Source organism: Balaenoptera musculus, chromosome 15 (assembly GCF_009873245.2).
Source record: "Balaenoptera musculus isolate JJ_BM4_2016_0621 chromosome 15, mBalMus1.pri.v3, whole genome shotgun sequence".
In the NCBI taxonomy this organism is placed as follows: domain Eukaryota; kingdom Metazoa; phylum Chordata; class Mammalia; order Artiodactyla; family Balaenopteridae; genus Balaenoptera; species Balaenoptera musculus.
The window spans coordinates 5370192-5441701 of NC_045799.1; the positions used below are offsets into that span (position 1 = coordinate 5370192).

The following is a 71510-nucleotide window of genomic DNA, read 5'->3' on the forward strand; positions in this document are numbered from 1 at the left end:
TGTCTCATTTAAATCATTCAGTGCTTCTTTTTAGACCCAGAAGTTTACATACATATTTTCCTTTAATCTTCCCAGCTGCCCTGTGAGTAGGAGGCAGGGTGGCTAGCTTACAAATGAGGAAACTGAGGCTCAGAAAGGTCGGGTCTTGCTGGAGGTCACTAGTGGAGCTGGGACTCTGCCCCAGTCTGTCTTTCCACCAACCACAGTTCTCTCTCATCACAGTAGCTGCAAGGAATGAGGAAGCCTGGATGGTAGAGTTGGGGTCTATCTTTCTAGAAAAGTCGTGTTTTGTCGTAAATTAAGAAATTGGCACCGATTGATATGCCAGTGCCTTCCGAGTCCACTGTGGAGTCCCGACAGAATCAAATTCCTAGACCTTCATGGCGGCAAATCAGACCCTGAGCCCAAGCAACAGCCTCAAGGTGACCCCCCCGTCCCCCTGTGCCATCGATCGCCCTGTGACATCAACCCATGACACAACGCACTCATTAACAAAGCACAATGCCACACAAACAACTGCAGGAAAAAATAATACCAATGCCCCCTTACAAATATTAGCGTGTATAAGTCTGACATTTTTGCAGATAGCAACGATGCAGAAAAACTTCCACTTGCAGAGTAAAACTCCCATAAAAAATGCCCCAGTGATATCTTTAGGCATTATTATCTAGAATAGGCGTCAATAGCTATTACATCCTTAACGTCTATACTGACAGTTCAGACTCAGAAGTGTTCCATCAAATGAAGATGAACATTTTGATATTGCTAAGAACACAGACGTCCTTGAAGTGTGTTCTTTCATCAGTTCTGCTAGCTTGACTTCCACGGCTGGCCCTGTTTGAACTCCATTCTCAAGCAGCCAAACTCTGCCCGGCACTGGCCCCTCATTAGCAAAGAAGCAGAAAGCTAATTGGTTTTCAAGCTACTGATCCCCTGCATTCATCACTAAGACACAACAACCGGTTCCTGCTGGAGTGAGGGCTGGTCTGTACCAAAGCAAAGATTCAGCGGTCTTTTGTCTCAGTTCATGTGACGACTGCTGGTAATTGGGAAATTACCTGTAAATTCATCTTTCAAAAAACAACTGAAGTCTAGTCTAACTGCTGAAGGGTGCTTAGTCTATAACTTCCTGACAGGTTGCTGGAAAGAAGCCAGAGGAAATTCTCAGAAAGCAAGCGGGCATATGGTGCCAAAGCAAGCAGTAGGATAAGGGGTGTTGGTACACGTCCACTCCGGAGCCCTGCGCCTCCATTCTCTGGAAGGCACCACGTCTTGGAGAGTTCGTTTGCAAGAGCTCAACGCTTGCACAGGGTTAATGAGAAGACTGAGTTTGGGGAGTTACGAATGCTGTGTCTGCCGTTGTCAAGGTCAAGACCACCAGCAGTGCCTTCGCTCCATCCACTGCAGGAACTCAAGACTTAAAAGTTCATTATATCAACCATACTTCAATTTTTAAAATTATTTATTTAGTTAGTTATTTAGTTATTTTTGGCTGTGTTGGGTCTTCGTGGCGGTGCACGGGCTTCTCGTTGTGGTGGCTTCTCTCGTTGCAGAGCACGAGCTCTAGGCACGCGGGCTTCAGTAGTTGAGGCACGAGGGCTCAGTAGTTGTGGCTCATGGGCTCTAGAGCACAGGCTCAGTAGTTGTGGCGCACGGGCTTCGTTGCTCTGCGGCATGTGGGATCTTCCCGGACCAGGGCTCGAACCCGTGTCTCCTGCATTGGCAGGTGGATTCTTAACCACTGTGCCACCAGGGAAGTCCTATATTTCAAACTTTTTAAAAAAAAAAAAACTAATAGATTTACAAAGTTTTTTTTTTTAAAAAAAAGGACATTGACATTTGGACTCTGCAAGTTCACTCAGCAGATGAATGCCAGGTGCTGTTCACTGCTCTGTGGGACAGTGGGGACCAAGGCAGCCCTGCTCTCCCGGAGCCACATCCTAAGGGGAAACAAACAATAAACAGGCAAACTCATAAACAAGAATTCAGATGAAAGAGCTAATAAAACACATGACAATGACAGAAATCGTGTGCTGTGGAGGAATATTCTAGACAGCAGTTACACTGGAGAAAGTACACTTTCGTTGAGAAGGAGTTGCCATTTCTGTGTCTGAGGGAGGAGACCCCCCAAAATGGGCATGCCTTTGGCATTTAAAAGGAAAGCTGAGGCCAGGGAGGCTGCAGCACAGAAACAGTGGGGCAGAGAGGGAGGTGGTGTGACGGCCCAGAGGCCGCTGGCAGGAGCTGGACCAGGCGGGCACGCAGGCCAGGGCAAAGGGTTGCAATCCGGAAAGATCATCTCGGTCTCCTTCTAGATCAAGTGTCCAAGCTCGACCAACCGAAGACTGATTTCCTTACTCTCCAGCCCAGGCTGTTTAGAACAATCAAGACTAAACAGGTCCCAAATGAGCATCCTCACGGACAGTAATCTGATGAGAAAAATGTCTCGGCTGTAATAACGGACGTGTCTTTCAAGGGAGAGACATGGGGATGACCTGGTCATGTTGATGACCTTTCTGGCCGTAAGAAATAATTTCCGCTCCCTGAGAAGTCCAGACGCCAGGGGTGGCTTGCCTCCCGCCACCTAGCCATTCACCCGTCACCCTCACCAGAATGACACCTTTAGCATCTTTCTCCTGCCAAGTCAGTGGAAACGCAGCAGACCTTCCCATCAGCAAAAATCACAGTTACCATTATGAAGTCGAAAGCATGAATCTAGGCACCTGAGGGTGCAAGGAGGTGCGAGATGAGAGATAAGGAAAGGAGAGAACTTTCTAAAATATAAATTGGGTTGAGTCACTCCCAGGGGCAAACCCTTCCAGTGGCTTCCTATGGAACCCAAATAGAGTCCAACTCCTGACCTCGGACCATCCACACAGCCCTGCAGGAACCGAGCCTGCCCTTCTCCACCTCCTGGGAGCCCTGAGAACGGGGAAGAAGGAGGGAGCGCTCAGAGGGGGCCTGTGTGGCCCAGGCAGACACAGAAAAAGGCAGATTTGAAGGAGTCTTGATGGATGCTTCAGAGTTGGACTAGTGAAGAGACAGGAAAGTGAAAAAACATGCAGGGAGCAAGCGCGTGTGTGTGTGTGTGTGTGTGTGTGCATTGGGGAGGACGGTGAGAGCTGTCTTTGATGGTGGTGAGAAAAACTGGGGAGTGATGGGGAGGGATGGGGGTTAGCTTCTGAACACAGTCTAAAGTAAATATAGTCTAAACGCATGTGAAAGTCCCTCAAGAAACAGCAATAGGTCCAACATCACCAGCTTCCCCTCCCAAGTTGGAAGAAGTCACTCTTTCTCTGGTTAGCCCCGTTGCAGCAACTGTCATGCACTTGGGGGCTCTAGCAAGAGCCCTGGGGTGCCCCCAGTCCACCCTGATTTCGTGCACACCTGCGGTTCAGATGCTCAGGCCGTGCCTGGACTCCCAGGCCCTGTGACCTCAGACAAACATCCATGTACCGTCGTACCGGGAGGTAAATCGAGGACGCCTGAACCAACATGGATGTGGCGAGCCTGACAGCACTCTACAAAGTTGAATTTTTATCACTTCCAGAGCTCTCTTCTGAGGAAAACAATGACTTCGTAAGTTCCTAAAGCGCTTACAACTACTCTCAGAATGATGCATGGCGCCAGCCACCCGACCCCTCCTCCTGTGACTAAGTAATGGGAACCAACGGGAAAATATCCCATTTCGCTTTGGGCCAATCTGGTTCCTGCATCCATTTTGTTTGGCTGACAAGAGGATTTAAAACTTCTTTTAATCAGTTGCCACTGTTTAACACTCAGAGGAATTTAGTTGCACGCTCAGGCCCTGGCTCGTCTAGAAAAATAAGACGCGCGGCATCTGCCTCTTTGTGGCCGCGGTTGAGCGGTGCTGGGAGCACTGTCTCCCTCGGGAGAGGACACCTGCCCATCTCCAGCCGCCAGAGTCACCGATGGGCCTGGTCCCTAAAGGCAAATGGCTTTGCCGCCTTTGTTCTAGATTTTAAAATGTATCCTTTATCCATAATAGAGGCACTTTGGGATGCTTCATGGAAGCGATCACTGTCACAGGACACTGAGTATGGTTCCGGGGCTGCAGAGGAAACAAATCTGGTAACACAGGGACCCGATGCTTCCGGCCCCCACGAGGTTTTCTTCCCACTCTCCACGGACGCCCCTGGCACTCGAGGACCCAGCTCACAACGTTTAGCTCTCAGACGCCATCCCCACCCCCTTTGTCAGAGGCCGTCCACACACAGACTTTGGGAATGAGAGGACTTTGGAGTAGGAGCTCTTTAGGACTGAAGTCAGCGGCGTTTTGTCACATCAGCATAGTTCTAGGGCTATGGTATAGTAGCCGACACGACCCTTAATGTCTAGATAAGATAAGCATGAGCCTCCCATGCCCGTCTTGTGGAAAAATACAACATCCTTCCCAAGATTTCTGCCAATTCGCAAGGGGCTTAAATTCTTATGGTCATAGGGATGGGGTAGGGGAGGAGGGTGCGTGTGCCTACAGAGGGGTAGCTGGAGGGATCCCGGGGCTGATGGTACTTGGCATCTTGATTGTGGCTTTAGGACCTTATGAAGCTACACAAATCTACACGTGTGATAGAACTACACATGCACACACACAAAGGAGTGCACGTAAAACTGCGAAAGTCTAAATAAACTCTGTGGATTGTACCCATGCCTGCTTCCTGGTTTTGATATTGCACTGCAGATACCTAAGATGTAACCACTGCAGGGGACTGGGTAAAGGGACCCCCCTGTACACTCTTGTTCGGCAACCTCCCGTCAATCTATAATTATTTTCAAAACCAACATCCTCATGGTGGCCTCTGCGTCCAAACCCCAGTTCTGGGTTAATTTCATGTGTGGATCGTTCCCCCAACCCACGCTGGCCTGCACTGCACACGTGCCCACGTGGAAGCCAGCCCTTCGCTTGACTTCTATATGTACACAAACATCACACGCACACACACACCACATACACCGCCCCCAAACCAAGGCCTCTGTGTGTGCAGGAGAGCTCACTGACGGCTGGGAGAGAGAAACGCAACTTGCCGCTTCATAAGATGCACCTCTAAGCGATACCTAAGCCATTTCGCAGTACAGGTGACCCTTGAACAACACGGGTTGGAAGTGCGTGGGTCCATGACAGGCAGGTGTTTTCAGTAGTAAATACAACAGTGCTGCACGGTCCACGGTGGTTGAATCCCTAGACGTGGACGCAGGGGACCCCTGATGGGGGGAGCCGACTGTACGTTACACCAGAATTTTCGACCCCGCAGAGGGTCAGTGCCCCAGCCCCCATGTTGCTCGAGGGTCAGCTGTATTGTTTGGTCGTCCCTCTTTCCGTCCTCTCTGCTCTTTTCCTTGCACGCCCCCCTCCTTCGAAAACAAACAGACGAGAAAAGGCAAACACAATAGAGGCGAATTCTCCATGTCTGATACAGAGCAGTTTCTTTATCTCGTTGAGGGTGTTGGCCGGGAACCTCTTCCACCTGCAGGCAACTTATCAAGGTGATTTTCCACTTCATGACAGTCCTGCTCTCCAGAGATGTGAGGAGGCCAGCTGCTTTAGACAACGTGTCTCCCCTTGGGCGGCCTAGCCGGAGGGGCATCTGGCCTGAACAGCAGCCTTTGGGAAACCTGGTCTATCCGCCAGCCTCCCACTCACTCATCGGGGTTTCTAGTCTGCTTTTCAGGCCCCTTCCTTCCTCCCTTCCTTCCCCCTTCCTTCCCCTTCCCTTCCTTTCCTTTCTTCCTTCCTTCCTTCCATCCATCCATTCACAAATATTTGGTTGAAGTGCAGCCCTGACGACCCCAAGTTGAAGAGAAGACCGTTTGCCCTGCATCTCGGCAGGTGTCCCACACACGGGGACTCTTCTGAGTCCTCTGTCACCCTAAATGCAGCCCTTGTTCCACATGAAAACCATCTCTTCCCCTTTCCAAAGTAATGATTCTGAATTTTAATTCTGTAGAACATATATTTTAGAACATGTGTCAACGAAAAGCCAGAGGTACTTTGGGCATAAGAGGTAAAGCATGAACAGACTCTCAGCTTCCGTTTGGGGCTTCTATTTCCTACTGCTGTATTACGGCAGGCAGCCTTTCTAAATCCTCCAAATAGAGAAGTTAAAGAAGCATTAGACGTGTGTGACGTTACAAGGATATAGACAACTAACCTTAAAAGGTAAACGGAACCCACTACGCATTGACTTTGAACACTTGGCTCTCAGAACCAGGTAAGGTCATTGCATAAAACGATTGCACAACTATTCATTCAGGTCCATTCATTCAACAGACATTTGTTGAGCGCATTGCAAGTGGCAAGCCTGATCTAGTACCAGGAAGGAACAAACAACAGAAGAAAACAGGACGACCTTGGCCCTGGGGGAGCATGCATTTTAGTGACATTTGTTATGAGCACACCATGAGCCTTCAAGTTTTGGAGGAGATGCCAACCACTTTTAAATGCTAGGGAACGGGCAGCTGACAAAGGACACTGGGGGGGTCCGTTTTAAACAGGGACGTCAGGGGTGGTGGTGGTGGGATGAACTGGGAGATTGGGATTGACGTGTATACACTAATATGTATAAAATAGATAAGTAATAAGAACCTGCTGTATAAAAAATAAATAAAATTCAAAAAACAAAACAAAACAAAAAAATAAATAAATAAACAGGAAGGTCAGGAAGGCCTCAGAGAAGGGATGGTGGAACAGAGATCAAATTTTAGGGGAGGCTAAACTTTTCCTCTGTCCTCTTAGGGTCTCCAGCTGGGCCTGAGAATTAAATTGATCTAAGACAGATTAACAGGAGAAATGCACACAGATTGTTCCATGGACATTGGCGCCCCCAAGGGAACAAAGACCCAGTGAACGGGTCAGGTCTGGGTGTTTATCCACCGAGTTGAGCAAAGACAGGAAACTATGGAAAAGTAACAATACATGGGGAAACTAAAGGAAAATAGGAATTATTTTAACAAGTCTGCTTGTTCGGATTTCTCTCGGCCTCCACGCCCCACCTCTGGTGACAAGACTGTTTCTTTCTTCCTGGTACCGGGAGGGCACCATTCACGGGGGGGTGGTTTCATCTCCTGCTTTCAGGAAGAAAAGGGGAGGTCAGGGGGCCCTTCTTGCATCTGCTCTTTTCCAAGTGCCTTTAGCTCAAAATAATCCTTATGCGAAAGTGGGGTATTTGGGGCGGCATTCTGCCATCCTTCAAAGCGCAAAGTCCCTGAGGGACAGCCTGCTTGGGGTGTGAGAGACAGTAAGGGGCTGTGTGACGGGAGCAGGTGGGAGAGAGGTGGTCGCCTAAAGTCTGGGGGACGGGGGGACACCAGCTCTCCTGGCGTCTGGAGGGCTCTGTGTGGGGCAGGGTGGTGTTTCGAGCGGAGGCGAGATCCTAGAGGCCTGTGTTGGGGGGTGAGCAGGGGAGGATTGGAGGGGTGGTCAGAGCACTGGGAACTGAGCAGGGACCCATCAGTGGGGTTAGCATTGACCTTGACAAGAGCAAAAATGGAACAGCTCCTACAAAAATCAGGACATCCCAAGCTGTCCTCGGTACTGGACAGCACAGGGCATCAGTCCTCTTAGATTTTAGAGTAGAATTACCAGCCTCTAATTATCATCTAATTAGGTATGATCTAACCATGCCACTGAATTTAGACCTTTTTCTAATGCTAAACCTCCTGGAGAAATATAAAAATGTAAAATAATCCCTCTTTATCTGTTCTGTGCCAGAAGATGTAGGGATGTCATTTTTTTTTTTTAAGGCAGATTTAATTTTAGAACTAGCAAAAGAAATCTAAAAAGTGACGTTTAAAAGGCTTGCAGAGGGACTTCCCTGGTGGCGAAGTGGTTAAGAATCCGCCTGCCAATGCAGGGGACAGGGGTTCGATCCCTGGTCCAGGAAGATCCCACATGCCGCGGAGCAACTAAGCCCGTGTGCCACAACTACTGAGCCCATGTGCCACAACTACTGAAGCCCGCACACCTAGAGCCCATGCTCCACAACAAGAGAAGCCACCGCAATGAGAAGCCCGCGCACCGCAACGAAGGGTAGTCCCCTCTCACCGCGACTACAGAAAGCCCGCGCGCAGCAACGAAGACCCAACGCAGCCAAAAATAAATAAATTAAATAAATAAATAGATAGATAGATAAAGACTTGCAGAATTCCAACAACATAAATATTCTATTATAAATAACAACTGTTGCATAAATCAGTGAAAAATGCTAATAAAATAACTAACATTTATTTTGTATTTACTGTATCCCAAGCTCTGTGTTATTTTTCAGCACTTGATATGGATTATTTCATTTATTCCCCGTAATAATAAAATTAGGAAGGCACTATTATTAGGCTCAAGTTACAGATGAGAAAATAGAGACTCAGAGAGGGTGAGTAAGCAGTCGAAGGCCACACAGCAGGGAAGCTGTGCACCACTTTTACTGCTAAGTTACGCTTCCTCTGGACGCTGGATAGCAGTTAGAAGCTTGGGCTGTAGAGACAAACGGAACACAGTCCATAAACCCTCAGCATTTATTTCAGATTTTTGATCCTCCAGGATTTTTTTTCCAACAACAAAAAAGTAGATCACCTTTTCTTTCACACTAGTTTTAGGTACTATTTAAAGAAATTATGCACAGAAAAAAACAGGAGTCTTTCCCATCGGCCTCTTCAGCACCCCAGCCCCCAAGTTAACTACCATTCATGGGCTGGAGTACACATTTCCAGATTTTTTTCCCCCCAAGAATGTTGTTTTTGGACTCCATTTAATCAGACTTAATGTAATAAAGCTTTTATTATTTCGTTATCTACTTATTTCCCAAATGTTTCTTCATGTAGAAGCAGGACAAGGTAGAGGTTATAATGATAAAGTTCTGGAGAGTTCCAGAACACCTACTGCACTTTTGCTTAATAGTCAAATTCCCATGCTTGTATCCTGCCTCTTCCCTTCTCATAAACATCCCACATGGTTTTAAGAATTCTCTCCTGTGCCTCCTTTGTCCCCAAACTCTTCACCCTGTGGCCAAGTCCACGAGCAATGCTGAATTGCTCATTACATAAAAGTACATTCGGTCTGTGTTCATACCAAAGGTCAAAGGATAACGATCCATATAAAAACATTGTTTGCCCAACAGGTCAACTGGCAGGTTCGAAAGTGGACGCTCCTTGGCAACACATTGGTTGAAGCCAGAGTGACAGCAATCACATTTCAGGCAAAAGAGCTAGGCTGTTTATGTACTCTTTGGGCATGAATTATCTTTATGACACGCAGAGGGGCCAACCTTATCACTATAACAGCAGATTAAATAATAATGTACTACCACTTGCTAGTCAGGCTTCAGTGCAATATAAGCAAATAAACACCGAAACAACCAACCATGCAGAAGAAAAACTTGGTATCTACTCTTAAATTCTAATATTTGAAAAAGTAGAAATTAACTTTCCATCTCCTCTTCCTTAGAATTGAACTGATTATAGTAACACACGCGGCTGAGGCAGTACGAACATACCTTAGTTAGTACTAGGGCTTCCTCCTAACCTATCATGGGTTAAATTCTCTTTACCTTAAAGCAGGCCCACCGCCCGACTTGGGAAGTGGCCCATTCAGTGTGGAGTTTGGAAATTCTGGGGTGCCAGATCACCTTTCAGAGAGGTCCTCTGAGTACCCCATTTCCCAACGATGGAGTTAGCAGAGTTAATTATAAACACCTACGGCATGAATGAACAACTGTTGAATAAAGTAAAAAGTTTCAGGAAGGCTTCTTAAAATGAAGAGGTCAGAGATGTCTTTCAATTGTTCAGGTAAATATCGCTGCAGGGCAACAGGAGAAAACCACCCTGACGTTTACTTATGTAAGATTCCAGGATATAAAAACCAAATTCACCCTTCCTGGATGCTAAAGAGGCAAGAAAAAAGAATGGGGAAGGGCTATGGACGCCAGCATCCAGCAATTCCACAAAACAGTGCCGAGGGCCCTGCCTGTCCTAGGCACACTGGATACAAACTACTGACAAAGACCCCTTGCCGCAGATTTTCTGGCAGTTCCAACCTTCACATAGCATTGCGCCACCAAACTCCTTTTTCACTTGGGAAGCTCAACTATTTAAGTGCGTGCCACGTGCCTTGTAAAGATTTTGCACTCAAGTTAGGGGGCCAGGGACTCATTAGGTGGTAAGACTCATGACACTCACTCCGGAAGCAGTGAGCAGACTGAGAATAAATTCTAAAAGATGTTGTCGGCACTTGCTGGCCTGCCTCATTCAATGCTGTCCTGCAAGACATTCATTTATTATTTTTTTTGTTTCAAAATATTTTTATATTGATCATATATATGTCTCTGGGTAAATCTATTAACATTTCTGAATAGGATTATACATTACGTCTGCTCCCCCCGCTGCCACCGTCATCCATGCCTCCTGGGTCAAAAGCAGACCTTGGAGGTAGACCTTGTGGCCAAGAGAGCTGAGTAGAGGTACTCGAACATTTGCTTTCTGCAACCAAGTGTTAACGTGGCCTCCTACCCTTGTTCCATTTTGCGTCATAAGCACCATATACTTGGCCAGGACCCCTCTTTCCTTTGAGCCACACTGGCTGGTCAAAAGCTGATAATGTGGAGGAGCCAAGGAACAATACCACCCACGGTGCTACAGTCCTCTGTAGCGTCTCCCAGGAGCCCATCCAGCAAGCAGCCGTCAACCACGCAGAAGTCCCTTGACATCCTGGGCAAAAGGCATGGTGAGTATCACTGTCCCCTGAAGGAGGCAAGTGACCAACAACTACACCAAAGGTGCTGGAGGAACCTAAGGCTGGCCGGTGCCAACCGCAGCATCTTTAGCAGATGCAACAGCATTTGCCTCCGGGACAGGATGCCAGGTCTCCCAGGTCTCAGCAGGGCTACGCTATACCCATCAGTGCTCTCAGGGACACCTACGATGGCAAAGCCAAGCCAGGCGCAAAGCTCTGGGTATTAGAACAGACACATGGCTCAGCTTACACCCTGTGTGGCCACTTGAGACCATCAGGAGATGGGTCTGGATGGAGCAGGGACAGGGAAGGGGTAAAGGAGGCAACTGAAGTGAATCTGAGGAGTCTAGACTTTTGACAAGACGGTTGCAGGCCCACGAGTTAATTGCTCTTTTCATTCTAGACTAAATGCAAGCAAGCTGCCTCGCGTTTTACCTCAATCCCCCTAATAAACAGGGATCGAGAGCTTAACTGGTAGAAACTGCTCCACGCACTCGGGCTGAAATAGGTCACATCTCTTATTTTGCTAGTCTCCTGCGCTCCAAGGGCCTTTTAGCAGAAATCCAGCATCTCTTTCTGGAGGTGTCTCCCCCCCGAATATCATATTAACCAAAAACGCAGGGAGGCTTATGGAATCAGAAAGGAAGGGTCAGTTCAGATTCCACAGAGAATAAGGAATGGACGTGACAGTCACCTGCATCCACAAAGAAGCCAGCCCTGCCGAAATGAGGCTTCGACAGTCTGGATTCTTCCAGAGGCTGCCAGCCAAGCCTGCTGTCTTGAGATTGTGTCTGGCCTACCGGTGGGCTCCAAATACTGCCCACCTTTTGAACCCACTCACTGGCACAGCCAGGGTAGCAGCCTGGCCCAGGAAGGCTGCCTCGACACCGGCCGCCTCAAGGGCCCTGCACCCGTGAAGTCTCCTCCCCTTCCCCCAGTCAGCGGGGCTGCCTGGAGACTCTCAAAGGAAGACAACCTTCTGGGGTGTCTCTCCTACCTCCACCTTCTGAAAGAAGGCTCCGCAGAGGCTCCAAAGTGACACATCCTTCAGTGGGAGGTTTTCCAGGGAGTCCCAGGGGTGCCTGCAAAGAGTAAAGGAAACAGATGCAATCTTTGCTGGAACTTTCCACATCAGAACCAAAGTTTGGAAAACTGCAGGTTTGTCTGCTCTGCTCTACCTCCTTTGAGTGTTTCATCCATGTCACCCTATTCTCCCTTTCAAGGAGGCTCTCTCCCTGCTCGCCCCTCCCCCTGACTGTCTCCTCTTTAAGCCCCTACTTTTCCCTCCAAGTCTACCTCGGTTTCCCCTTTCTATGTCCCTCCTCTCCTTTAAAAAATGTGTTTTTAATCAGTAGTTGAAATTTCTAAACATGAATTTATTATATAAATCCTGGTAAAACTTTCTAGCTGCATGAGTGTGAGAGCAATAATGCAAAATTACCCGAGAAGGCACTAAATAGGTCGTGATTGTTCAAGCAGAAAAACTCATTTAAATGATTTAAAAGACATTATTATAACACACTCTTTTCCCAGTGACCTTCAAATATTTATCTTCACCCATATAGCACACATACTGTAATAAAAACCCAGACACAATGTTAAAACTAGCCATCCAAGATTTTAACCAACAAACCCATTACTGTTGGTACATGAGTTTTTGTTTTTTTGGTTTTTTGGTTTTTTATTGGAGTATAGTTGGTTTACAATGCTGTGTTAGTTTCAAGTGAGTTTCTTTTAAAAGTGAATTTAGTTCTATCCTTTGTACTATCAAAAATAAAAAAAAATTTGCATACGTACTCTGCACGATAATGTGAAATAAAATACAGAGAGCTACAAGAAGGGGCTGTGGAGAATGAATGGGCAGACATATAGGAAGCACTCTGATGGACACCAGCGGTTCTCTGGCTATGGATGGGAGAAAAATCCATTACCGGTTTGTTGGAAGATGGGCTCACATAAAGGTAGGCCAAACGAAGGCCATTCCTCCACTGAGCTTCTGGAGGCCCACCCCAACCCTGTCCTCAAGAATGCTTTCTTCTTTGAGTTATTTTTTGTTTCCCGGCATCCAAATATATTTATACACAATCAGCAAACATTAAATTTTCATTAAAATTTTGAAAAAAATTTAAAAGTAAAAATAAAACAGAATGAAATTTCCTGGAATAGTGTAAACCATGCCTTAAAAACATCAGTGAACTGCAAATGATTTTAATCATCCGTTGGCTCCAAACTTGTACTTATTTTGTATCTAGTTGGAGAACCAACTCCTTGTGGAGACCATCAAAATCATTATTCTCCATTAAAAAGAACTTATTGAGATGAAATTCGTACAAGAGAAAGTAACCCCTTTAAAGCGAACAATTCAGGGACAGGTGGTGGGTTCACGGCTCCTTCTGAGTTTTACCTCTCCCCACACCCCCTTCTCTGTTTCTCCCTCACTTTCCCTTGCCCTCCACCTGCCTTACCGCAGAGGTTCTGGAAAGAACTTTAGACTGTTTAAAGAGCCGGGAAGGATGTAAAGCTGTACGGGAGTCCAGCCCCCTCCCAGCGTCTCGCCTTCTCGCTCCCTCTCGCTTCCACCTAGCTGTGTCTTCCTTCTGGCCTCCTCATATCTCCTCCACAGCCCACCCTTTCCCCCCTCAACGTCTTTTACTCCACTGACCTCCATTTCTAACCCCCTGACCATGTCCTGGGCTCACTCCTGTTCTCCATCACGCCCGCCGTGTTCCCCTCTCCCTCCATCTCCTCCCCCTCTTCCTCTCCTCCGCCATCCATCCCGCGCTCAGGTCTCTGTAGCCTCCAGCGGGTTCCCCCCTCCCCCTTCCACACACGCCATCTCTCAAAACCCCTCTCAGTTGGTTCTCTCCTCCCCTCCACTCCCCGCTCATCCACCTCCCCACCAGGTCTCAGCGCCCCCTGCAGGTCCCCCCCCACTCTCCCCCTCATCCATCTCCCCCCAGATCTCAGCGTCCCCTGCAGGTCCCCCCCCCACTCTCCCCCTCATCCACCTCCCCGTATGTCTCAGTGCCCCCTGCAGGTCCCCGCCCCCACTCTCCCCCTCATCCACCTCCCCGTATGTCTCAGTGCCCCCTGCAGGTCCCCCCCACTCTCCCTCCCCCCTCATCCACCTCCCCGTATGTCTCAGTGCCCCCTGCAGGTCCCCCCCACTCTCCCCCTCATCCACCTCCCCGTATGTCTCAGTGCCCCCTGCAGGTCCCCCTCCACTCCCCCCTCATCCATCCCCACCCCGCCATGGTCTCTCAGCAGTACCTGCAGCGCCCCCTGCAGCTCCCACCTCCTCTCCTCCACATTCCGCATCTTCCATCAACCCCTCCCCCCGGCCCCGCCCCTTGCACGCCGCCCCACTTTCCCGCCCTGCGCCTGCGTACTGCCATTCTTGACCCTCGAGCCCAGGCAGCTGGCTGGCGGCGGCGGTGCACGCGGCACGGGGTGGAGCACGCGGCACGGGGTGGAGCACGCGGCACGGGGTGGAGCACGCGGCACGAGGTGGGGCCCACCGGGACTGGCCGCCCGGGCGGCGAGGCCACGCCTCCCGGGTAAGGGGCCGCCCCCGGGAGCCGGACTCCAGCCTCCTCCAGAGCCGGAGCTGCCCCGCGCGGGCGTGGGCAGGAAAGGTTATGGTGGGTGGCGAGGAGGGGGCCGGCCAGGGTGGAGCCGGGGTGGGGGGAGGTGCCCCAGCCCAGGAGGGGCGCATGCTAGACCTGAGGTCTGCAGGGCCAAGGCTGCGTGGCTGAAAGGGTGCCGAATCTGGAATTGTGCCCTGGTGGGAAGCTTGTCCAGGCCTCCCTTCTAGGCCTAGAATGCGCATTTGCTAGAAGCCTGCCCAGGGTCAAGCGTTCCAGGCCTGGAATGTGCATTTGTTGAAAGCCTGCCCAGGCCCAAATCTGTTGGCTCTAGAATCTTCTGGACAAACACCTGCTTTAGCCTCAATCCTACTTAGTCCAGCCCCTTCTAGGCCTAGGCTGAGTTAACTTAGTCCTGAGCCGTGTGAGCCCCAAAGCCTTTTGGGGCTGGAAACTTGTCAGGCCTTGATCAGCCCCAAAGCCTGCTAGGCCGAACCCACTGTGCCCACACGGCTTGCTTCTTTCTCTGACAGACCAAGTCACAATGGCAGGGACCGAGATCTCTGTCCCTCCGGAGCAGTTCACCAAAATCAAAGAAGGAGTGTTGATAACAGAAAAAGCCCTGGAGGAGGGAGAAGACGGGGTGTGCAGAGTGAGGGAACACCCAAGCTCTGAAGAGTTAGAGGCCGAGAGCACCCACGGGGCCCTCCAGGCCAAGATCCCGGGGGGCAAGCTGGAGCTGGTGCTGGCCATCCCGGAGGAGGGCGAGAAGCACATTCTGACCCTGCAGACGGCGCACTTGACCTCCGAAGATGCGGAGCTGCAGGACCTGGCACCACAGCACCAGGGAGAGGTGCCGGTGGTGGTGCAGCAGGCTGGTAGTGGGGTGCAGTCACTGGTGCGGCTTGGGGAGGGGTCCCAGCAGAGCCTGCACCAGTGTGTCACCATTAGCATCCAGGAGGAGATGTACCCGCTGCAGGAGGTGGAGGTGATGCAGTTTCATGTTCTGGAGGAGAATGTGACCGGGGCCAGTGAAGACAGTAAGTGTGCAGTGAGCCTGGCAGAAAGCTCTGGATCTATAAAGGTACGACTGGTTTTAATAAAATGTGGGACGGGGGAGGAAGCCAGAAAACTATTTTTTAGAGTTGCCCTTCATGCAGTATGATGTATGGACAAGCAGTTTAAAATTGGCCATTTAAAATTAAATACAGTAAAAATATTTCCCAGGAAAATCTTGGGAGACCTCGTGTTGTTTTTTAAGAGTTTAAAAAGTTACACTCACTAGAATACGATGAGATGCATCGAGTTTTCAAGTTGTATTCTGTTTCACCACCGAAACCCTTGATGCTTAGTAATTACAGTTTAAGCATTTTGGTTGCAATGGACAATCTTCTGTGCTTCTTTAATGTGCGTTTTTCTCTATGGATTCTATGGTTTCATCAAAGCAAAGAGTTGAATCAGGCTGTAATTCATAGTATTGTACTTGTTTGAATACTTGTTTTTGTGTATTAGCTTGAGAAACGTCAGGAAGAGGAACAGCTGCTGGTTGAAGGTGGATTCAGTGAAGAAACAGAAGGGCAGTTTTTTCTTGTGGAAGCGAGACCAGGAGATGAAATTGTTCTGACAATTTCAACCTTAAATACTGAGAAACCTGCGCTGGGTCAAGCACATGTTGAAAAAGCCAACGCTACAAAAAGTCGAAAGAAGACAAAGGGTAGGCCAGTTCATTTGTAAGAGACTCTTCAAACAACAGGACTGCTGATTCTCTTTAGGGGAAGGGGATGGCAGTTGAAGTTTGAAGTGGTTGCCTTAGTCCCTTTCAGAATGTCAGGAAATGGGAGAAATTTTGAACTAACATTCTGTATTGTGAATCAAATCCAAAAGAGTTTTTGCATCTTGTGCGCAAATGTTTTGAAAGCATAGTACATAGGCTCCCGAAAAGGGCCGTGCACATAAATAGAAGTTTGGGCCCCATCTGCTCCCTAGTTTGCAGCCCCGGGGGGTTAGGGGGTGTCTGACGGAGACCAGAGCAAGTGCTTCAGGCCCTGGAGAAGGAAGGAGTGATGCCCAGAGGGCAGCAGAGGTGCCCTTTAAGGGGAGGGGATGTTTAGGTGAGGCCAGGAAAGAGGATGACTCTGACCCTCGAAAATTATTTGTTCAGCTTTTTAAAAAGTATTAGTTTCTCCCTTATTTAAATCAAGAGAGTTCACCCTTGAAGTCTCAACTTTTAGCTCATTTATAAAAAGTCATATCTGGCCACCCTCGGCTGTTTCCTCCTTCTAGCAACAGCTAGTCGGGGTCAGAAAGAGACTCAGTTTAGAAAGCCACGCTGCCACCACGATCCCTTCTTCTTACGTGTGGTGAACGTTATTCATTTAGGCTGATTGCCTCTGGCTTCAGTAGCTGGTTGCATTCGTAACCTTTGCTATATATTAGTTTCTCATATATTTAAATCAAGAGGTTGTACCCCCAAATTCCCAGCTCCTAGCTCATTTTCAGGTTTTTAGTATATTCACAATTCTGTGCAAGTGTCACCACTGTCTAATTCCAGAATATTTTTATCACCCTAAAAAGAAAAGTGTACCCATTAAACAGTCACTTCTGGGCATTTCATTTAAATGGAATCATACCCAGGTAACACGTGGCCTTTTGTGTCTGGATTCCTTCACTTACCATAACGTTTTCAAGGCTCATCCACGTCGTAGCATGTGTCGGTACTTCATTCCTTCACCCCTGAATAACATTCCTTTGTATGGATACACACCATATTCTGTTTATCCAGTGATCTGTTGATCCACATTTAGGCTGTTTTTACCTTTTAGCTATTGTCCATGGTGCTGCTATGAATATTCATGGACAAGTTTTTGTTTGCACACCCGTTTTCAGTTCTTTTGGGTGTATACCTAGGAGTGGAATTGCTGGATACTCTATGTTTCACTATTTGAGGAGCTGCAGCTGCACCAATTTACATTCCCACCAGCAGTGTAGGAGGGTTCCACTTTCTCCACATTCTCACTATTTTCCATTTTAAAAAATTACAGCCGTCCTAGTGAGTGTGAAGGGGTATCCCGTTATGGTTTTCATTTGCATTTCCCTAATGACTAATGATATTGAGTATCTTTTCACGTGTTATTGGCTGTTGGTGTGTCTTCTTCGAAAATGTCTATTCAAATCCTTTGCCCATTTTTAAATTGGTGCCTGTATTAGCTTCCCAGGGCTGCCATAACAAAATGCCACAAACTGGGTGGCGTAAAACAACATAACCGTATTCTGTCACAGTTCTGGAAGCTGGAAGTCTGAAATCACAGTGTTGATACAGCCATGCTCTGTTGGAAGGCTCTAAAAGAGAGTATGTTCCCTGCCCTTCTCTTAGCTTCTGGTGATGCAGCAGCTACGGCATCCTTGGCTTGTAGATGCATCCCTCCAAGTCTCTGCCTCTGTTGTCACATAAAGTTCTCCGTGTGTCTCTGTTCTCTTCTTATAAGGATACCACTCATATTGGATTAGGACCCGTCCTAGTCCAGTATGATCATCTGAAATTGTCTTCCAAGACCCTATGTGCAAGTAGGGTCACATTCATAGATATTTGCCATTAGGACCGCAACCTATCTTTTCGGGGAACACAACTCAACCCCAAAACCTTCTATTCCAAGTTTGTTGAGTGTTTCATCGTGAAAGGGTGTTGGAATTTGTGAAGTGCTTTTTCTGTACCTATTGAGATGATCATGTAGGTTTTTTTCTCCCTTTCTTTTGTCAGTTTGGTGTATTACATTGATTGATTTCCATCTGTTCAACCTCTCTTCCATTACTGTGATAAATTCCACGTGGCCAAGGTGCACAATCTTTTAAATATGCTACTGGATTTGGTTTGCTAGTATGTTGAAAATTTTTGCATTGGTATTCATAAGGGATATTGGTCTATAGTTTTGTTTTGGTGTCTTTTTTTTCAGTATCAGAGTAATACTGGCCTCATGAAATGAGTTGGGAAGTGTTTCCTACTCTTCTCCTTTTTTTTTTTTTTTTAAGAGTTTTAGATGTTAGAGTTTAGAGTTTAGAGTTTAGATGTTTTTTAAGAGTTTTAGATTGATGTTAATTCTTTAAGTCTGGTAGTGTTCTCCAATGATGCCATCTGGCCCTGGGGGTTTCTTTATTGAACGTTTTTTGATTAATGACTCAATCTCTTTATTGATTGTAGGGCTATTAGGATTTTCTATTTCTTCTTGAGTCAGTTTTGGTAGTTTGTGTGTTTCTAGGAATTTTCCATTTTGTCTAGGTTTTCTGGTTTATTGGCACACATTTGTGTATTATAGTCCTTTTTACTTCTGTACGGTTGGTAGTACAGAAATAGTAGTACACTTTGCTTCCTGATTTTAGTTATTTGACTTATCTTTTTTTTTGGTTACCAGTCTAGAGAAAGTGTCAATGTTGATCTTTTAAAAGAACCAACTTTCAGTTTCATTGGTCCTCTCTGCTGTTTTCTTATTTTCTATCTCATTTATCTTCACTCTAATCCTTATTATTTCTTCCTTCTGCTAGCTTTGGGTTTAGACTTCTCTTATTTTTCTAGTTCCTTAAGATGTAAAGTTAGGTTATTGATCTGAAATATTTTTTCTTTTTTAATGTAAGTGTTTACAATTAAAAGTTTCCTTCTGAGCACTTTAGCTATATCCTGTAAGCTTGTTTGGCATATCCTGTATGCCATGTTTTCACTTTTATTCATCTCAAAGTATTTCACAGTTTCTTTGTGATTTCTTCTTTGACCCATTGGTCCTTTAGGAGTGTGTTGTTTAACTTCTATATATTTGTGAATTTTCCAAATTTCCTTCTTTTATTGATTTTTGACTTCATTCCATAATGATCAGAGAGCAAATTATTTCTGTCTTTTAAAATTAATTGACGCTTGTTTTCTGATTTACCATATGGTCTTTCCTGAAGAAGTTGCCCTGTGTACCTGAGAAGAATGTACGTTCTGCTGTTGTTGAGTGGAGTGTTCGGTAGCTGTTTCTTCTGTCCAGTTGGTTTATAATGTTGTTTAAGTCTTCTGTTTCCTTGATGATATTCTGTCTAGTTCTCTTCATTGTTGAAAGTGGGGCATTGAAGTCTCCAACTGTTATTGAAGCATCTCTTCCTACTTTCAATTCTTTCAGTTTTTGCTTCAAGTATTTTGGGGATCTGTTATTAGGTTCACGTATGTTTATAATTGTTATATCTTCATGATGGTTTGACTCTTTTATCATTGCGTTATGTTCTTATTTGTCTCTTGGAACAATTTTTGTCAAAGTCTGTTTTGTCTATTAGTAGAGCCACCCAGCTCTCTTTTGCTTACCATTTGCATGGAGCACCTTTTGTTTGGTTACCACATTAGGTGAGAAGAGGATGTGTGTAGTTACTTTGTATTTAAGTGGAACTTGAACACCTAAAGAAAGGTTTTTACAAATACATAAATGTTGTCTCTCCCTCCTGCAGAAGTAAAACGAACCTTCCACTGTGACATCTGCATGTTCACCTCTTCTAGAATTTCGAGTTTGACTCGTCATATGAAAACTCACACCAATGAAAAGCCCCATATGTGTCACCTTTGCCTGAAAGCTTTCCGTACTGTTACTCTCCTTCGGAATCATATCAACACCCACACAGGTAAACAGCTGAGAAGGATGTTTCCCTTGCATGATGTGTGTTGAGGCTTAGGTAAGAATGCAAATCCATGTGTTTGTATATTAAAATAATGCATTTTTTTAGACTTTAGTTTTGTCTCTTTTCTTCAATTTTAGTTAAAAACGTTGGATGTTGCAAAGATTTTTCTCATATCTTTCTGGGGCATTTGTGGTTTAAAGAGCCTCTTAAGTTTTAAAGCATTTTGAGACTGAGTGCCATTTATAAGTTATGATTCCCTAGGAAAATTGTGGTTAAATCTTGCTTAAAAGAATAAACTATGTGATTTTACAGGAACCAGGCCCTACAAGTGTGGTGATTGTGACATGGCATTTGTCACCAGTGGAGAACTTGCCCGACACAGACGTTATAAACACACTCACGAGAAGCCCTTTAAATGTTCCATGTGCAAGTATGCTAGCGTAGAGGTAAGTTCACTCTTAAAGTTTCATAGTTTCGTATTAAGAAGCTGCTGTAAAAGTCATGTAAGTCAAACTATAGTAGAATCTCTTGTAACATCTCTGCAGGAAGTAATACTCATTCTGTTTCCTAAATTTAATTTTTAAAATGTGATGTCTTTTTTTCTTTGATTACCGACTAGTGAAAGCAGTATGTAGAGCTGTACAAATTACAAATAATCTGTGGTCCTTGAGAAATAATTCTCGTATTTGTTAAAAAGTTCTACCTTGCATTCTTTATAGGACTCATTCCACAAAATCAAAGTGTATTTGCTCTAACAGAACAGAGATCCAATCTGAATTTTTGCTGAGATTTTTGAGCTTTCCTCAATGGCACTTGACTCGATACAAAGCAATGGGCTTAAAGATTTAAACATGGCCATTTCCACTCTTAATGACAGAGGCCAACTTTTTAAATCTTCAGTTATAAGTCATGTTCATTTCAACTAGATCGGCTTATTTATACCTTCCAGCAGATTTAGCACACCCTCAGTGAAACAACAGCACAGTATATTTACTTTTGAGTGTCACTTTTGTACAATTAATCTTTAAGAACTCCACTATCTAGCAGAGTGCATGCTGGGTCCTGATTTTGAGCCCCATTGGGAAAGGACGATACACTTGAATTGAACTGAGTTAAAGGGGATGGCTAAAGTTTAAATACAGTAGTGATGAAACTGTGTTTCATCAACTAGGAAATTTCACAGACAGGGCAGAATTTGATTCCAAAAAAAAAATTTTTTTTGCTATTACTATTTTTAAAAATTATTTGTCATCTGAGTTAAGGGTTGAAACTGTACTGTGAAAACACAAAATGAGGGTTTCAAAGAGCAAAGCCACCTGAGAATCCTAAGCCTAGAATAGACTTTTGGTTGGTGTCCCGCCAGTTCTCAGCACAAATTTCCCACGTTCGCTGAGACCCTTCTCCAGGGTCGACCTCGACATATGGACCCCCTGCTTCTGCCATCACCCTGTTTTTTGCATTTTCCAAGTCCTGGCATGCTGGTCTGCTCCAAGGGGGAGTAGCCAAAGCCCCCCACCCTGACGCCACCCCTTTACACATGTGCCAGCAGGAATGTGTGAAGCTGGGGTGCAGAGTACACCAACTTCTGAACTCCCCTCCCTCCCCCTCCTACCTTTCAAAGCCGTCCAGAGAAGGTTTACACACAGCCTTCTTTGATCCTTCACACCACTCAGCTTACCAAACCTCTCATGCTACAATTTTAAACATTCCTTTTGTTTTGCTTTCTGATACACTCAAAGATATCTTTTTTTCTTCTAAAAATCTAAGCTAAATTTTTTGGTTTGGATCTTGTTTTCCATTCCGAGTCTTCCTTTGTTCTTGAATGTTCTTTAGGCTTCTGGGTACTTGCCGCACGTTAGGGAACCAGGCCAAGTGGAGCCTTCCTAAGATCACAGACAGGCCGCTGAGGGCTTTCCCATGTCTGTAGCCCAAGCATGGTTCATTACCTCTGTTTCTGCTAAAGGTAGAAAAGAGCCTGAAGTAAGTGAATACAGAATAAGAACAGTCCTAGAAGGTTAATACAATAGGCCAAAAACATGATAAAATGGGCATGTTTGCCTTTTAACTAATTGCCTACGATATGTAATTAATCAAATTTGAATGTATTTTCTTCTACTTAAAAGTTCTTACAAACTGCTACCGCGTAGAACCTATTCTTTTTTATATATATATAAATTTATTTATTTGTTTATTTTTGGCTGCATTGGGTCTTCGTTGCTGTGCTGGACTTTCTCTAGTTGCCGCGAGCTGGGGCTTACTCTTCGTTGCGGTGCGCGGGCTTCTCATTGCAGTGGCTTCCCTTGTTGCGGAGCACGGGCTCTAGGCGTGCAGGCTTCAGTAGTTGCGGCACACGGGCTCAGTAGCTGTGGCTCGCGGGCTCTAGAGCGCAGGCTCAGTAGTTGTGGCGCACGGGCTTAGTTGCTCCGCGGCATGTGGGATCTTCCCGGACCAGGGCTCAGACCCGTGTCCCCTGCATTAGCAGGCAGATTCTTAACCCCTGCGCCACGAGGGAAGTCCCCGCGTAGAATCTATTCTTAATGGCAAGGAAGGTGTTCTAACATCCCTGGGCCGTTTAGAGTCCACAGAAGTTGGAACTGTGAAGTGCCTCCGACAGATGTCGGTCCATTCAAGAGCTCATGTTTTCAAGTTTCTCTATTTATGCAAGCAGAAAATTTTCTGGCCTCTGCACTCTTGCAGCATGATCTAAACTTTGCAGCTATTGAGAGGCCGTTGCCTTAGAAATGAAAATAAAATTGTGGATACCACGGAGCAGCTCGATTTCCGTTTTCCTTTGTAAAGTGAAGCTGAAGGTGAGAGTCTCCTGAAGCTCCGCTCATTATCGCCCCAGGGTCTTATGCACACACGTCAAATGCAGTACCTCATGCACCATGGAAAAGAAAAAGCAGTGGCTTTAGCATGTTTTCTTCAGGCTGTGAGATAGGCTCTGCTGTTAAAATCGGACTCGTTTAGATATCTCTTATAACACTGGTTTATTGAAGACTCCACAAGTTGGAAGTTTCTATTGCAATAAATATCTTTCATTTGTTTATCAGGCAAGTAAATTGAAGCGCCACATCCGTTCACACACGGGCGAACGCCCCTTTCAGTGCTGTCTCTGTAGCTACGCCGGCAAAGACCCCTACAAGCTGAAACGGCACATGAGGACGCATTCCGGTAAAAGTTTCTCACTCTTAAGGCCAAATAAGTAAAGCGTAGTTTCCTTCTTACAAGTGACCTTGTCAAAGTTATCTTCAGTGCAGAATTAAAGTTTGAACGTCAAAGCGAAGTTCTGACACAGGGATGTTGCCTTTGCCTTTATTTAGCGTTAAGGGAGCATAATTCAACACATAAACACAGCACGTAAATACCCCGTGGTGACCCCACTGTGAAGAGTAAACACCGTCAACTATTTGCTCCCATGGGTTTTCCAGGGTTTTAAAAGTCGGCGCCTTAATTCATCCTTCAACTTTAAGGCAAAACAAAAAACAAGGTGTACTGATTTCGTAAAGCACCCTCTTTATATTTTGTTGTATAAGGGCTATGATATGTGTGCTTCTGGGTTCTTTACACCAAGGGTAGGAACTAGGTGTGGGTCTTGAGCTGTGAGTAGCCACCAGATGTTAGGAGAGTCGCCCATCTGGACTGCTGTCCACACAGCTGGACAGCACGTTGTCCGGGCTTGATTTAGGAACCTGGCCCTAGTTGGGAGTTAAACATATGAGAAAGGAGTTGCAAAGGGAGTCCTGGGGGGGAAAGAAAGGCTTTCAGCTCCAGGTGTCCTTTGGGGAGCACCAGGGGTTTCGGGGTGAAGCCCCTCGGCGGAGGGTCATTGTTGTCATCCGTGTCCCAGGTGAGAGGCCCTACGAATGCCACATCTGCCGCGTGCGCTTCACCCAGAGAGGGACCATGAAGATTCACATCCTGCAGAAGCACACCGAGAACGTCCCCAAGTACCAGTGCCCGCATTGTGCCACCGTCATTGCAAGGAAGAGTGACCTGCGTGAGTGTCTGGCGTAGAGAACTTCTTTTAGCTGCCCCGTGGGCCGGCTCTTCGGGAAGCCTGTGGAGCCCTGGGCCTGATTCCAGGGAGGCAGCGGGATTCAGGAGCTGCTCCTGGGTTGTTGTTTTTTTTTTTTTTCCGGACGTCCTGTGGTGCCATCTTGTGGCTAGATAGCATAAGTGCAGTTTCAGAGTCTGGCCCAGGCCCGGTCCAGGTACACAGATGAGCTCTCACGGGCATTTGAGCTCATAAAGGGCTTCCCCGGGTATTATTTTATTCCATATTGGGCCTGTTTTTACAGATGACAAAGCGGATAAGGGACAAAAAGCGAACTGCCCCAGAGTCTCGTGACCAGGTGCCAGGAGGTGGCCTGACTGCAGGTTCTGACTCTATTAAATGATCTCTCCTGTGACACTCAGCAAGTTTTTCTTAAACCCTTGTTGTGACCCTAAACAATTCTGGGAACCGAGGGTGCAAAGGCAAGAAGCAAGACATGGTTCTTCCCATAAGGAACTTGCTTCAGTAAAAGAGCCCTCTTCATGTGACGTGAGATCCGTATTGTGACAAGGTAAACCCTCCTAACAATACGAGGCACCTTGAGCAGCTCCGAGTGCCAGATTGGGAGCTGGGATTGTATCCCGCCTGCAGGGGAAACCGGCCCTACTTAGCCGTGGGCGGTGGTGGAGGTGACGGTGAGTGAACCAGCCCCTCTCCTTTGTTTCAGGGTTCCTGGTCTCTCATTTTCTTCTTTCTAAAACACATGACACTGTGACACTCAGAATATGTCGGCAGAAATAGAGTCCCTGGTTTGCCCAGAGAAATTCTGGGGATGAGAGGCACAAACATTTGCAAACATTTCTGAAAGGGTAAAGGGGTTTAATGAAGTCTTAACAACTTTGCATCCAAATCCTTTGTCAGTTGCAAAACACAGCCCAGTGAGACCCTGTAGGGCACAAGATTCTTGAGTCAGTTGCCAAGAAAGGACATTTTCGACACCACGGCAAAGAAATACAAGTTATGTCCCATCCAAGCCGGTGGCGCACTCCCTATACCTCCGTATACCGTATAAGATGCTTTGTACGCAAGCTAAGTCTCCCTTCCTGTCACTATATGAGACACCAAGCTCTTTAAATGACCGAGTCGGCACATATGAGGTGTGTACCTCTGCCCTGCAGAGACGTCTTACACAAAGGATCACAAAGCCACCATGCTTTAGACTCAGTTGAGCAGAAATTATCCTAGAGCGTGCCTCTCAATTACGATGTAGGAGAAAACAGAGCACTGGCCTCTAACAGAACGTCGGGGCTTTTATTTTAAGCCAAAATACAGAAGTTATATCTTTGTTATGTAAAACCATCTTTTTTTTTTTTAATTTTTATTTATTTATTTATTTATGGCTGTGTTGGGTCTTCGTTTCTGTGCGAGGGCTTTCTCTAGTTGTGGCAAGCGGGGGCCACTCTTCATCGCGGTGCGCGGGCCTCTCACTATCACGGCCTCTCTTGTTGCGGAGCACAGGCTCCAGACGCGCAGGCTCAGCAGTTGTGGCTCACGGGCCCAGTTGCTCCGCGGCATGTGGGATCTTCCCAGGCCAGGGCTCGAACCCGTGTCCCCTGCATTAGCAGGCGGATTCTCAACCACTGCGCCACCAGGGAAGCCCCAAAGCCATCTTAACATTATCCTAAAATTCCACCCACACCGTAAGGTTCTCCAAGTGCTTTGTTTTTTGGTTTTATTTATTTATTTATTTATTTATTTATTTATTTATGGCTGCATGGGGTCTTCTCATTGCGGTGGCTTCTCTCTTTGTGGCGCACGGGCTTAGTTGCTCTGCGGCATGTGGGATCTTCCCAGACCAGGGCTCGAACCCATGTCTCCTGCATTGGCAGGTGGATTCTTAACCACTGCGCCACCAGGGAAGCCCTCCAAGTGCTTTGTTAAATGAATACACTAGGTCCAATATGCCCTACCTTATGTAACTCTTAACTCTATATGAACGAATATTAAAATGAGATGTCAGTGCGCCGTGCATTTAGAGCAGCAGTTTTTTAGCTGAGAGTGATTTTACCTCCCAGGAGACATTTGGCAATGTCTGGAGGCGCTTTGATTGTCACAAGTGGGGAGGAAGGGATGGTACTGGCACTAGAGGGTAGAGGCAGAGATGCTGCAGAACATCCTGCAACGCACAGGACACCCCCCAGGAAGGCGTTAGCCAGCCTCAAGTGTTAACACAGGCGGACCTCGTTTTATTGCACTTTGCTTTCTCGTGCTTCTCAGATACCGCGTTTTTTACAGATCGAAGGTTTGTGGCAACCCTGCATCAGGCAAGTCTATGGGCACCATTATCCCAACAGCATTTGCTCACTTCTTGTCTCCGTGTCACATTTGGTAAATCTTGCATTATTTCAAACCCTCCACCAGCAAAAAGATTATCACTTGCTGAAGGCTCAGATGACGATTAGCATTTTTTAGCAGTATTTTTAAAGTATGTACATTGTTTTTTAGACATAGTGCTACTGCACACTTAATAGACTACAGTATAGCATAAACATAAATTTTATACGCAGTGGGAAACAAGGAAGTCCATGTGATTCACTTTATTCGCTTTATTGTGATGGTCTGGAACGGAACCTGCAATATCTCCGAGGTCTGCCTGTAGTAGCAAGGATGAGAAACCCTATTTGGAGGGTAGGGGGAAATCGGCCTCACAGAAAGTAACCCTATTCTCCTACGCTATGCTCTGTTACTCTTTTAGGTGTCCATTTGCGCAACCTGCATACGTACAGAGCTGCAGAGATGAAGTGCCACTACTGTCCTGCTGTCTTCCACGTGCGCCATGCTCTCCTTCAGCACCACAAAACTCACAAAAACGAGAAGAGGTTCAAGTGTGAACACTGCAGCTACGCCTGCAAGCAGGTACTGTGTTTCAGGCACTTTGGGGAGGAGCCCAGAGTTGAAAGCAACCGTTCTTAAAGTGTGGTTCACAGACCCCTAGAGGTCCTTGAAACCAACCAGGATCATAAGATCAAAATCACTGTTATTAACTAGTTGTAATGCCAACACGTTATTTGCCCTTTTCACTAGGTGACATTGGCACTGATGGTGCAAAAACAGTGGAGCTGCTTTAATGTGAGTCAGTGCGGCCACACCAAGCAGGACTGCTGTGTTCTTGTTCGTCGTGCACTGGCAGCAAAAAGAAAGGGCAGTTTACTTGAGAATGTCCTTGACAAAGCAGTGAAAGTTATATTCACTTTATTCCATCTTGACCCTGAATGCTCTTTTTAATAGTCTGCACGATGAACTACAAAGTTGGCATAAAGCACCTCCGCTGTCCTCCAAAGCACGGCGGTCATCTGGAGGAGGCATCTGTGGGACTTTTGAGTTGCCAGCTCAACTAGCCACTTTTTCATGAATCACTATTTTTTCTTGAAAGAACAGATGACAAACTCTGCTTATTCCATTATTGGGTATTTGGTAGATGTTCTCTTGAAAGCAAATGAAGTGATCCTGCCATGTCAAGGAAAATGGGTTGCCAAGAAAGCAATTTCCACTTTCAAGAGGAAATTAGAATTAGAATTTTGGAAAACTTATATCCATCAGTGTGAACCTGGCAGCTTTCTAACACTTAAGACTTTGCAAATGAGATTGAAGTGATTTTAAGAAAGCATTTTTAATAGTATATATTCAACACCTAGAAGCTCTTTATAACTCAGTAAGCTGATGTTTTCCAAATGACCCATCTGTTATTTACAAAATCATGCATGGGTAAAAGATCCATTCAAAGTATAAAAAGATCAACACATTTTAACGTAACAAAGTACAAAAAGTTCATTGGTGTGGTTTCAGGCCCCACATTTTAACCAACTTTTAAGAAATTACCACTTGTTGAATTTTGGTGTAATAGAGAAGAATATCCACAATTATTTGAAAAAGACTATAAAAATTCTGCTCCCTTTCCCAACTACATATCTGGGAGAGCAGATGTTCTTCATCTATTTCAGCCACAATAACACACCCCTGCAGACCGAAGGCAGAAGCTATTTCCTTTGAATAATGTTGCCAGACTTAGAAATAAAAATAGATAATGACCAGTTAAATTTGAATTTCAGGTAAACAACAAATACTTTTGTATATAAGTATGTCCCAAATAATGCAATCTTACATATGAGGCGAGACATTAGTTTTTTTGTTTTAAAAAAATAGATAATAGACATTTACAGAAGTATGTTAACATAGTTGATTTGTTATTTTTAAATGAATTGCTAAATATTTTTTATATTTTTAATTTCTCTATTGATTTCTAATACAGTCAATATTAATAGATATCATCCCCATAAACAAAAGCTCCTTGGAGTTGTTCATGATTTTTTATGAGTATAATGGGTCCTAAGACCAAAAGTTGAAGAACTGAACAGCGGTTTTGAAGCATTGTGTGCTACTGTGAATATTTTGCCACTGGTCACCAAAGGTGGAGGTCAGTTCTTATTGTGTTTCAAAGTGTGGGCTGGAAATAGTATATGCTTTGAATAAAGGAGAGTGAGTTTTTCTTGTAGATTTTGAGCATTAGACTGTTCGGATGCCTTAGGCTCAAATTTGTTTAAATGAACTAAGAGAGCTTCCTGGAAGATGGATGAGACTTGGGAGGTGGTTCCAGGGAGGGTAGAGCCCCAGGTATTTGGGGAGCAGAGAGCAGACAGGGGTACCTGGAGGCCAGGGATGAGGCCGGAGCACTGCTGGGTGCACTGAGCCGCTTTGGTCCTGGAGAACAGCCCTCCCGGGTTAGACCATGACTCCCAGCAGGAGACCAGGTGATGCTTACCTGGGAGAGAGGGATGAGCTGAAAGGTGTGTGGCGGGGAGGTGTATGTTCATGAGAGAAAGATTGCAAGGAAGACCATCAGTTAGGGCATTAACAGTAACGCAGAAGTGGTCGTATATTCCATCTGAATAATCATGCCATTTTAAGTAAAACAAATAAAATGTTTACTTTCGCTTGGCTCTCTCTATATTCTTGTCCTGATGTCCCAAATGATTTACTCATATAAATCTTAGTTAAAATTTTTGGCGATTTCTTTGCCAAGAACAATTATTTTCACCCAAATGCTTTTTTTTTTTTAAAAAAAGGAATTTATTAAATGTATTTATTTATTTATTTATTTTTGGCTGCGTTGGGTCTTCATTGCTGCGCATGGGCTTTCTCTAGTTGCAGTGAGCGGGGGCTACTCTTTGTTGCAGTGCGTGGGCTTCTCATTGCGGTGGCTTCTCTTGTTGCGGAGCACGGGCTCTAGGCATGCGGGCTTCAGTAGTTGTGGCACATGGGCTCAGTAGTTGTGGCTCTCGGGCTCTAGAGCGCAGGCTCAGTAGCTGTAGCTCACGGGCTTAGTTGCTCCGCGGCATGTGGGATCCTCCCGGACCAGGGCTCGAACCCGTGTCCCAGGCGTTGGCAGGTGGATTCTTAACCACTGTGCCACCGGGGAAGTCCCCCACTATGCTTTTAAATCAATATGAAGATTTGTAACACTATCAGGAAGTAGCCGGGACAATGTTTAGATGCTTAATGTCCTTCAGACAATAGATTTTCAAGTTTGCAGGTTCCATCCGCCCTTGTAAACTCAGGTCATGGCAAATAACTATAGAAGTGGGGCTGCAAATACATAAGCTGTTTTGGAGGGGAAATTGATTACGGTTTCACTCCCCAAGGTATGTGCTACTGCATCCCCCCTGGGACTGTGGGACCAGCTGGGATTAATCGTGAGAACTTGGTAACCTGATGGCAGGGACTGTGTAAGCTTGTTTCCCAGAGGCCAGACTGTGCTACTTCCACGGTAGTGCTGTGTCAAGAATGCGTTTGCTTTGTTTTTTCTTAAAAATGCACACATCTTTGGGGAGGAAAAAAAAAGGTATACAATAAATAACGTCTGATGCTAAAAAATTCCTGTCAGTAGCTCAGCCATTTGTTTTCCTTCCCTTCTAGGAACGTCATATGACAGTTCACATACGTACCCACACTGGAGAGAAGCCGTTTGCCTGCCCCTCCTGCGATAGATGTTTCCGACAGCAGCAACTTCTAAACGTGCACTTCAAGAAATACCACGATACAACTTTCGTCCCGACTGTTTACAAATGCCCCAGGTGTGGCAAAGGCTTTTCCCGCTTGGTAAGCTCACTCAAGTCCCAATAAATCCTCCTTGAAAAGATCCCTGTGTCCCCAGGCACGGTGTCACACTTGGGCAGTTTTATCCTGATTATAGAAACTTGCCAGGATTTAAGACAGCATCTGTCATGCCTTAAGAAAGTGGTTATTAGTTTTTTAGAGTCACAAAACTCTTGAAAATCTTATAAACGTGTGGTTTCCCTTCCGTGAAAAAAGACACTCCTGCAGACAGAATCTTGCAAATGGCTTTAGGGAGTTCTCAGACTCCCAAACAATCTACAAAGAACCCCTGCTTTTAGGGTAACATTTTAAAAATTGTCCCTGTGGATTAGATTTAGGCTACTTCACAGAGAGAATGCAATTTTTAATATGTTTTGTAGATATTCTTAGAATAGGGCTCTCGGTACTGTGCTCAGAAATACATTTACTCTTCAATTTTATGTTTTTAGGTGTCATATTAGTTATCTATTGCATAACAGATTACCTCGAGACGTAGTGGCTTAAGACAACCAGCATTTGTTATGTCTCATTTTCTGTGGGTCGGGAAGTTGGGAGTGGCTCAGCCTCTGGGTCTCTCGTGAGTTGCAGTCTGGACGTTGTCAGGGGCCGCAGTCATTTGTTGGCTTGACTGGAGCCGGAGGCACTGCTTCCAAGATGGCGTGCTCAACATGGCTGTTGGCAGGAGGCTTCAGTTCCTCACTACGTGGACCTCTCCGTTGGGCTGCTCAAGTGTCCTCGTGACCAGAGCGAGAGAGAGCAAGGAGGAAGCCACAGTGTCCCCTAATCTTAGAAGTGACACGACCCTGCTTCTGTTCATTAGAAATGCATCATATAATTCAGCCCATACTCAAGGGGTGAGGGGTAAAGTCCCTTTTGAAAGAAAGCGTGCCAAAGAATTTGTGGACATTTTAAAGCCACCACAGATGATTAGCTAGATCCCTAGATGATGTGTGTACTTTATAAAAGTTTAAAATTATCTGAACTTGACTATTTTTATGGAAGAAACTATCTTTTAGAAGAAGATGGTAGGGTAGTTGTGTTTTTTGTGTGGGACGGTTCTGGAGTGTTAATGCTATTAGTTCAAAATTTCAAACAGAAGCGGTGGCAGTGCTCCAACAATAGTGTCATTCGTACTGAGTTAAAATTGTAAAGAAGCTGCCCTTTGGTGTGAGAAACAAGAAAGCAGAGAAAAGAATAAGTCAGCCTCATAGAATCCTTCAGAACATAAAGTCAGAAGTTTTGAAACTTTTCCTTCCATTTGAGAAAGCACATTGGGACTTGCATCTAGAATATAGAAAGAATTTTTACAACACTATAATAAAAAGTTAAATACCCTATTAAAAACAGGCAAAGGGGGCTTCCCTGGTGGCACAGTGGTTGAGAATCTGCCTGCCAATGCAGGGGACACGGGTTCGAGCCCTGGTCTGGGAAGATCCCACATGCTGCGGAGCAACTAGGCCCATGAGCCACAACTGCTGAGCCTGCGCGTCTGGAGCCTGTGCTCCGCAACAAGAGAGGCCGCGATAGTGAGAGGCCCGCGCACCGCGATGAAGAGTGGTCCCCACTTGCTGCAACTAGAGAAAGCCCTCGCACAGAAAACGAAGACCCAACACAGCCATAAATAAATAAATAAATAAATAAATAAATAAATAAATAAATAAATAAATAAATAAATAAATAAATAAATAAATTTAAACCAAAAAAAAAAAACAGGCAAAGGATCTAAGTAGACATTTCTCCAAAGAAGATATACAGATGGCCGATAGGCACATGAAAACATTCGTCGCTAAGGAAATGCAAATCAAAATCACAGTGAGATACCCCTAGGACGAGCCATTAGAATGGCTGTGATCAAAGAAGGCAGATAATAAAAGATGTGGGAAAACTGAACCTGTTATACATCGCTGGTGGGATTTTTAAATGGTGAAGTCACCTTGTAAAACATTCCGGCAGTTCCTCAAAAAGTTAAACATAGAGTTACCATGTGACCCGGCAATTCCACTCCTAGGCACGTATCCCAAAGAGTTGAAACATATGGCCACACAAAAACTTGTACACAGATGTTCACAGCAGCATTATTCATAATAGCCAAAAAGTGGAAACTACCCAAATGTCCATCAACTAACGAACAGATAAAACATGGCCCGCCCATACGCTGGAATATTATTCAACCACGAAAAGAAGTGAAACACTGGTACGTGCTATATAACACGGGTGAACCTTGAAAAAAGCCAGACACAGAAGGCTACGTATTATATGATCCATCTTGATGAAATGTCCAGAACAGGCAAATTCATAGAGACAGAAAGTAGATGAGTGGTCGCCAGGAGCTGGAAGGAGGGGAAATGCAGAGTGACTGTTTACGGTATAGGATTTCTTTTTGAAATGTTCTAAAATTGATTGTGGTGGATAGTTGCACAATTCTGTGAATGAACTAAAAACCTTGAATTATACATTTTAAACAGGTGAATTTTACGGTATGGGAATTATATCTCAATTAAGCTGTTTAAAAAAAATAAAAGAAAGGGATTTCCCATTTCTGGTTCCATGTGTAAGGAACTTGGAAGTCACTACTTCATCCTAGCAAGTAAAAAGCTGAACAGAGTGAAAAATCAACAACTCTTTAGGATCCGTAAAAGAGGTGAGGCCACAGGGCAAACCGCTGCCCCCAAGCTTGGAGACACAGGTGAATGCAGGGGGTCCCCTCTTACCTGAGCAGAGACTTAGAAGCAGGAACTGCTGTGGAAGCCAGTGCCGGTGTAGGAGAACCAGAGCTGTCATTGATGAATTGCTGGAGGCTCGGTGTGGGCAACTCTGAGTGTTGAAAGGTGCAGGGGGATCCAGTCATAGGGGGATCCCCACAATATTGTGAGCTTTACCACCAGGAGTTTAACAAGGTTCCCACAGCGAATATCTAAGAAAAAAACAAAAAATCTCCTTCTGCTTCCTGCAGGGGGAGTGGAAAAGGAACCATTCTTCTTAACAAGGCCTGTCCTGGGGGTAGACTAGTTAACCAGTGCCTAATCTGCTGGGGTTTTATCAGAGCCTAACTGACCTGGGGAAGGGAAATACCCAACTCCACCCCATTCTAGACATTCTGTCCCACCCAAGAGGGGAGAAAAAAGAAACTGAGAAACCACAGCCCAGAGGCACAGGCTCACGAAAAGGCCGAGCCTTCAACACAGGCTGGAGAATGCACCCCACACCACCACATTACTAAAGGCTTATTTACGGCAGCTTCTTTTATCCAATAAAAAGAAAAATTCCAAGGCGTGCCAAACAGCAAAAAACACAATTTGAAGAGACAGAGCAAGCATCAGGAATGGCGGGGATGATGGAGTTATCAGGCCAGGAGCTTAAAACAACTATGATTCACATGCTAAGAGCACTAACAGAAAAAGTAGGCAGCACGCAATGTAAGCAGAGCTGGAAGTCCAAAGAAAGAACCAAAAAGAAGTGCTAGAGATCAACAACAATGTAACAGAAATGAAGAATGCTCTGATGAAGGAAATCAAAGAAGAACTAAATGGAGAAATATTCCACGTTCATGGACAAGAAAACTCGATATCATTAAGACGTCACCTATAGATTCAATGCAATTCCTATCAAAATCTCAGCAAGTTATTTTGTGGATATTGACAGACTGATTCTAAGGTTTACAGAGAGAACAAAAGACCCAGAATCGCCAACACAGTATTGAAGGAGAAGAATAAAGTTGGAGGACTGATGCTACCCGACTTCAAATAAAGCTTCAGTAATCGAGAGATAGTGCAGTATTGCTGCAAGAACAGACAAACAGATCAATGGAACAGAATAGAGAGCCCAGAAATAGACATCCATAAATACAGTCATCTGACCTCTGAGGAAGGAGCAAAGGCAAGACAATGGAAAAAAGATAATCTTTTCAACAAATGATGCTGGAACAACTGGACATCCACGTGCAAAAAAAAAAAAAGGAATCTAAACACAGACCTTACACCCTTCACAAAAATTAACTCAATGGGTCACAGGGAGAAGAGGAAGCTGGGACGAAGTGAGAGAGTAACATTGACATATGTACACTACCAAAGGTAAAATAGATAGCTAGTGGGAAGCAGCTGCATTGCACAGGGAGATCAGCTCGATGCTTTGTGACCACCTAGAGGGGTGGGATAGGGAGGGTGGGAGGGAGGGGATATGGGGCTATATGTATACATTTAGCTGATTCACTTTGTTGTACAGCAGAAACTGACACAACATTGTAAAGCAATTATACTCCAATAAAGATATAAGAAAAAAAAAATTGGGTCACAGACCTAAATGTAAAACACAAAACTATAAAAGTCCTAGAAGATACCATATGAAAAAAATCTAGATGACCTTGGTATGGTGATGACTTTTTAGATAAAACACCAAAGACATGATCCATGAGAGAAAAAACTGATAAGCTGGGCTTCAATAAAATTAAAAACTTCTGTGAAGGACTATGTCAGAAGAATGAGAACATAAGCTACAAACTAGGAGAAAATATTTACAAAAGTCACATCTGATAAAAGATTTATCCAGAATATAAAGAACTCTTAAAACTCAACAATAAGAAAACAACCCAGTTAAAAAATGGGCCAAGGACTATGACACCTCACCAAAGAAGATATACAGATGGCAAATAAGCATATGAAAAATTGTTCCCCATCATATGTCATCAGGGAAATGCAAATTAAAACAATGAGATACCACGACACACCTATTGGAATGGCCAAAATCCGGAATACTGACAACACCAAACGCCAGCGAGGAGGTGGAACAACGGAAATTCTTCTTCATTGTTGGTGGCAGTGTACAATGGTGCAGCCAGTTTGGAAGACAGTTTGGAACTTTCTTACAAAACTAAACATACTCATACCACACAATTCCACAGTCGTGCTCTTTGGTATTCACCCAAAAGAGTTGAAAGCTTATGTCCACACAAAAACCTACACACAGGTGTTTATAGCAGCTTTACTCGTAATTGCCCAAACTTGGAAACAACCAAGACTTCCTTGAGTAGGTGGATGGATAAACAAACTGTGGTGCATCCAGACAGTGGAATATTACTGAGCGCTAGAAAGAAACAAGCCAGCAAGCCATGAAAAGACATGGAGGGGGACGTCCCTGGCGGTCCAGTGGCTGGGACTTTGCCTTCCAATGCAGGGGGTGCGGGTTCGATCCCTGGTCGGGGAACTAAGATCCCACATGCCTCGCAGCCAAAAAACCAAAACATAAAAGAGAAGCAATATTGTAACAGATTCAATAAAGGCTTTAAAAATGGTCCACATCAACAATGAGACGCCTGATTGAACACCTGTATGGACCATAGCCTCCTGGACTTTGGTGGATTTTGACCCACCTCTTGGATGGCTCCTTGTGCGCAAACAGCAGTAAGATGGAGAAGGTGGAGAAGTTTCGTGGTCTATATACCTCCTCTTTTGTTTTCCCTCCTCTCCCTTGTCCCTTTCCGACTCCTCCTTCTTTAGTAGATTGTAAAGAAAATGTTAGCATCAGAGAACTAGAATTGGATTGAAAGGGCTTCCAAGAATGGAGAGAAAAGCTTTGGTAGAGGACCAGGTAAGTCAAGGGATCTTAACCACGCGGCAAGTGTGTGATTTGTCTTGGATGGAGCCAGAGTGCTTTTTCTGGAACTGCATCATTTTGACAGTGCCACATATGCTCATTTAACACAAATTTGTGAAGGACTTACTAGGTGCCAGGCTCTGTGCTAGCCCTAAGGACGCCGGATTCATAAGGTTGGAGTTATGTCTTTGAGGATCGTTAAATCTATTAGTTCCCTAACATTGTCACTCTTTTTTTGCTGTTACTCTTTTTTTTTTTAATTAAAAACATTTTTTTAGGTAGAGAACTTCTTATTAATTCCCTTTTAATTTAAAAAGCAGGTTTTTAATGTAATAATTTAGCATGGCATAAATGTTTAGTCATTACAGTTGGAAAATTGTTACTCTTTTTTTTTTTTTAATTAATTAATTTTTGGCTGTGTTGGGTCTTCGTTTCTGTGCAAGGGCTTTCTCTATTTGTGGCGAGCAGGGGCCACTCTTCATCGCGGTGCGCGGGCCTCTCACTGTCGCGGCCTCTCCTGTTGCGGAGCACAGGCTCCAGACATGCAGGCTCAGTAGTTGTGGCTCACGGGCCTAGTTGCTCCGCGGCATGTGGGATCCTCCCAGACCAGGGCTCGAACCCGTGTCCCCTGCATTGGCAGGCAGACTCTCAACCACTGCGCCACCAGGGAAGCCCCTGTTACTCTTATTTTTAAGAGAAGTTACAAAAGTTAATGGTAATCCGAAACCAACAAAACAATGGCAACAACAACAAAAACATTTAATATCAAAGAAAAACTTCTATTTTGAAGATGTTATCTAGAAAGAGTGAATACTTTAATTAAGTGAAATAATGATTATTTATTTATGGACTTATGGTTACTTACTGGTTTTTGTGTGCCTAGTTCTTTAAAGATCTAGCATGACCAGTGCTGAATACTTCTATTCAACTTGTGATTCCCAAGAAGAGGAATGGGTGTCACTTTCATCTCTTTTGCTGAACTTGTAAATACAAGAAATGACATTGTTATCAGTACATTATCTTTGTCTAGGAGGACAACAGTATACTTTGAATTAACTTCCTGTGTTAGGAGTTCATAGTATACGCAGTAATACAAAATGAACTGCAGCAACTGCTTGTGGGGTAAAGGATTATAAGTGTCCCAGATTAATGAAAATGGTGCAATTCTCCTCAGATTTCCCCTTTCTGAACATGACAGCAGCCAGTTATTTTCCTGTTGAAAATTCTCAGATGTTGTATGACAGCGAGTGGAGTGAAGCTATTTCTTCATTAAGAATAGCTATTAAGGGGGCTTCCCTGGTGGCGCAGTGGTTGAGGGTCTGCCTGCCAATGCAGGGGACGCGGGTTCGGGCCCTGGTCCGGGAGGACCCCATATGCCACGGAGCAACTGGGCCCGTGAGCCACAACTACTGAGCCTGCGCGTCTGGAGCGTGTGCTCCGCAACGAGAGGCCGCGACAGTGAGAGGCCCACGCACCGCGATGAAGAGTGGCCCCCGCTCGCCGCAACTAGAGAAAGCCCTCGCACAGAAATGAAGATCCAACACAGCCATAAATAAATAAATAAATAAATAAAATAAACCCAAAGTTTAAAAAAAAAAAAAAGTAAGCAAGCTGAAATATTAAAAAAAAAAAAAAAAAAGTATATGATTCACACACTTCCATTCTTTAGCCCACAGTGGTCCCAGTGTATCTCTATACCAGAATGTCACAGGGCCACCCCTCTCCTCCCCAGTAAGGACCCCTGCTCTGGATTCAGAATACTGGGCACCTCCTCTCTTGAGAAACATTTCCCTGACACAGATGTTTGTTATATTACTTTGCCCCCTGGGCCTAAATGTCCATATGTTTACCTAAAATCTTACCCCACTTATTCTTTTTAAAGTCTGGATGTGTTTTTGTTTGTTTTGTTTGCTCATCCAAACTGATGTCAGGAGTTCTTAACCATGAACTTTGTGAAGTTGTAGGGAGACTGTGTATGGAGATACACATGCCCTTTGCTGGGGAAGGAGCCTTGCTTTTTATCATATTCACAAAGGAATCCTTGACTCCAAAAGGCTTGGTTTTATATACTTGGTCATCCTATAAACCAGGGATTGGCACACTTTTTTCTGCAAAGGGCCAGAGAGTAAATATTTTCAGCTTCACAGACCAGTTTCTGCCCCAACTACTCAAGTCTGCTGTTGTAGCTCAAAAGCATTTTGCCAACCCCTATGGATAAGCATAAAATGGAAGAAATTTAAATACCATCCCCCTCCCCTTACATGTGGATCCTTCCTCTTTACCCCGACGCACCAGGACAGTCCTGAGCGCCACACTGAAGTCTCGATGGAAATTAGGGGTCACATTTTATATAATCAGCATATTTAATGACATGCCGCCAGTATCTTACTTTAGCATATGGACTTAGTGTAAGTGGTCTCACTTATTTTAAACCATCCTGAGTGTAGACAAAAATATATCGTTACTAGGTTTGATAGGAAAGCTCTGAGCTTCCTTTTTAATTCCAAATGTTGTACAGTCTTAATAATACGTCCATGCATAGTGGGTCTGGAGGGAAGCTGGCAGGGCAGTAAAATGCCCATGGCATATTATTGATTTTCATAAAATCGAGGATATATTGAATTTTTCAAGCCTCACTTCAGTAGAAGCAGTCTAGGAAAATTAATTTGGTCTTCTCATTGACGACCATGACTTTAAAAATATTTAAAAATAAGCTGGGTTTCGGCTAGACCAAAACACAACAGAAAAAAAAAAATCATCTTTTTTGTCCAAGATTACCCAAGGCGCGCGCTCCTCCCCACTTCCCGTCTCTTTAGCCGTGGGTTTTCCACGCCATTCCCAGTGATGCTGGCTTTCCCTGTGCTCTCATTTCTCTGGCAGAATAACATGCAGAGACACTTGAAAACGTGTGGCTCCGGGCAAGAAAAGCCAACCACCTCGGAAAAAGGAAGACGAACAAAAAAGAGGAAGCCGACCATCCCGAAAGAGACAGCCAAGGAAGCCGGTACCTCATGTTAAATGAATCAGGTTTTATTTTGACGGCGGTTTTCTGGTTGTACGTTTCCCTGGGTGCTGAGCGTTACGGTGCAGGGGACGCATCCAGAAACCCTAAGTGTCCGACCCCAGCAGGCGCCTGGTCCCAGCAGCCGTTGCTGCTGCCGCCCCGACGGGCGGGTTGGTGAAGTGGGGGGATGCGCAGGGGAAGTGAGCCTGGGGACCCCAGTGAGTCCACACCCCCCGTCACATGGGGTCCTGGCGGGACGTGAGAGCCAGACGATGACGCTGCACGTGCCCCCGCTGTCCTTGGTCGTGCTGGTGGACCGTCCCCGTGCCTGGTGGAGCTATGGGCCTGTGTCCATCTCCTGGGGCTGCCGCAGCAAATGACCACATGCTGGGTGGCTTAGAACAATGGGAATTGACTTGCTTGTAGTTCTGGAGGCAGAAGCCCTAAATCAAGGCCATCAGCAGGGCTACGCTCCATGTGCACGCTCTGGGGTGTGGGGGGGGCCCCCTTCCTTGCCTCTTCCGGCCTCCGGTGGCCCAGGCGCCCGTGGGCCTGTGGTTGCATCACCCCGTCTCTGCCTCTGTCTGCCCATGGCCGCATCCCCTGTATCTGCGTCTCACCTTTTCTGTCTCTTATACAGACACGTGTCATTGGCTTTAGGGCCTGCCTGGAAGATCCAGGATGATCTCATCTCGAGATCCTTCATTACATTCTCAAAGACCCTTCTTCCAAATAAAGTCCCAGTCCCAGTTTGGGGGTTAGGATGTGGACGTGTCTTTTGCGGGGCTGCCATTCAACCCACTCCAGGCGTCAGTCTTTTCCCTCCAGCCTCAGGGAGCAGGTGTGAGTCCCCAGGTTAACACAGGGGCTGTCCGTGCCCTGTCGGCCCTGTGAATGGCTCTGCTCCACGAGGGGGAGGCCCTAGCTCCTGTGCAGCTGTTCTGTATGTTTTCTCTTCCTTTCGTATGAGACTCTTAGAACTTAGAGTGTGATTGGAAACCAAGGCAATCTTCAGCAAAAACAAATGGAAAATGTTTGCATGACGTCCTCATCCTTTAAATTCCCTGGATTTTGATTCCAGCCCCAATCCTGGACTTGTGAATGTTCCCACGGATAGTTGGAAGCCTCTTCCTTCCTTCAAGGGTTGTCAGATAAAGTGGAGGACACGCCCAGTTAAATTTGAATTTCAGGTAAACAATGAATAACTTTGTCGTGTGAGTATATCCCACACGCTATCTGGGATAAACTTATGCTAAGCAATGATTCAGTGTTTATCGGAAACTCACGTTTAACAGGGTGTCCTGCAGTCCGTCCCTTTCCCCTCATCACCCACCCGAGGTCACTGTGTTCCGCCGGCCTTTCCCTGCTCTCCGCAGCCCTCGCGCTGCTGACCGGCCATCTCTTGACCTCCTGACCCACTTGCTACAGGCACAGCCTCCTGGCGTTTCTCCTGCCCCTCTAGCTGCCCTCCCCCGACCCCGCTTCTAACCATAGCTCCTCCTCCTCCACAGTCGGCCTGGTGCCCATAGAGGACCGCTGCCCCCATGCCCACACCTGTGTCATGTCCACACCTATATCCACATCCACACCTGCACCCACACCTGTGTCATGTCCACACCTGCACCCATGTCCACACCTGCGCCATGTCCACACCTGTATCCACATCCACATCTGCACCCACACCTGTGTCATGTCCACACCTGTATCCATACCTCCGCACTTATGCCCTTGCCCTCGTCCACAGCTGTGTCCACACCTGAACTGCATCCACACCAGGCCCACGCCCTGTCCTTCAGGCAGGTCACTGGTGTCCAGAACTGCAGCCCCCGTAGCCTCTGCAGATTGGGGGTGAATATTCAGCTGCCTGGTGAGCACCTCTGCTCAGCTGCCTCAAAACTGAAGTCTTGACCCCCCTCCGCCATCCCTCCCACCCTCAGCCTTGTTCTCTCCCACATCCCCGACCCACACCGGCGTCTGGGCCCCTGAAGCCGCGGCTCACGCTGGCAGCCCCTCTCGGCCACATCTGGAGGCAGCCGGTCCTGGCACCTCGGCCCCTGCTCATCCCAATTCCACCCCTGCCTCCGCCTGGCCCAGGACACCATCTCGCAGCGCCTCTCGCGGCTGCCGGGGCACCTTTCGCACGTGCACGTTGGGCCCGTCCATCCTCACCACCCAGCCCCTTGCCTGACCACCCTCTGCTCCAAGGCCCAGGACCCCAGACGCAGCCCCCCAACTCCGGCTCCCAGCCACGCTGGACCCCCTCCCATCCAGGCCAGGCTCACCCTCTCCTTTGCCGGGGGTTCCTGGGTGACTGTGCCCCGGTTCCCCAGGCTTCCACCTGTACCTCCCTGAAAGCTCAGCTCTGAGCCCCGACCGGGTCAGCTCCCTTCATGTGCCCCCAGGACCATGCCTCTGCTTTGCAGACCCTCACCCGGGGCTGAGTTTCACGTTTCTCTGACCCTCCGGTGAGTGCCCATTCTCAACTGCACCGTGCTCCCCTGCAAGCCGGGCCTGGCCGTCAGGTCGGTCCCCAGCTTCCCCCGACCAGGCTGGCGTCAGTGTCGGTTCACGCACCGCTTATTAAATAAACCAGCGAGTCATGAGCACAGTCTCTTATGGGCAAAGTCAAGCAGGTGAAGTCGACTCAAATCCTTCAACCACGGAAAAGAGACCCCGAGGTCAGGTTCCCCGGACCCCTCGGCTGGATCCCAAGACGCCAACACGAATGTATGACCTCCCGGCTAATTAGGCACCTACGGGCCCCCCCTTGATACACAAATGCAGTATCTTCTTTGTGCCTAAATGGTTTGGCACAATTCTTCCTGAATAAGAGTAGCCTTCACTGGAGGCCTTGAAATCGTCACCCTCGGTTGGTGACATTTCTGCCAGGGAGCAGAGTTCAAGTCTAAGGGCTTCCAGCCTGGGCACCGGCCTCCGCGGTTGCAGGGCAGCACCTCACCCTCATTAATCCTGAGCTGACCTCTCCCCAACGTGCTTTCTGGACGTTGACATTGAAAGAACAGAAAAAAAATTTTTTTAGTGATGAAGAGTGGGTCCCCACGTGCGTCTTCTCCCCCATTTACTTACACTAGTCTTTGAAACAGGACCGTTCTGTCGACGAGCTCTGGGAAGGGCCCTGGAGACACGGCTGGCGTTGGCTGTTCATGAGCCAGAAGGGCAGAAAGGGCAAAGCTCTTGCAGGTTTAAAAATCGGGGATGAAAAGACTGGATATATTAAAACGTTTTGCATATCGAAGAGGGTCAGCTGTGTATTCAAAGCAAAGTGTGAATTGAGACAAGTAACCTGACTTGTATTAGCCAAAAACAGGACTTAATTCGCACTTCAGGGGTTTTTTTTAACCTGCATCCTCCAGGTAATCGTCTCACTTCTACTTTTGCTGTGTTAGTGGGTCAGCGTGTCCCCCACCAGGTCCTCGGTAGATTTCTGCAAGTTACTGTCAGACGGCACCTATTCCACGACTCTTGTGTTCATCTTCGTACACAGGGCCTGGGTCTTATTCCTCTCCCCCCCTCCCCCCCCGCCCAAATGCTTCAGGGAACCATAAGCAAAACTATGCTGCAACAAGTTTGAAGTCACATGCGATAAAAGCCTTCTTCTGCACGGGGCCCTCTGTCTCTCATTCCCCATGCCTCGTCAGTGACTTTCCGCGGGTCTTCTTGGGGAGGAATTTGGAAAATGGGTAGGGGGTTGGATGTGGATGTGAGCCTCTGTTTTTAGACTCCCAACGTTGGGCTGACTGTTTAGAAGCTGCTGGAAGGAGGGCAGGGATGGTCACGGATCTGAGTGTGGCTCCCAGTGTGTACCTAGCAGGACGCTTGACCCGGAGGTGACTCGGGGTATGTTGATTAGCTGATGGGACAGGTGTCCCGAGAGCAGCTGGCCTTTTTCATTTCATCAGTGTCATCCCGTGGGCACCAGGACAAGACTTGTGTAAGCGGTCCGGCCACTAATTCACAGGATCTGCATTCACCTTAGGCTGTGGTTCTCAGCGGGAGGTGATTTTGCCCCCCAGGGCACAGGTGCCTGTGTCTGGTGGCATTTCTGGTTGCCACAGCTGGGGGAGGGTGCTTCTGGCACCCCGCGGGTGAAGGCCAGGGAGGCAGCTAGCCACCTAATGGTGCGCAGGACAGGTCCCCACAGCAGGGAACCCTCCGGTCCTAAATGTCTGCAGAGCTGAGGTTGAGAAGCCCTGCCTTAAAGCTGAGGTTAAGAAGCCCTGCCTTAAAGAGTTGAGATCAGGATATTTGTACTGTCCTATAAATGGAAGTATTGTTTTCTAAAATGCTGTGCTAAAAATTCAGCGATTGTTTCCAAAATACAGTTGCACCGTTTATCAATTCTGATTTCTTGGCTGCTTTCTTTTAAATTTGCCAACCCTGTGCCTTTTCCCCAAGAAGCCGCTGCCGAGGAGGCCTCCCTGGTGAGCGGAGAGCAGTACCCGGGAGGGCTGGTTCCCATCGACTTCGGAGAAGCCACGGCTGGAGGCGAGGACCTGGATGAAGACATGACCTGTGAGATGATCCTGGCCATGATGGAGAAGTGATGGGGAGTCAGGGTTCAGTGTTACAACATGTTGTTCTTAATGCGCGTCACGAGGGTTTAGCACCGTCTGTGAAACAGTTAAATTCATGACAACGGATGGTCACAGTTTTTCCAGAGCTTGTGGTAGCGCCTAGAATTGTTTGCCTGTTTTCAGCTGGGTATTTCAGAAACGCTGCAGGTATTTGATAAAGGGCCCAAATCCTGAATTGGAGGATGAAACCTCAAACCTATTAATTCATTCACTTGATACTGGCAGGGTGGCCCACAATGAATGAGCAGTGATTTTTGGATAATAGTCATTTCCATGATAACGTAGACTACTTAGTGCTTCAGCAAACAGGCAAAGCTGGGAAACTACAGGTTGAATTGTACACACCCATGATATTTCTGATACTATGAGTTTTAAACATAAAAGACTAATTTTATACAAATGAATTATCCATAAAACTTAAAGCTACCATAATACTTTTAATTAGTTCTAAATTCAATGCAAAGGACCCTAATGGTATTTTAAAAAACTGAGTAGAAAAAGAGAAACCTCAGATTAGACTGGAAAGTGATGAGCAATTTTTTTACTGGGGCAGATCAGCAGGGCTCGCTTTGAGATTTTGTATTCTTTCTTAATTTTCTTTGGCAGGTATGAAGTCCCCCCATTACATTCCGTTATAGCTTATTAGTATATCGGTTTGTCACCCTTTTGTTTTGCTAAAACGCCTTTGTTTATATTTTTAAAATAATTGGCCGAGTGAGAAGAAACAGAAAAATCTGATAATGAAAAGGTGTACTTGCAGAGAATTTGTACTTTTTTAGAGCACCTATAATGAGTATTTCTCTTTTGCCACACCAAAGAGATTTTCCCACATTCGAGCAGCGCATGAAATGCCTCTTTAGTACTTAAAATTAACTAGTACCTATCTTTATACTGAGTCGTATTTTTCTTCTTTTCTTAGCTCAGCAGCTGCTTTTGCTGTGAACTCCCCTCCACCCCATATTTTAAAATCATTGATAGGTCCTAAGTTCAAATTCTTTTTTTTTTTTTCAGCTTTATTGCGATATAATTGACAAATAAAATTGTAAGGTATTCAAGTGTACCTTGTGATGATTTGATATACAATTTGATGTATGTGTGCATTGTGAAAGAATTTCTCCCATCTAATTGACTAAATTCAAATTCTTAAAATGCTGATCTGCTGTGAAAATACCCCAAGTTCAGAAGCCCCATGTAAGGTGAACATATGGAAGCAATTTCCCAGCAGGAAAGGCAGTATATTCTTTTTATGACAGTGAATTAATTGAAATCACATAATAAGACTAAAACCCCACGGTCTGTTGTATGCTATAATTGGGCCTATTTGAACTTTTGCAGTAGTTTCTTATTCTTTGACTGTTGTTTACAGAGGTTTTTGCAAAACAAAATAAAATAAAATGACTTAAAATTGCCTTTCTTTGTTATATGTGAATGACGGTTCTGAAAAAACGTCTTCTTTGCCTGGTGGGGATGTGGAGAAACTGGAACCCTTGTGCGTTGTTGGTAGACATGTAAAATGGTGCAGATTCTATGGAAACACTATGGTGGTTCCTCAAAAAATTAAAAATAGAATTACCACGTGATTCAGCAATATGGGGATAGACCCAAAAGAATTGAAAGCAGGGTCTTGAAGAGATATTTGTACACCCATGTTCATGGAAGCAATATTCACAGTAGCCAAAAGGTGGAAGTAACTCAGATGTCCATAGATAAATGGATAAACAAAATATGGTCTGTCCATACAATGGAATATCATTAAAAAGGAAGGAAATTTTGACACCTGCTACAGCATGGATGAACCTTGAGGATATTCTGCTAAGTGAAATAAGCCAGCCTCAAAAGGACAAATACTGTATGATTCCACTTATGTGAGCTCCCTAGAGGAGTCAAGTTCATAGAGACAGAAAGCAGAATGGTGGCTGCCAGGGGCCTAGGGGAGGGGGAGGGGGAATTATTGTCTAATGAGGACAGAGTTTCAGTTTGGGAAGACGAAAAGGGTTCCAGAGATTGGTTGCAAAGTGAATGTACTTAACACTGCTGAACTGTACGCTTAAAATGGGTAAGATGCTAAACTTCATGTCATGGATTTTACTAGCATGTAAGTTTTTTAATTTAAAAAGAACAGATAACATAAGAAACATGGTTTGAAAATGTAAACCCCGTTGGTATGTAGACACCATCAAAAACTCCCCAGAAACAGTCTTTCATAGGTAATTTTCAGCGTTTTGCATGTATAACATCTGGATGAGCTATTAGGTAGAATTAAGTTCAGATGCTCGGCTTTGATTCCATTATGTGCCCAGATTCCCACTGACGCCTGGATCAAAGGAGAAATTCCTGATGCCTTTGACTTCTGTGACAGGAGCAATGACACCAGTCTCCACAAGAGGGCAGTGGTTTCTTTCTTTTCAAACACGGAGACGGACGCCAGACCTTGGAGACAGTTAACAAACCCAAGTTATTACGGTGTTGGCGATTCATTTGATCACTTTCGTACGACACAGAAAAGTGAGTGAAAAGCTGTGTCCTTAGTAGTAACAGGAGGGTTTCTGGTCCTTGAGGTTGCTCAGTGAGAAAAGGGCTTTTCCAGGACCTGGAAGAGAAGACACTCGTGGCCCTCTGGTCAGGATGCCCAGAGAGAGACCGCCTTCGACATAGTTATGCGAATCCAGCAGGAAATCATTCTGGAATGCACTCCTCTTGCACAATTCAATGCCTCTTTTTTGGGGCAAGGGTGTTCAAATTACAACATTGTTTGACAACAGTTCTACTATATAAAGGATGCTTTTTAAACACACCTGAGGCTTGACTGTTGCCTCTGTTGTTTGAGATCAGTCACTGAAAGGGTTGGGACCACAAGGGGGGTTAGTCCTGATGGAACTCAAGCAGCTTACATTATAAAGTTCGACAGCCTTGTGAAAATGGCAGGAATTTCTTATTTTCCAGGTATTATTTCCAGTATAAATGTTATGCATTTGGCTAACCATTGATCATCTTACTGAATAGCCCCTGGGAATGTATCCTTTATGACGATCAGTCTTTAGTGGGCAGTGTTACTTATACTTAAACATGTTCAATGAACAGCCTTAGGACCTTTGGCTTATCAAACCGACTGTTTTCTACATTTCCCCAATTTTTTTTATTGCAGTTTATTTTTAATTGAGTGTATCAGATAAAACAGATTTTAAGGGGCAGCCTCGTTTACGGTGCTACTTAAGTAGCTTTTGTCTCATTTCCAAAGCATGGCTGCAATGATGAGCCTCATTTCCATAAATCATTGTCTTTTATAGTATGCACAATTTAGGATGCCAAAAGACATATATGCTTGTTTTCCTGAGCAGTTGCAGGTAAGTACTATACGGGATGCTCACCATGCTTGTTGAGACAAAAAAAATGCAGTAAAGGGAAAAAAACCTCTTAACTGAGCCACAGTGGCTGGGAGCCAGCCATGGGAGACCATATAGGAAGACTACAGATAGCTCTCATGGTGGAATATTCCTCAGAGAAGCAGCCGAACGACAGCCGGCACGTGATGTCATTTCCTGTTAATGAAGCGTGACAGTTTGTTGAAGAGTCCAAAGGTCACCGATTAAAAGACTCATCCAGATAATTATTATAATTGTATCCCAAGGCCTGAACTATAAGTATCAGGGAAAGTAATAACAGAAAACAGCACGCCAGACAATGAATTACTTTAAATCAATCAGCATCCGTCACTAACTTGATTGGAAAAGCTGTGTTTCACCTTTTCCAAGGTAGCCCTTTCATTTAATGGCCATTTCAAAACTTTAAATGAATTTGTGGAGAGAAGCTCAACTAGTATTTCAAAGCATGAGAACCGCTTTACCCCCTAAAAATGAGAGTAACATGCTTATGGCATTGAAATCGTCGGTGAATACTGACAAAATAATTCTAAAAGGGATCCTAGGATTTTTCTACGACATAAAAATACTTTGTCAGTTAAATAATTTATCTTAAGCAGAAAGAAGAGTTTCACTACACAGGCACGCCCAAGGTTTGCTGCTGGTGTAGAAGGGTTTAAGTACAGCTGCCCCAGGTGTCAAAAATCAATTTTAAATGGAATATAAGGACAAATAGGTTTTTTCTGTCCTGGCCACAGAGTGTCACTAGCAAGCCTGATGCCAACTCCCTAAATAAAAAAGCTAATATTTGAAAGTAGTCATCTTTCGAAGGAGCTAGACGAAGTTGAAATTTTATTAATGGATGTGCCCAACTTAGCAGTGAAATCCCTGGAACATTTTCTGCTGGGACAAGCCCTGGAGACCGAAGTGTCACCCGGCATGACCGTCTCCCTAGAAGTGGCCGCAATTGTTGACCACTCTTTTTCAACTTTGTGCGCCTGGATTTTAGAATGTGATCCCAAAGCTGTGGATATTCAATATCGTATGCGTGAACCCATGTTACAGCTGATTCCTGAATTCCCTCGGAAGCCCCAGCACGAAATGGAAGTAATGTTTCAGGATGTGGGAAGATCAGCTGCGTTCACGAGCCACAGCAGGAGCCTGGCACCTTTGCTGGAGGGGGTGGGGGGTGGGGAGGGGTGTTTTCAGGGACGGATGGCGTGGCTGGAGCTGCAGGTGGGCAGTGAGGACAGCGGGACAGCCCCGCCTGGACTGAAGCCTGTGTCTGCCGGCGACACCCCAGGTCTCTGGGGTGCCTCTGCTCCAGTGGCAGCCCGTCTCTGCAGAGGGCCTCGGGGCTGCTCGGAGCAGCGTCGCCTGTTGCTTGGGCGTGTACTTCTCACTGCACTGGTCACCTGGTCCCCCACTGGCCTCGGCCAGCGTGAGGCCCCAGCGTGGCTCTATGTCCCACCACGCAACACACCTGACCGTCACCTGCTCCTGTCACGGGGGCGGGGGTGGAATCCCAGCTCCTCCAAGGCCCTTGACCATGGAGGTTCAGAAATCTCTCTGGGCGTTGGGACTGTCCAGGGGCTTGTGAACTGGACACCCCAGTCCACGGAATTAGCAGCTCCAAGTGGCACCGGAGAATCAGGCAGTATTGTGGCAAAGCCACCTCGGCATCATCTGCCCTCCAGGCTGGGTTTCTTCCCTGTTTTCACCAATGTCGGGAAAACTGAAGATGATTTTAATACCAGGACCTAAGCATTTCCCTCTGGGTGGTTCTACCCCAAAGAGCAGCTCAGCAGCTCTCAGGTGGCCTGTCAACTGGTTTTTGTCCCACAGGGAACAGAAGAAGACAGAGCCTCTGGAAGCGACATGTGAGCTGTGTTCTGGAATCTGCGGGGCCTCCTCCGTGGTTTGGCACCGAGATCGCACGCTCAGGTGGCCTGGGACAGCTGTTTCACGGTGGCAGCGCGTGACCCATGGCAAGGGGAGGGAGATGGCAGGAAGATCCGGGATCTGCCAACGGTACAGCAGTTCCTATCAGGCTGCCGGTAAATGTGTCACGTAGAGCACGAACGTTTGAAAATGCATTTGTCTGACTTTGCAAACTTTGCATTTGTCCTGTGTCAGGCTAAGAGTCCACTTTGGATAACACAGACCCATTTCAGAATAAGAACAGCTGGATCTTCTTAAAAATTATTCTTACCATTTATTGCAACAGGTAGGATAATGTCAGGACGGATGGATGGATGTGTACAGGTAGATACTTGCTCACATTTTTTAAAATTTTGTTTTTAAAAAATTTCAGGAAGAATCAGAAATTAGTCATGGGAATATGGGGCCTTTAAATGTTGGCCAGATAGAAATTAATTTACTAATCACAACTTTTTATCTAAGTGAAATGGATATTGGAATTCTTCTTGGTGCTATTTTCCAACAATACATTTTTTTTACATATTTTTAATTTTTGAGGTATAAGTTACATAGAGTGAAATCCCCCCTTTTAAGTGTACAATTCTGAGTTTTGACAAACGAATGGCCATGTAACCACCACCCCGAATCCCACTGTACTCCTTTGTTGCTACCCAGCTCCCGAGCCATAGCAATCACTGGTTTCTTTATGTCCCTACGGTCGTCATTTCCAGAATGTCATATAGATGGAATCATATGTTTCCAATCAAATACACTATATATTTGAGTCTGGCTTCTTTTATTCAATGTAATGACTTTGAGATTCAGCCTTGCTTTTTCCTGGATTATTTGTTAATTTCTTTCTGCTGTGGGACAATATTCCATTGTATGGCTATTCTACAGTTTGCCTGTCTATTCGCCAGGTCAAGGACATTTGAGCTGTTCCCCCTTTGGGCGGATTATGAATAAAGCTGTTATAAACATTTGTGTACAGGTTTTGCGCAAATATATATTTTCATTTCTCTTGAGGTGAGATCTCTCGGTCATAAGACAGAAGTTGTTTAACTTGATAAGAAACTACCAGTTCCCAAAGTGGACACACCTGTATTCCCACCAGCCAGGTATGAGTGGTCAAGTTGCCCACATCCTCGCCTTCACTTGGTATTGTCAGGGGGTTGTTTTGTTTTGTTTTGAGCTGTCCTAGTAGGTGTGTAGTGACATCTCATTGTGGTTTTAGTTTGCATTTCACTAATATCTAGTGCGTTTGAAAATCCTTCCATGGGCTAACTTGCCATCTGCATATCTTCCTGGATGAAATATCTGGTCAAATCTTTTAACCATTTTTTAAATTGGGTTGAGAGTTATTTATAGATTCTGGACACAAGTTCTTTACCAGACGTATGTTTTGCAAGTATTTTCTCTCTGTTCTCTCTTTTCATTCTCTTAATGGTGTTTCTCAAAGAGCAGATTTTTTTTTTAAATTCTTGATGATGTCTAATTTATCCTTTTTTTTGGTGGTGAATCATTCTTTTAGTGTCCTGGCTAGGACATCTTTGCATAACGCAAGGTCACAAAGACTTTTTTCTAGGTTTACTTCTAGAAGTTTCGTACGTAATTTTATGTTTTGCATGAAAGTCAAGGATCCATTATGAGTCAAATTTTGTTTATGATACAAGGTGTGGATCAAGGTTTCTTTTTCACATATGGATGACCAATTGTTCCAGCACCATTTGTTGAAAAAACCATCCTTTGTCCATTGAATTCCCTTTGCAGCTGTGTTGGAAGTAAATTGGCCACACATGTGGGATCTATTTCTGGTTTCCATTCTGTTCCACTGATCCGGCTTTCATCAGTACCACACTGTCTTGATTACTGTGGCTTTATAGCAAGCATCGAAATTAGAAAATGTGAGTCCTCCAACGTTGTACTTCTTTCCCAAAATTGTTTTGGTTATTCTAGATCTGTTGCCTCTCCATATAAATTTACAAATCCATTTGTTGATTTGTACAAAAGATGTACAAATTTGTACATTTTGTTGGACAAAAGTACATTTTGGAGGGGATGAATTTACAGATCTGTTTGGGAAGAATTTATCATTTTAACAATATTGAGTCTTCCAATCCATGAACACCATATATCTCTCACTTATTTAGGTTTTTGATTTTGTTCATCATTGTTTTGTAGACTTCAGTATACAGATCTTGCACAGATGTTAGAACTTATACTGAGTTTTTCATGAGGTTTTTGTTTTGTTGGTACTATTGTAAATGGTACTGTTTTTAGAATTTCAGTTTCCTATTGTTCATTGCTAGCATAGAGAAATACAGTTGAGTTTTGTATATTGACCTTGTATCCTGCAACCTTACTAAACTCACTTGTTATTAGTTCTGGCAATTTGTTTGTAGATGCCTTGGTATTTTCTAAATAGGCAATCATGCCATCTGCAAATAGAGACAATTTTATTTTTTCCCTTCTCCAATCTGTCTATGTTTTTATTTTCTTGCCATATTGCTCTAGCTAGGGCCTCCAGTATGATTTTGAATAGAAGTAGTGAGAGTAGACATTTTTGCCTAGTTCCCAATTTACAGGGAGAGCACTGAGCCTTTTGCCATTAAGTAAGATGTTAGCTGTAGGTGTTTTGTAGATGCCCTTTATTGCACTGAGGACATTTCTTTCTATTACCAGTTTGCTGAGAATTAATCATGAATGAGTACTGAATTCTGCCAAATGCTTTTTCTACATTAATTAAGATGATTATATGCTTTTTATGTATCTGCCAATATTATAGATTACACTGACTGATTTTCCAACGTTGAACAGCCTCTCATTCCAGGATGAACTTCACTTGGTCATGATGTATTATCTTTATTATATTTTGCTGGATTTGACTTGATAATATTTTGCTGATGATTCTTTTATTTATGTACACTAGCAATACTGGTCCGTCATTTTCTTGTAATATCTTTGGTATTACAGTAATGCTAGCCTCAAGAAATGAGTTGGGAAGTGTTCCCTCCTCTTCAGTTTTCTAGAAGAGTTTGTATAGAATTAGGATTATTTCTTCCTTGAATGGTAGTATTTACCAGTGAAGCCACCTTGTCTGGAGTTTGCTTTGTTAGAAAGTTTTAACTGTGGATTCCATGTCTTTAATAGCTATGGGATTATTCAGATTAACTATTCCTTCTTGAGTGGGGTTTGGTAGTCCATGTCTTTCAGGCATTTGTCCATTTCACCTAAGTTGTCAAATTTTAGGACATAAAGTTGTTCATAACATTCCTATATTATCCTTCTCATGTCTGTAGAGTCTATGGCAATGTTCTCTCTTTCATTCTTAATACTGCTAATTTCTGTCTTCTCTGTTTTTGTCATGGTCAGTCCGGCTAGAGGTTTATCAATTTTGTTGGTCTTTTCAAGTAGCCAGCTTTTAGTTTCATTAATTTTCTCCCTCATTTTTCCTGATTTTAATTTCATTGATTTCTGCTCTTATCTTTATAATTTCATCACTTACGGTTAAATTTGCCATTCTTTTTCTAGTTTCTTAAGGTAGAAGTTTGGATAATTCATTTGAGATGTTTCTTATTTTCTAACATAAGCACTTGATGTTATAAAATTCCCTCCCAGCACTGCTTTAGTTGCATTTTACAAATCTTGATATGTTATATTTTTATTTTTAGTTCAGAATATTTTCTACTTTCCCTTGAGATTTCCACTTTGACCCATGGGTTATTTAGAAGTACATTTAATTTTTAAATATTTGGGAATTTTCCATATACCTTTCGGTTTGTGAATTCTAGATTTATTACATTACGGTCAGAGCATGAACTTTGTATGCTATCATTTCTCTTAAATTTGTTAGGGTTTGTTTGGTGGCCCAGAATATGGTCTATCTTGGTGACTGTTCCATGTGCACTTGAGAAAACTGTGTATCCTGTTGTTGAGTGGCTTGTTCTAAAATGTCACTTAGGTCACATTATTGATAGTGCCGTCCGGGTCTTTTATATCTTTACTGATTTTCTGTCTGTTTGTTCTTTCAATAACTTAGAGAAGAGCGTTGAGGTCTTCAACTATAATCGTGGATTTGTCTATTTATCCTTTCAGTTTTTCTTCATATATTTTGAAAAGGCATACCTGCCTCAACTTGGGACCTTGTGTTATTAAATGCTGTGCCCATCACTTGCTAAAACCATCTTGCACAGTTGCAAGTTGTTAAGAAATGAGTGCTCAGAACAAAGGCCTTGAACATTAGGGCCTCTGGGAGGGGCAGAGTCTCCTTCATTGCTGGCGGCAGAGCATTCGGGCTCAGCTACCAGCAGGGCCTCTCGGTCTTCCAGGTGTCAGAGACGAATGTACAAGAAGGGCTGATTCCAAGGTGGGGCAGGGGATCTGAGCTCAGGACCCTACCCCACTGCCAGGTGACCTTGGACCCTGATTTCCTCAAGTGAGTTGACACCCATAAATGGAATGTCCTTGCTAGATGCTGGGGAAACCAAAGGAGATCAACTGTGGTTCTTGCCCCGAGGACGCTACAATCTCTCCTTCCTGTTACTTGGGGTCCCTGAAGAGCAGATGGGGCCCTGCATGCATTATCAGGCCTCCTTTCAGCACCATGCCCGTAAATGTTTAACCACAGTTTTGGGTGGGGGAGCCATATTTGCAGCGTTTGCCAATTTCCATGGTGTGAATACTCCCAACCATGGCGGGTTTCAAGCTACCAGCGTGACTCACCTTGTGTGGAGCAGGGAGACACACAGGCACACGCTGTCCTACAGCATTTCCACTGTACAGAGACAATAGAGATAAATAACCCCAAGGTCATGGATAATAGCAAAGTGTAGTGAAATAATTAGGGAGAGGTAAGTGCCGAGTATTGATTACCTTTGTTTTTAATATAACTCATTTAATGGTAAGTTTATATAATTTAGTTTTAATATTGGCCATGTTTGACAACTGCTATGCAAAACTCCTGCGAATTCAGCCATCAGCTTGTGTGGATTCATAAGGGTGCTACCTCATTTGCTTGCAGAGACCCAATCACGACTCAGAGAACCTCAGACGAACCTCAGACAAGCTTGGCCAATGGGAATGAATTCGTTGGTGTGACAGAGGTTCCAGAGTAGCTCTTAAGCAGAGGGTCTTGGGTTCTCCGTTTTTAACAATGTCTGCAGTAACCTCTCTGCTAGCTGTGAGACCTAGTCCTGAAGAACCAGGGCCATGCAGTGCTCTGATTGGCCAGCCTTGACCACGCCCCTCCCTGGAACTGGGGGTGGAGTCAGCACCCAGTGGACCAGAGCAGGGAGCAATAGTGTCCCTGGCACATCTGAAAGCATTAGGGCAGTGGTCCCCAACCTTTTTGGCCCCAGGGACCAGTTTCATGGAAAACAATTTTTCCACAGACCAGGGAAGGAGATGGTTTTGGGATGATTCAAACACATTACATTTATTGTGCACTTTATTGCTATTATTATTACACTGTAATATATAATGAAATAATTATACAACTCACCATAATGCAGAGTCAGTGGGAGCCCTGAGCTTGTCTTCACTTGCCACTCACTGATAGGGTTTTGATATGAGTCTGCAAGCAATTGATTTATTATGGTCTCTGTGCAGTCAAACCTCTCTGCTAATGATAATCTGTATTTGCAGCCGCTCCCCAGCTCCACCTCAGATGATCAGGCATTAGATTCTCATAGGGAGCACGCAACCTTGATCCCTCGCATGTGCAGTTCACAGTAGGGTTCACGCTCCTACGAGAATCTAATGCCACTGATCTGACAGCAGGTAGAGCTCAGGCGGTAATGCGAGTGATGGGGAGCAGCTGTAAATACAGATGAAGCTTCATTCACCTGCTGCTCACCTCCTACCGTGCGACCCATTTCCTAACAGGCCACGGACCGGGTACCGGGTACCGACCTCGGAGTTGGGGACCCCTGCATTAGGGAATGGGGAGTGCATGTCCAGTTGTCAGAAACAGTGAGGGACCATCACACAAAGCCTCAGAAACCTTCAGCTAACTGTAAAATCCCACGTGAGCATTTGGCTTGTGGCTTTTCAATCTTGGGATATATTTAAACTTTTTGGTGCTCAAGGTTTTCAAATTTCAGAAGTTATCCACACTTGTTTTAAACAGTAAATATAAAGCTTTGTTTATATAAATATAAAGGACAGAGTTACTCATCTCCCCAGCCTCCAGCTCCACACCCTAACCCACCCTACCCCCCAACTGCCATTGTTAGCAGCTGCCCCATGCCCCTCTATGGGCTATGCAGTTCCAGACACACATACACACGGGGGGGTTGTTTTGTTCTTTGCAGAAGTAGACCCAGACACACATGTGATTCTGCAACTTGCTTTCTCTCACTGTGAGATAAATCTTGGGCGTCTCACCAGTCGGTAGACAGACCCCGGCATACGTTAGGGTGGGCTCTAGCTGGACTGGTGGGGGGAAGGGGGGCTTTTCATTCATTACTCCTACCGAGGGCGTGGAAGTGCAAAGACCTCTTGTGATTTCTAAATTTGGTCAGAGTGTATGAGGCTGTGCAGGGTGCCTTTGTGCTAAAAATACCAGCCCGGGTCTGGGGTGGAGACTGCACATTCAGAGAAGACAAAACGGGACGCCCACGGTGGCAGCGCATCTGAGGTCCTTGGCAAAGCATCTTCAGGCTTCTCCAAAGAGCCTCGGCCTCTCTACACTGAAACCCACGCCCCAGGCCACAGCGGTGCCTGTCTCCAGGTGACCAGGGTACGTATTCTAGAAGCTGTGCCCAACTGAGTCACCTCCCCGCCCCCCTCTTGGTTATGTTAACCTGTCATTCAGTACCACCTCAGGATTTGGGCCATATCTGGGTACCACTGCACAGATACTTACTTATTTCCAACTCATTATTAGAAAATCAAATACATTTATTTTTAAATAAAACTTCACAACTACAATAAATGGAAAACCAAGATCGCTTGTCATAAATAGTTATGATATATAGATAAGTAGATAATGTACATCACGATAGTACATGATATTGTTGTTGTTATTAACACGTTTGAGCGTTTGCTCTGTGCCGGGCTCTGTTCTAATCTAAATATGAACTCATTTAATCCTTACAACAGCTCCCCGAGGGAGGTGCAGGGTGACCCCCTTTCTACTGTCCCTCATCTTGCAAATGAGAAAAGGAGGCTCAGAGTAGCAGCACCTTAAAATAGACAGGTCACTACCAAAACCAAAGACAGGGACACCTCGATTGTCCAGGTGCCTGTGGGCGGGGAACCTCAGCTGTGTTGGACTTTGAATTCGCTTCCGGCATTTGCTTCACTCATTCATCTCTTCAACAAGTGTTTACTGAGCACCTACTGTGTGCCGCGTGCTGGGGATGGGGAGGGGGGATTCTGTCTCTGCCCTCCACGAGCTCTGTCTGGTAGTGGAGAGGGTGCATGTGGTGGGTGCTTCAGAGCTGCAGTGCGGGGGAGGGGAAAGGGCATTCACCAGCCTAGGCTTGGGGATGGGGGTCAGGGTGCTGGACCAAGTTTCTAAACTTTTCAAGAAGAATAGGAGCTGGGTGAAATAAGGGAAGAGGAGAGGGGAACATGGTGATTCAGGTGCATTCAAAAGATGAATTCAAGTCAGTTTCATGTCCTCACCGGAGACCCCTATTGTGAACAGACTGAAAGAAGGAAACCTCAGTTTCCTCGTCTGTAAAATGGGAATAATGGTACCGGCCTCATAGAGTTACATCCGTGAGGATGAATGTGTCACACAGTTTGTAAAGCATTCTGGCGGTTCCTGCCACAGAGTAAATGCTCAAAATGTCACTAATAATAATGATGATAATTATTACTGTTTCTGGCAAGTGATGGTGTTTTCCATTTACCAAAGCAGTGTTGAAAAGTTCTTTTTAAGTATTTTTGATTCAAATAAATGAGTTTACAAGTGGCACGCTTCACCTGAAACTAAGACAATATTATAAACCGACTATAAGTCAAAAAAAAAAAGAAGTAAAAAATAGAAGTGGCCCTCTTGCAGTGAGTTTAAGTTAATATCCATATTACCATGTTTGTCTTCATTTGCAATACATCCTGAATTTTACAAGCACACAAAAAATTAACCTGTAACTTCCACCTGTCCTTTTGTCTTCCTGAGGCTTTATTTAGAACAAAGTGGAAATCCAACACCATTCTTCCAAACTAATAACAATTCATTTACTTGATGGGGGATTTCAATTCCTTACCAAATGGCACCAGCAATCTAACAATGAACAATATTTCTAAGTAGCACAGCTCACAACGTGCGGCTCCCTAGATCTGACTTAGACGGCGGAACATCTATCTTCATGACTGAAGTTTCTCTTCGCAAAGCCACATGGTTTTGCAAGGACATCTATTGGAGGAGCCAATAGAAGCTGAGTTTTTCTTCAGCTCTCCCGCCTCTAAACATGCTCACCTGGTGTCTGTGAGGAAGGTGGTATCTGGGGGGAAGTTAAAAATCTGGAAGTATTGTTTAATCAGATGACGGAACAGCGAGCGTAGGCTCTGAGGAAGACCAGCCTGGCCTAGGATTCCAGCTCCCACCTCCCATTTGTAAGCGATGACGAACTAGTTACTGCCTCTGAGCTATATCTCCTCGTCTGAGAGATGGGTTACTAAACCTCTCTGTGCCTCAGTTTCCCTCTCTGCAGGACAGGCCACCTCTTGGACTCTTGAGGTCGTGAAACGAGACAATACAGGGAAATGCATTTGGCACAGACCTGGTGCTTAGTGCCAAGCGAATGCTTTCTGTTATTGTTATTATGTTAATAACGTCTATAGCCTGAGGACGATCCCACGTGGCCGCAGGGGGCTTGAGGGCGACGTGGGGTGATGCTGGACGGCATCTGCCCTTTAGAAGCAACTCTAGAATTTTGGACGGAGCCGTGAACAGGCATCCACAGCGCTGAAGGGGGTGTGGAAATCTGAGGTCAAAGCCATCTCAGGTGGACCGTAAAAGGCAGAGAGTTCAACGGAAAGAGGATGGAGGTTGCTGCTTTTTAGAACTTTTATTCACAGGAAATGCAAGCCTGGGAGACACTAGTGCCCCCCGCCAGCTTCCCTGCGCCCACCCTCTACCCCTGGCCACCGTGCACACACGTCACCCAAATGAAGCCCACAGCTGATGCAGGGTGCCCACCGAGCCCACAGCTGGAGTGTGAGCGCAGAGCTTCAAGTGTGGTCCCGTAACAGTAATAATAGTCATCAGGAGCCCATGGGCGATGGGCTAGGCCTAGTCCAAGATGTTTACACTGATTACCTCACCTCATCTTCACAACCATCCCTTAGGGGAAATGCCATCATTATTCACCTTCTGCAAATGCAGAAAGCAAGGCTCAGAAGAAGTGAAGACACATGCCCCAGGTCACACAGCTCAAAGATGGAACCAGGATTGCAACTTGGGCAGCGAGACTCCGCCAGGCTCTAGGGGAGAATCCATTTGCCTGCCTTTTCCAGCGTCTGGAGGCTGCCCAAATCCCTTGGCTCACGGCCTCTTCCATCTTCAAAGCCAGGAAAGGCCGGTCTTGGTTTTCTCACTCTGACACTGACTCTCCTGCCTCTGTCTTCCACATTTAAAGGACCCCGTGATGACATTGGCCCAGCTGGATAATCCAGGACAATCTCCCTGTTTTAAAGTTGGCTGATTAGCAACATTAATTCCACCTGCAACTTTAATTTCCCTGCCACATAAGGGGACGTCACAGGTTATAGGGATTAGGACGGGGACATCTTTGGGGGGCCGTTATTCTGCCTACCACAGCAACCCTGAGTAAATGACTCCACCTCTCAGAATCTCTTGCCTCGTCTCTAAAAAGAGCAATAATGTCTAACCCCCATGGATATCGCAGTGAAGAAAAGCAATAATAGACATGAAGCCAAGATCTCAAACTGGCCACTGACAGGCTACATCCAACCAATGGACATGACTACTCACTCCCCCCCCCACCTTTAATATGAATTAATTGCTGGTGTTTTAAAACGAGCTAATTTCCCACTAAAATTCAGAGTTCCTGTTTCTCTTGACTCATCAGAAGCTCTCGTCCACTGGGCCTGCTTCCCAGGACACTGACCATCATCTGCATTGAGTTTGGCTGCCCCTTTAGGACGGGCCATGGTTCCCCAGTTCACCACAGTCCCCACCACTCCCTATCGCCTCTCAGTCCGCTTCCTACAATTACATGGCCTGCCTGGCCCCTGGAAGGAGCCCAGTTTTGTGACATTTGCCCAAAAAACACCCAGTATGCAGAAGATGTTAGATAAACAATAGTTAACGTTATTCCCATTCACAGAGATCCATTAACACGGGGATCCTCAAGTGTGGCCGTGCAGTAGAATTCCCTAGGGAATCCTAGTATACCAGCTGCATCTAGACCAGGCCCTCTGGGGCGGGACCCGGCTCGGGATTGCTGAAGCTCTCCGGGGATGCCAGCCGTGGCGAGGGCCAAGAACTAGGGCATTCTCAGATGCTCGCTGAGGGTCAGATCTCAGGCAACCTCAGAATCTGCTCAGCAACTCAGAGAGAAAAAGATTGAGATCTGAAGTCAAGGGCTGTGGAGCAGACCCTTCCGGAAGCTTCCAGCACTCAGGCAACCCTTCACAGTGGCTGGGGTGGGCTCCTCAGACTGGTGCCTGGCAAACTAGCTTCCGTTTCTTCTATTCTCACGCCCCTGGAGCCCCTCCTGGCTGCTTTCTGAGTGATCAGGGTCCCCTCTGCTTTCCATTCCAGAGATAGGAAACCTCCATGCTGCTCCTTTGCTGCTTGGGGGGGTGCTGACATCTGAATGTCCTGGTAACTCAGATGCAGGATCAGAGTGTGTTTTCGTTACTCGTGATGAGAAAGAAGCAAGCCATTTATTCAATGTACAGATCGCGTCCACAAGTATTTATAGAGCACCTGGTGTATGCAGAACACTATGTGCTGGGGAGAAAACAGACTGAGACCCTCTCCCTTGGCAGAGCTTACAGTCCAAGAAGTAAAGAGAGAAGTAAAATGCCTGGTGGGCAGAGCGTGGTCTGTGCTGTGGAGAAAAATACAGCAAGGATGGGGTAGGGAGTGCTAGGGAGGGAAGGATGGATTTCATATGTTTTTTTCAAAAGATGGCCCAAGAATTTGACATTTGAACAAAGAGGAAGTGAGTTGTGTGAGAGAGGGATGCCAGGCAGGGGGCACAGCACGTGCAAAGGCCCTGGGGTTGGAGCAGCAATACCCATGATGCCCTCATCACAACAGCACCCTGTGGTTGGTAGAATGACCACCCTGACTTTACAGACAAAGAGGCTCAAGAAGGCTGAATAGCTAGGCCAAGTTCAGCCAATGGGATTCTAAGCCAGGATTCGAACTTGGGCTCTCCAGGTTTCATCTTGTCTCTGCTGAATGCTAGGTTGGCCCCTCCTGCAAGTTAATTAGCATCATCACTATAACCCTACCCTCCCCCGACCCCGTCCCACGGCCTGTGGGGGAAGGAAGGGGGCGCAGAGAGTTCTAGCCGCTTGCTGGGCAGCAGAGGAGGCCGGAGGGCTTCCACTCGTGTTGCATCTCGTGTTCTCCGGAGTAAATCCTGACGTTTCTCCACGTGGAGGCATCCTTTGGAAAGGACAGCCTGGGCTGTCAGGTCCCCACAGAAGGGGTCAGGGTGAGGAACAAGGTGGGGAGGAGAGGGAGGAAGAGAGGGAGAGGGGAAGCGGAGAGAGAGAGACACACACACACACAGAGACAGAGAGACAGAGAGGAGAGAGGAAGCAGAGCAGGAGGGAAAGCCAGCAGCGGCTCGCTCCACCACCCCACGGGGTGCGGGCTCCCCTCCTGCCCTTGATGGAGGGTCCCTAACTCAGCTCCTTGGGAGGACCCAGTGGCCGCAGCCTCCCCTTCCAGAGCAGGTGACAGGAACGGTGCTGCCCTGGCCTGGGGAGGCTCATGGCTCATTTGCATATGCAAAGAGGCTCCGTGTCCAGAGGGGAGGCCAGGCCAGGCCAGGGTCTGGCAGATGTTGGGGGGCTGGTTCAGGGACCTTCAGCCCCCATCTCCGCCCCCAGAGATCCCTGCCCCCGAGCTGTTTGTCCTCACACTCAGCCTGGCCCTGACAAGGCTACTTGACCTTGAAGCCAGGCCTGCCACAAAAAATCACTCTACGTTACTCGTGATGAGAACGTGTAACGTAGAGTTACCAAGAACCTCACCTAAGGAGCGAAGAAAGGAGGGGGAGAGGGCGGAGGAAGGAAGGAAAGAAAAGGGAAGGAAGGTTGTGGGTGCAGGACTGCATTGCAACTGCAGGAGAGCAAGGCAAAATCAAAGCAGCCTGAACAGTGAGTGGGAGGGATGCCGAGCTGAGGACGCCACCTGGGGGGTGGGCTTGCCTACCCCAGCCCTGAGCTCGACCCACCACCGCAGCATCTCCTGGATCCACGCAACCACCTGTGAGGTAGGTCGCCACGTCCATTTCACAGATGGGGAAACTGAGGCTCACCAGTGGGAGAAAGAAGACGGAGAACCCAGGACATGGTCACCAATGCTGAGGACCCCCTCGGAAAATAGCCGCTACCCATGTGTGCAGCTCAGGACAGTGACAGCAACTGATCGGGCAGCCACTTTGACAAGACCTGTTATTCATCCTGGTGCTTTGAGGCTCTGGTGGCGCCACAGGAAGGGAATATGCAAAATCAAAGGCAGCTGAGCCTGGGGGGCGTTTTACAGCGCTCCCCTTTATAAAAATGTCCTTAAATTTGCTTTTAATATTTTTTAACAGAGAAAAAGAGAGACTTTGAGAGATCGAGTTAATTTGAAGGGAGAGGTGTTTAAACAGAAGGGAGAACTTTTCAGCTGGGAGGCGATAGGATTTCTAAAGGGACCTCACACCTGAGCTGTGAACTTCTGCGCAGCCAGAGTTCTCACGTGTAAAATGAGAGGTTCAGCTGAACCCCCAATCCCACCCCCCCAACAGGACCAAGTCACCCCAGGGCCACAATTCAAATGCCCCCTGGGTCAGGCAGGTGCAAAATGGGCAAGTAGGGAAAGGCAGGAACTGCATTTTCATGTGAACATTCCTCTTGATTCTAACATATTAGGAGCTGATTTGCAATTTTCAGAAACAATCCCACTTGCTGGAAAATGCCGTCTGCAGCTGGATTTGCCTGTGGGCCTCCATCTCCTGTCTCAGCTGCTCTGGGTTCCCTCTCGGTCCTCCTCAGAACAGTGAGTGTGTCTCTCCGAGGCTTTCCAGGACCCAGAAGAGCTAGGACCAGGCTCCTTTTACAGGACTCTGAGAGCACAGGTCTGAGGAGCTCCAGGGCCAGGCCGGTGCTGGGCTTGGAATCCTTATCCGCCCTTATCATCCAGCTCTGAGCCGCTGGACTCGGGGTGCCTGGAAGCATTCGAGAAGCCCAGGAATGTTACCACTGGCGACATCTGCTGAGTCCAGGCAGCCCGTGGAAGGTAAAAATAGGACATCAGCGGCAGGCTGCAGGGGAAGCATGTTCTTGCTCCACAAACCCCTCCATCTCTTCTTCTGCCACAGCCTCAGGGGCCCATTTCCCTAACATTTGCATGGCAGTTGTCTGGGTCCACAGTCAAAGTGCATGCAAATCCAAGTTCTGTGCCCCAACTTAACTCTTGATGGACGCAGTTCCCAGGAGAGCCCTGACCCGAGATGCCCGGGGAGAGAGGGAGCAAATGTTCTTTCATCCCCCAAATCCATACTAAGCACCTACTATGTGCAGGCAATGTACTAGGGGCTGGGTACTAGAGTGAGAGGACAGCCCGGCTCCCCTGGGGCTTCCAGTCCAATGGGAGACAGCCAGAGAGATCCACCACGTGCCTAATATGTTAACTGGGGATGGATGTGAAGTGCAAGGGTGATGCCTAAAGCAGGATTGTGCGAGAATGTTCTTAGCAGCTTTATTTATAAGAGCCCCAAACTAGAAATAATCCAAATGCCCATCAACAGGGAATGGGGAAACAAAGGGTCGTGTATCTGATGGTGGAATATTCCCAGTCACTGAGGACAGATGAGGCACCAGCCACAGGGGTGCATCTCCATGTGAGAAGGAGGCCAGACCAGGAGAACACACTGTGTGCTTCCATGCTTAGATCATTCGAAGGCAGGAAGAGTCAATGTGTGGAGCTGCAAATAAGGACAGTGGTAACCCCAGGGTGGGACAGTGGGGACCAGAGGGGCACGAGGAAGCTTCTGGGGTCACGTCCTCTTTCCAGATGTGATTGCTGGTTACCCATGTGTGTTCCCTTTGTGAAGACCCATGCATCTGGTCGGTTAAGATTTGTGCACTTTTCTGTTTGTATATTTTACACCTCAATAAAAAGTTTACATAAAATAATAAAGGAGGGAAGTGGAGAGAGGGGGGTGGTCCAGGAAGTAAGGGTGCAGATAAAACACAAGACGCCCAGTTAAATTTGAATTTTGGATAAACAAGGCATCATTTTTTAGCAGAAGTAGGTCCTGAATATTGCTTGACCCACCAGGTGTGTTACTGGGAACCACAGCCCCAAGAACTGGGATCCCTCCATCACCTCTCATGGCCTCGGGTGGAGGTTTGTAAATAGCACATCTGCTCCCCAGATGGGCCGCATTGGGTTGCTGCCCAGCATGAACCCCAGGGCTCTGGGGACTCCCCAGGGCAACTCAGCTCTGCACCAAGACCTGGAACTTGGGGTCAGGAAGTGGAAAACACCAGCAAGCCCCCCACAAGGACCCCCCTGTGTCCAAATGAAAATACAAAACGGGAATAACGTCAGAGCTGGACTCTTTGGAGTCTAATGGGTAACGGCCGCGAGGCAGTTCCTGAGTGTTCAGCAAACATTATGAGCCTCTGGTTTGATCAGTGGCAGCACTATTGAATGCTGACTCTGTGCCCACACGTGGGTGTGTGATTCCAGCACATAACCCAGAGGAGATGCTTCGTAAAAAGTCAGTTGACTCAATGAGCTCTCCCGTTGCTACAGTAACCCTCCTGGGGGGCTGTCATGGCCCCCCACCTACCACTTGGGTGGTGGCTTTGGAACACTCCCCTGCTTAAGCCTCAGTTTCTTTCTCTGCAAAACAGAGATAACGATAGTCACTGGCTCACTAGGCAGGGTTCCTCAGCCTCGGCACCATGGCCGTTTGGGCTGGATCATTCTGTGTTGTGGAGCTGTCCTGTACTGGGGGGGCTTCGCAGCATCCCTGGCCTCTACTCACAGGATGCCAGTAGCAGCCCCTCCCGGCGGTGACAAGCAAAATGTCTCCAGACATCACCAACTGTCTTCTGGGGGACAAAATCACTGGCTGAAAAAGCCTCTGGGTTATTATGAAGACGAATGACATGATGTCTGCGAAGGACTCAGCAGAACCCCTGAGGACGAGGATTTGAACTCTGGTGTGTCTGACCACAAAGCCTGACCGTGCCCAGGGCTGCCCCGGGAGGCTTGCCGGGTGCAGATCTGATGCAGCATGTCTGGGGTGGGCCCGAGAGGCGGCCCCTGTATGAAGTGCACGAACCCTTGCGCTCGACGGCCTCCGGGGCTGCCCGTGGCCTTGAGGTGCTTATGGTCCAGAGCGGAGATAAAAAGGACACACACCACAGGATCTGCTGTACTACATTCTTTCACCTTTTCCGCATGCTGGGAAGTTTACATAATAAAAATCAGGTGGCAGTCAGAGGCAGCACATACATGAAGTCTTCAGTTCGAAAATTCAAATCAGTAAACTCTGACCCCCAGGCCGCCACCTGTCTGTGTAAGTCACGTTTGTTGGCGCCAGGGCTGGATTTAGGGTGAGGCAAATAAGGCGGGATGGTGCCAGCACAGGGCTGCAGCCTGTCTGTGTTAAACATTTTCATATTTTGTACCTCGTGGATGTTTTTCGGCATTGATTTTGATATTTTTTAATTTGGCATCGTATTTATCTTGATGACAGCGTTTTCTGTGAGCAGGGCCATGCCTCACTCGCCTCACCTTAGCCCCAGCCCTGCTGGAAGGGTTCCAGAAGGGCTCTGTGCCCCCGGATGGAACCAACAGGGGCTCAGATGCGACATTGCCCTGTGTCTACACCCCACTTCTGCCCCCTGCTGTCTGTGTGGCTTTGGGCAGCAGCCTGAGCTCTGGGGCCTCAGTTTCCTCCCTGTGAAATGGGGCCAGTGAGGCTCACGCCGCCGAACCTGGCAGGGATAGTGCAGGAATTAAATGAGATAATATAGGCAGAAGCTTTGCAGAGAGCTGAAAAATACTCATGATTGTCAGCTAGAAAGCAAAGTTCACAACCACAGCACGGAGGCCAAGAAAATCCAGGGAAACCTTCGTGGGGCTGAGCCGGGTCATCGCAGGTGACTCTCGAAACGGGTCTGAAGGAATAAAGAAGGGCTCAGACAATCCAGAAAGACATTCGGGTGAAGGAGCCCTCAGAGGGCAAGGCTTAGAGGAAGGAGTTCTCCCAGCAGGCGGGACGCAGACAGCCACGTGCAGGGGCGCAGCTGGAGCTCAGCATGTCCACACAGCGGCAACAGAGGTCCTTCTCTCTGCGACCAGGAGGGAGGGGAAGCCCCAGGCCGCCGTAGATCACAGTGGAGAGCAGTCACCACACCGCAGCAACCGGCCCACGTGCCAGAGCCTCAGCAAGTAGGGAAGGACTTTCCCAGCACAATCTCCTTTGCCATGAACACCACGTGCCGTTTCAGAGGTGAGAACACGTGCTTCTGATGGTCCAGGCCTGGAGGGAGGGAGATACACACCAGGGCGGCCAGGATGCAGGAAACCAAACTGAAAATACATAGCAGAGGATTTGGGAATGGGCACCAGGAGACAAGGAGCCAGTGGTGGCCAACCTCGGAAATTTCAGCTTCAGACAGGCTGAGTTTCAAGAACCGTGGGGACCGCATGTGGGGTGGAGACAGGCCTGACAAGTTGTCCTCTGGACTGGAAGCAGCGGGTTCCTGCTGGGGGCCTGATCTGGGTGATGATGCCCCAAACTTCCCCAGAGGTGGCCCCAGGAGGCGTCCCCTTAAGCCACACAGGGCTGGCATGTCTTAAGATGCACCGTCTTGGGAGGCCTTCCCTCTGTGTCCACAGAAGTGGGTTGCGCAGCCCCGGGGGCACCGGCCCAGGGTGTTCTCTAGAACGTCAGCTTTATCTCCTTGATCTGTGCTGTCAGTGCCATTATTATTCCCTTTTGCGGCTGAATGGAGTAAGGCTCAGAGGGGTGGTGTAACTTGCACTTTGGTCAACAGCTAATACAGGTGGAGAGGGATTCATGGCCAGCTCCCTCCTGCTCCAGAACAAATGCCTTCTACCCCACTGGCCTCTCCCCTGATGATTCACTTTTATCCACATCCCCTCAAAAGATGCTAAATATTCTCCTGCCCCCTCCAGTTTCTCAGCCTGTGAGGGTTGGAGGCTGTCCTTAGGGAAGCCCCCGGGACTTAGGGTTTCTGGGAATTGGAAGAAATCGCTTCCCCCAGGACAACACAACTGAGCCTTCTCTCCGTCCATCCACCTGGGCCTGTTGGGGAGGTGCCGCCTCCAGGAAGTCAGGCTGCTGGGGGTTCAGTGTTGTGCTGAGGTCTGATTTCAGCAAGGAAATTGGCCAAGTCAGATTGCAGGATGTCAGAGAAGTTTCCTAAAAATCATGTAGCAAGAGAGGTAGAGAGGTGGGCGATACACCCTCCAGGGAGCAGCCCGGGAAGGCGTGGGGAAGGGGACACCCATAAACGCACGGTGTTCCCCGCAGCGCAGGGAATCCGCACGCAACCTAAACTGAGACGGGGCTGTTAGCTCTGGTTGGACGACAAGGTGGAAGATGAATTATCATCGCAGCCATTTACGGCATCTGTATTCGTTTTCCTGTGTCTGACGCAACAATGCAGCACGAACCGGCTGGCTTAGAACAACAGAACTCTATTCTCTCACAGTTCTGGAAGCCAGAGTCCAAAGTCACGCTGCTGGCAGAGCCTCTGTCCTTCTGCAGGCTCTGGGGGAGGGTCCTCTCCTGGCCTCTTCTGGTGGCCCGAGGGGTCCTGGGCTTGTGGCTGCCTCACTCCAGTCTCTGCTTCCATCGTCACATGGCTTCTCCCTGTGTGTCCCCTCCTCTTCTCTTCTAAGGACACTCTGCATTGGACTTGGGGTCCACCCTGATCTAGGATGACTTCATTTTGAGATCCTTAACTTAATTACATCTGCAAAGATCCCTTTCCCAGTAAGGTCACATTCACAGGCTCCAGGCGTACATAGCTTTCAGGGGCCACCGTCAACCCGCTACTAAGCCCTTCCCGTGTGCCAGATGCTGAGCGGGCAAGGGAGGGCTTCCCGAGCACAGTCTCATTTGCAGGCGCTGTTTTGTACATGAAAACATGAGCTTCCGAGAAAACAGTGAGTTGGCTGTGAAGCTGCAGCTGTGTCGGTTGAAGTCATCGCCTGGGGTTTCCTTCATCACCGAGTAAGAGGGGGCGGGGAGGGAGGGAGCTTGCAATGGCACATCCAGTACCCTTTTGAGACGTTTTATATGGGAGGAAAATGTTGCACACCTACACGCATACAAGTTTGAAAGCCGAGCATCTGGTCATTTTACAGATGGGGAAACCGAGGCTGGGATGGCTGGAAGCCGGAGAATCAGAGTGACAGCCTCTGAGCCCAGGTGAGGTTGGCTGACCCCCGGGGGCATTTCATCCTGCCTTGAGCCTGGTCTCAAAAGGACATCCTCAAACACCTCCCAAAACTGTGGTTGAGAGGCTTCCAAGAGAAAATCCGCGCCTGAAGCCTTTTCCCTCACACTCCTGGGCTGAACCTGTGTCCGAGCAGATGCAGGCCTGCTTCTCGGAGCAGAGTTGAGGCAGGCGCTCCACAGACGGCATCTGTTTGCACTCCTGGAATAAGCTTATCTTGCAGAGATTAAATCCGCTCTCAGGGCCGAATTAAAGTTTGATGAAAGATATTTCTTAATGTCTTGCTGGCCTTCCAGAGCCCCGTGGGAGACAAAGTCCTTCAAAATTCCTTCCCATGAGCCCCTAACCTCCCTAAATCAAACCACATCATCCAACGTAGGGCGCACCAGAAACGGCCCGAAGGAAAACACAAGTGTTATTCCGGTGGAAAGTTTGGCATCTCCACTACCAGGATTAAAATTCTGGCCCTGTTTCAGACTAACTGAGGAGCAAAGGCTATTTTCATTCGTTCATTCCTCCATTCATTCATCCACAAGAATTTGCTGAGGGCCTACTTAGCCCTGGGGCCCGCATGACCTCACTGTCTAGAGGGAAGGTGGACAGTACACCAGCAATCACACAACCACACAATCACGCCACGGGAGCGTTGAAGGAGAGGCGCGAGCTGCTGCAGGGTGGGACAGGCGGAGCTGACGGATGCCGTTGGGAGGGAGACCCTTCCCAGAGGAAGTGACACTTGAAATGAAACTTTAAGGACAACTAGGACGGACCTGGGGGAAGTGGACCTGCGGACAGGAGAGCCATCCAAGCATAGGAACCGCACGTGCAAAGGCCTTGAGGTGGGAGGACACAGTGGTAGGAGGGCCTGAAACAGGCCGGGGGAGAGGGCTGTGGGGACCACAGGTGGGAACTCAGGTGTGTGCTGGGGTGGGCGGGGCCAGAGCGCAGAGGGGCTTGGATTTAATTCTGGGGACAACCAGAAGCATTTAGAGCATTTATTTTAAATTAAGCTTTTAATTTTTAGATAATTGATTCCCATGCAGGGGTAAGAAATAATTCAAAGAGATCCTGTGCACCTTTACTTAGTTTCCCCTGGTGGTAACACCTTGCAAAACTATAGTGTAACATCACAACCTGGATATTGACGTGGCTACAAGCCACCCATTTTATTCAGATTTCCCCAGTTTGCTTGCACTTGTGTGTATGTGTGTGTACGTGTGCATGTGTGTATATGTGTGTATTTGTGTAACTATGTGTGTGTACATATGTATGTATGTGTACACATGCATGTGTTTAGTTCCGTGCAGTGAGTAAGCTCCTGGGGCTACTCACACGTTCAATTACCATTTCATAGAAAAAGCAAATAGCTTGTAAAAATGAAAATACGACAGATGGGGTTGAAGTCCCCAGTGACCGCTCCCTTTACTGGTCCCTGTTGCCCTCTCTCAGAGTGACCCTTGGAGATGACTGCTGTGGAGACCTCCACAGCTCCGAGACAGATGTACACACCTCCACACTTTGGGTGGAAAGATGTAGTATTATTAGTTTTCCAGGAGGGCTAACAAGTTAAAACAATGCCATGTGGATATCATGTAGCCCGTGGTAGGATGTGACAGGAAGGGTATTTCACCTCTGTGGTTTTCTTTCCAGAAACCCCAAACCCTTGTATAACCATGAGGAAAACATCAGGCAGACCCAGATTGGAGGACATCTCACAAAACACCTGAGCTCTACTCCCCAAAATGGCCAAGATCACCAAAAACGAGGAACGATGGAGAAACTGTCACAGATCAGAGGACTAAGGAAACATGAGGGCTAAATGCAAAGTACATCCTGGATGTGATCCTGACGCGGACACACTGTGGACTCGAAATCAAGTCTAGCATTGGGTGAATGATGATGTACCAGGGTTGATGCAGGACCCCGGTCATGTAGAATGACAGCGTTAACGGGAAATTCAAACTGAGTGAGGGACGTATGCAAACACTGTGCTATCTTTGCAACTTTTCTTCAGAGTTCAAGGGCACCCCTTGAAGTTCTCAAGGGGCCCCAGGGAGCTTATACATACAAAAGAATACAAAGCCCAAAATTCAAATTTCCTTTCCAATCTTCTACCCCAAACCCACTCCCCAGTAGCTGAAACATGATATGTGATTTTCCCCACCTTCAGTTCTTTTAAAAGAATCTTCCAATGCCTGATGATAAACCCATCTTTGCAGAGGAGTCCTAAATCAGGGCGGGGTCTCTGGAAAGATCCACACACTTGGTCATATTTCAAATATGACCGTAAAACCCACATAGTCGGAGCTTCTGCCGGGAACCAGGCCCTCTACTTCCTAACCCCAGCCCACCAAGCAGGAACTGTCATTAGCCCATTCTCAGGAGGAGGAAACTGAGGCCCTGAGTCCCAGCCATCAGTGATGGGGCTGGGTTTCGGTCCTAGGGCTCCGATGGCAAAACCTGTGCCGGTCACCCCCACACAGCATCACCCCCGCCCCCCGGGGCTTCTCTTCCGCAGAGTACATGCCCCCTTCCTCCCCTCCCTCCTCCCTCCCTCCTTCCTCTCTCTCTCCCTCCCTCTCCACCTCTCTTTCTTTTTTCCCTTTTCCACTTTCTTTCCTTCTCTCTCTCTCTCCCTGGGCCAGCAGCATCGGTACCACCAGAACGCGGATTGTAAGGAGCCCCTGGGACACTGGTGGGCACGTACAGTCCTGAGAGGTCTGCTCAGAGCCTCTCCCCTCACAAGGGACACTAAGGAGAGGTTCCTGGGCCCGTTGCACTCCAGATGCCGGGCCGGGCCGGGACAGAAACTCGAGGAGGCTCCGTGACTGGGCTCCAGGACGTTCGGGTCTCACGCTTCAGCCAGGCACTTAATTGGCATCTTCCTCTTTCTAGCCCAGGAAATGGCTTTAAAAAGCTCCTTAGAACCCAGCCCTGGGAACCCTGGCTCGGCCGGTGCCTCATGTCCCCAGGGAGGCCACTCTGCCAGCCCAGGCGAGGTCCAGGCTGGCTCCTGGTACTAACCACACGTGGCCCCCACTGACGGGTCCCATGGGTGGCCAACCCCACCCCAAGGATGCAGCCATGGATCCCGAGCACCTCAAAGTCTTGCACCGTCCCCAGCACAGAGCAAGCACTGGGGAAGGGAGATTGCAAAGGGGGGGAGGATGTGGACCCAGGACACGCTCTTCTCTCCTCCGACCTCTGTGGCGGAGACCTCTGCCCTTTGTGGGCAGGAAACGTCTGCTAAGGGTCTGGGCTCTGCAGCCTGGATTCAGGGCCGTCTCAGCCTGTTGCATGTCTCCCAGCCTCGACTTCCCCATCTGTAAAACAGACTGACGATTGTTTCCATCCCCTGGGGGGTGTTGTGAGGACTAAGCGAGATGCTGCAGCAAGAGAGGTCAGCCTGGCACCGGCTCAGACTTGATGAATCTACGGCCAGAAAAAGGTTGAAAATTAAAGAAAAAGCTGGAGGATCAAAAATGGGGTGCAGCGGGGCAGCTCTGAGGGGGCCCCTGAACCAGAGTGAATGAACCGCCCCCAGCGGGGCCACATCAATGAGATAGCTCTCAGGAGGAAGCAGACATTCGAGAATGTTTGTGAAAAACAGGGGCTCTTCCCATGGTGGCAGGGGGCAACCTCAGGGCCCCGACGAGCCCCATAATCCAAGGGCAGGGCCCAGCGAGAAAAGGAAATTCGGGGCCCTTGTTCAAAAAGCATTGAGAATTTCCCAACAGTGACAGCAGTGCACTAAACCAAGCATGGGGTCCTTTAGGGTTCGAGGGCCTGTGTGACTACCCAGGTCACACGCTCCTGAAGCCAGCCTTGCTCAGGGGTCTCTCAAGCCTTCAGAGAGTGAAATGTGGAGACCGCTGTTAACAGATGCCTTTACCCAAGCAGACTGGCCACCCCTGCTGCCACCTCCCCCAATAGCTCCCCAGCGGTCAAAGTGCAAATCGATCTAGAGGTCAGAGTGGTCCACACCATTATCAAGAGGGGCAGGGGGAGGAGGGGAGGGGACACTGCGAAAAGTCAAAGTGTCACCACGCAGCTCCAGGAGATAAGCCAATCAGAGGCCGTCAGCCAGCGTCTGCCAGACGTTTGCCGTGATGCCAGAAATGGCATTTCTCTGGTTCGTGTGGTCTTGGAAGAAAATCACCTCACGCACAGGGGACGCCTGCTCCATTGCCGGCAGTGGGCGGGCACTTGGAGTTCATACTCCCCCAGGCACACTGCGGGTTGGAGCCAGCATCTGATGGGACTACGGAGCACAGGGACGA

At 46.8% G+C, this 71510-nt stretch overlaps 1 protein-coding gene across 3 annotated transcripts; it reads left to right on the forward strand.

Moving 5' to 3' along the window:
- The first annotated feature begins 14869 nt into the window (after window positions 1-14869).
- On the forward strand, window positions 14870-43267 carry CTCFL (CCCTC-binding factor like). Of its 3 annotated transcripts, XM_036826162.1 has the most exons (11): window positions 14870-15184; window positions 15284-15409; window positions 15838-16039; window positions 19792-19962; window positions 20272-20405; window positions 23013-23133; window positions 23810-23959; window positions 26712-26872; window positions 29930-30112; window positions 38579-38702; window positions 43119-43267. In XM_036826162.1, the coding sequence occupies exons 1-11, from the start codon at window positions 14870-14872 to the stop codon at window positions 43265-43267; spliced, it is 1836 nt and encodes a 611-aa protein (XP_036682057.1). The 3 variants fall into 3 exon arrangements, with proteins under 3 accessions (XP_036682057.1, XP_036682056.1, XP_036682058.1); XM_036826161.1 differs by having other exon boundaries at window positions 14870-15409; window positions 15853-16039; XM_036826163.1 differs by lacking the exons at window positions 38579-38702; window positions 43119-43267 and adding an exon at window positions 30589-31363 and having other exon boundaries at window positions 14870-15409.
- Window positions 43268-71510: the final 28243 nt, after the last annotated feature.

Coding starts and splice junctions, on each gene's coding strand:
- CTCFL (XM_036826161.1), top strand. CDS start 14,870: ATGGCAGGGACCGAGATCTCTGTCCCTCCGGAGCAGTTCACCAAAATC. Junction 15,410..15,852: donor AAAGCTCTGGATCTATAAAG/GTACGACTGGTT, acceptor GAGAAACGTCAG/GAAGAGGAACAGCTGCTGGT. Junction 38,703..43,118: donor AGAGACAGCCAAGGAAGCCG/GTACCTCATGTT, acceptor CTTTTCCCCAAG/AAGCCGCTGCCGAGGAGGCC.